This window comes from Aegilops tauschii, chromosome 3 (genome assembly GCF_002575655.3).
Source record: "Aegilops tauschii subsp. strangulata cultivar AL8/78 chromosome 3, Aet v6.0, whole genome shotgun sequence".
Taxonomy (NCBI): Eukaryota; Viridiplantae; Streptophyta; class Magnoliopsida; order Poales; family Poaceae; genus Aegilops; species Aegilops tauschii.
This window is the reverse complement of record NC_053037.3, coordinates 151,556,657-151,628,745: the sequence shown is the minus strand read 5'-3', so window position 1 is coordinate 151,628,745 and position 72,089 is coordinate 151,556,657.

Here is a 72,089-nt window from a genome sequence, read left to right as displayed (position 1 = left end):
AAATGTATAATTGGACAAAATATAGACAGCACACATCAACAACAGATTCATCGAATACAATAGAAGATTAGTCTCTGAATACAATTCATCATTTTAGTCTCCGAATACAATTCATCATATTAGTCTCCGAATTGAAAAGACCGAACAAAGATAGAACATTATATTACAAGTCTCGAGACCGCGAGTTTGTCTTCACATTACAAGTCGATATCGATCATCTAAACTACCATCACATAGAAGAGAGCTGCGGTCATCACGATGAGCATCATCACGATGAAACTCGTCTTCATCCGGTTCCTCCAACGCTCCCTCCCCTCTCCCGCTAGATAGCGGGCGTATTTAGATTCGGCCTCGGCCCTAGTGGCGTACCCTTTGTAACTGTTACCGCTGAATCGGTGAACCTGTCTCCGACACTCCTCCCAGTCGTCGTAGACTCCGGGAACCTTACCCTTGTACACGACATACCACGGCATCGCTATGCAGTAGCCAAACGAAACGTTAGTACCAATTCACAGACAATACATAAGCAATATATAAGTATGCAACAGAACGATCGGAAGAGAAAAGCAAGACATTAATAGCATCGATTACATCTAAGTTGAACGACTCTCGAAACCAAAGAAACATACTACAAGTTCATTAAAGTTTAATTACAACATGAGCCAATCGATGTTTCAGAACTAGACACAGCATCACTGCTTTCGACTCGACTCAAGGGACCGGAGCGTGGATGAAGCCGCCGTCTATCGTGGGAGTCATGAAACAACGGGCGTTGTCAGCCTGCATTTGTAGGATTGTGTCGATGTCACTGTTGGACGGTTGATTTCTGAGGTAGAACTGCCCCGAGGTACGAAGGACATCTTGATGGATGATTTCCGCAAACTCCGACTGGATGCGAAAGAATTCTTGTCTGATGTCCGCGTCCTGGATTGCCGACACGCTCGCGGCCCAATCTTTGAGTCTACTCGGTAGCAGAAGTTGATGATGGTCCCGTACGATCGCCCGCATGTGATGGATGGCGTAGTAGGCACCCTTATGACCGCCAGGCGGCTGCTTGACGCAGCAGAACGTCATATTGTGGGAGAACACGTGCTTGCCGTACTTACGAATAGGCCTGGTGAAGGTGCCTCCAGATTTGACGTAGCCGGGGAGAACATCATCAAGAACCTTCTTGACATTTGTGTAGTCTACGTTCGACTGACGGTCCGGGTCGAAATACGTGGCCATGGAATATTTGGGGCTTAGGAGGATGAGCGTGCAATGTGTGTCACTGCAGAAAACACGGAATGTTAAAAGAAAAACGATCGAAATCTAAGAATTCATATGTTACGGGGCGGTTGAGGGGAGGACTTACTCGGGAAAGTAAGGCACGAGGAAGTTATCCTTATCTTGGTTTGCCAGAATGACGCCTTCGAGGTAAGAACTCGCGACTTGCCGGTCCCCAGCGCTGCCCAAGATCTTGGCACGCATGTAGAAGGGCTCGACTATCACGATGTCCGGGGTCTTGTCGCGAATGATCCGCATCTCCATACTCAGCGAAAATAGCCGAACGAAGGTGTAGTGCAGCGGATGAAGGTTCAACATAGCGTGGATGTCATCAAACCGCAGGACGATCGTACCCCCGATGGAGTTATCCACAAAGCCCTTGCCCTCTGGCACCTTGGCCGCGAAAACCGGGTATGCCACATCCTTCTCTCCGAGACGCCGCTTCTCCAAAGAAAGAACACTGTCATGCAGACTCCGCATAGCACCGGTTGCAGCATCGAGCATATTTCTCGGTAGCATCGGCCTACCCGCCACATGCACCCTCCTCGAGATATCCTCAGTTGAAGGTGGCCCGTCCTAAGCACGGATCGTACTCGGTGCCGGCTGGCCCGCACCCTTGTTAGTCTTTCTTTTGCGTGCCTTCTTCTTCTCCTGTAATGGGACCGAGTTCTGCTCACAGACCGCCTTCTTGAGTGTGTTGGGGCTGATCATATTTCGCACCTCGCCTATCTGAGGCTCGGTGAAGTCGGCAGCTGGAGGCGTCTCCTGAGAGCTGAACTGCAGACGACGCCTGTTGCAACTTGGCTTCTCCGCGGTACCAGCTAGATCACGCACGTCTTTTGTTGGGTTGGGTTCTTGAGAAGGAGGCCCCATGAAGTCGCCACCGTACCCATGATCGGCAAAGTACTGATCGACGTTGGCTAATGTATCGCCGTCGTCGTCGTTCTGATCCTGTGCCATATGCATGTTTGGATCCAGTGGCATAGGGATGTCCGGCACCGTTGCGGCGGTCTTGCCATGGGGCCGACTTGGCGCCGGCACCACTGGTGGTGTTGTCTTTGGGGTGGTGTCCCCCGCCCCCAAACGAATCTGGCTCTTCGGCCAAAGCAGGGGCCAGCTCAGGCACGCGCTGAGGGTCATCACGTCATCATCGTCGGCCCCGATGGGTCGAATCGGAGGTAACAACTCGTCGCAGCCTGGCAGCACCCGAACCAGTTGAACCCTAAAGAAGTTGGGTGGCATCTGGGTACCGTGGAACAAGGGGTTGCCCGGTTGAACGATTTTGCCCTTGGCGACATCGACCAACTCGTTGTTCACGAAGTGCAGGAGAGTGCACGGAACGTCGGCGGCAACCTGCGAAAACATGTAGGGCGTTAGGGATGCCCAGTCAAAGGTAAGGAGATGAAGTCCTCGGCCGAGAGAGGCTTAATTAGTTACCGTGATGATGGCGTCGAGCTCGGCTAATGTCGAGGCACCGCCAACGGCGGGCGTGCAGTTGACGGAGGGGTCGCTTGCTGCAGAGGTGCCGGCCGGCGTACACCCGGGTGCATTAAGCTCCCGTGCCGGCGTCGGAGACACCAATGCCACCTCCGCCGAAGACACCAATGGCCCCGCCATCGCATTCTGCGAGTTGCTGGCCGTGAAGCTAGGAATCGGGGGCGGCCCCTGTTGGCCGCCCGCAATCCACGCACTAATCCCCTGGATCAAGGTAGGCACAATGGCGGTGATCGTCACTCCGAGTTGTTGTTGCACTTGCTCTTGGACAATCTCCGGAATCCGCGCCACCTGTGCCCTGAGTTCTTGAACCTCGCGCGCCTGGCTTTCCGAGCTGGTCTTTTTCTCCTTTCGCCCACCAGTGTTATAGTATGACGACCATTTTGTCGACAAGCCTTTGCCGGCCACACGACCAGCTGACGTCGGCTTACTGAGCTTACCCTTGTTCTTCATTACATTCAACGCCCTATTTAGAGTGGTGTCCCAAGGGTTGCTCTTAGTCGACCCCGCGCTACTGCTTTCAGTCGCCTGCGGAAGGAATGTGAACCATTTAGAAATTTGGATTCATTAATTAGAATGCAACCATATGGAGCTAATTACGCGGGGGTGTATTCCTTACCAGAACAAGCTCAAGCGCCCTGGTCTTCGGATCCGTGGTAAGCTCCTTTGTTTTCGGGTCCTTCTTGTACCAGGCCCTGACAAAGTTCCTGGTCTGCTTGTCACCGTATTTATCGAAGAGGGGCGGTAGGCCTTGCTCGGCACGGTCCGCCTCCTCCTTGTCCCATATAGGCTCCGCCACTCTGTAACCGCCGGGACCGAGTGTGTGTTCCCCTAAGTTCAGCTCCCGCATTTCTTCCCCCCACTTACTTGATTCGGAGTTTGCGGTGCTCGAGCAATTGATCTTGAAGTCGTTGTAGTTATCTTCGGTGATCGAAGGATTTTTCTCCTTGATCTTCTCATAACTCTCACCTTTCTCGATCATTCTCTTCACATTGCTTTTCCAAGTAGACAGGGCCTTGCTCATCTTCGTGAGGGCAGCATTGTTCACTTTATTCCCTTTGAGGCTTGTGTTTTCAAATTCAGCGGGGAACTTGTATCGTTCGTGCAGCTTCGTGTAGAGGAGGTTGCGCAAATTCCCTCGGTCAGGATGCCTCAGGTTCTCGGTGTTGATCGAGACGGTGCTCCGGAGAATGCACCCGAGCTGAAGCGAGTACCCCTTGACTATTCGTTCGGGCGCCGTTGGATTCCCGTCGGAGTCCACTTCAGTAACTTCCTCCTTGAGGGTGCGGAGCACGGTCGGGCGCCGGTCCTTCCGTTGCCTCTTCGGTTGGCTGCCATCTGTGCGTGCGCCGCCATCATTCTTGTGGCATCCTCGGCGGCACCATCAGTGGGGTCATCCTCGGCGGTACCATCAGTGGTCTCAGGATCGGTGGGGAAGGCGGCGTCCTCATACAAGTGAGGTTGTTCCTCCATCTCCTGGGACAGCTTCCAGAATGCCTTGACGCCCGAACCCCCGGCCTCATCGTTGTTGGCCATGTTTCTCTCTAAATAGGAACAAAGTTTGGTCAAAAAGTTGGTTATTGTCAAGGAACAAGATCATGGTCTCATCATTTAGGGTTTGTCGACACCGAGGCATCCTAAAAGCTAAGCTTTTATCATTGAGGGTTTTTCGACGCCGAGGCACCCTAAAAGCCTAAGCTTTCATCATTTCGGTTTTTATCGACACCGAGGCACCCTAAAAGCCATGCATTAGTCACAAGTACACCGGGGCACTTGATCCTACTTAATTAACTACTAAGATACCCCGGCCCATGCATTAGTCACAAGTACCCCATATGTCCTATTTTTAGCAAAGTCATGCTAAAATTCACAGAAAATTTCAGCATGACCTTTGCTGAAAATAGGACATATGGAGTACCCGAATTTGCCGGAACGGAAGTTAATCGACATTCCGGCAAACTCAAGGGCCTCTCGGGTGGACAAGGCAAAAAAGGCCTCCATCACAACATGGAAAATACATTGGCATGTGAAGAGGTGAAACAATATATGCATCTCCAAGCAGTATCATTCAACATTTTGGACAAAACACTACAAGCAACATGAGACACTGAAAACAATTGCTACCAATGAATCTACACTTCTATAACAAAATAAATCAAAAACTTAGTCTGTCATCATTAGGCAGCCACCATTAGTTATTCCGTTATGTTAAAGCAGAAATAGAAAAATAGACTGAAAACACTAAAATCAGAAACAAATCCAACTGTACAGGCCAATGCATATAGGAAAAGTGAGGGGTTGAACTTCATTTTTTTTCAGGTTTTCTTGGGTGTATGAGGTCTGCTCTAATTTGTTTTGAAAAGTGAACCTGCTGTACTGGCCAATGCATATAGGAAAAGTGAACCTGCTGTACAGGCCAATGCATATAGGAAAATTAAGTCATGGAGAGTTGTTCATGATGTTCCTTGCCTTTTTTTGTGATACATAAGGTAAGGTTCAACAGCTTCAGAACTTTTTCTGTGATACAAATACTGCTTCAGTTTAAGAACATGTCTTAGTTATGAATTCTCTTAGTGGAAACCTACTTCAGAGCATCAACACAAGTTGGGATACACAGCCAGACAGACGCACATGAACATAAATGAATTCAGATCTAAAAAACTCATACAAAATTCGTTTTGCAGGAATTCGTTTACTCCCTATGCACACTCTATCAGTATAACAAACTTCCAACTAAACAAAGAAAGAAACTACGGGTGTTGGTAGCAAGAAACAATGCAACCACCTGAAAACTTCTTATGTTTTAGTCAATCATCACAACCAATATGATTTGCTTGGAGATTCAGAGCACAACCATGATACTGAGGATATCAGAGTGGTGGAGACATTGACTGCAATAAAGATGACTAAAAGAGAACTTTTCTGCCTCCTTAGATCTATCAAACGAAAAAGTGTACAAAATGGGCTGTCTTTGAGTGGAATGCATTTTCTCAAGGTAAAACAATCCAAGGTAAACCAGATATAAACTTGTATTCCTTTATCCTGATCTTGACCATCAAAACTACTCCTCGAAAACAATTATAATGACCTGGTGTTTATAGTGATTCCATCAGGACTCATGCATAAGCTACTCATAGTGTACAAGCTGATTTCTCTTGCTAACCCCATTCTCTTTAAAAGGCAACCGAAACAAACAAGACAAGAAACACAATTATGTTCCTGAGCTTTCTTAGTTTTCCCATGAGCACAAGAAATGAGACGCTACTAAATCAAACAAGAATTAGCAATTGTCATAATGAACATGAAGCAATAGACAAGTCCGGGTGGTGGTGGAGCTCACGGGGGCGGTGGTCTGGACGGGGCGACGAGGTGGGCCGACGAGGTCCGGGTGGTGGTGGTGCGACGAGGTCCGGGAGGCGACGAGGTCCTGGTGGTGGTGGTGCTCCGAGGAGACGAGGAGAGCGGCGCCGAGGAGACGAGGACCACGGGGCGGCGGGGCGGCGGGGCGGTGGCGTCGGGAGAGGAGAGGGCGGCGTCGCGGCGTCGGGGCGTCGGGGCGGAGACGAGGACGACGGGGCGGCGTCGAGGCGGCGGGGCAGCGGCGTCGGGAGAGGAGAGGGGAAGGGGATCGAGGGCGAGGGCGAGGGAGAGAGAGGGGATAGGTTTGGGCCGGGGATAGGAGAGGGGAAGGGGATCGAGGGCGAGGGCACAATACTAATGGCGCACCACCCCTCGGTGCGCCATAAGTACATCCATACTAATGGCGCACCTCACCCTGGTGCGCCATTAGTATTTTTTTTTGATTTCTACTCGAGCCAACAGGTTATCTTCCACCTGACCTGATCCACACCAAGTTCCCTCTACTAGCTCGACTGGTCAGCAGCCAGTTCTCAGACCAGGAGGTCCTGGGTTCGATTCCCAGGCTCCACAATTTTTTTATGCATTTAAAATGCTGCTTGATATTTATTTGTGTTTAAATATGTTCAAACTTGTTTAAATCATAACAATAATATTTTTTATAAGACAGTAATAATTTTTTTTAAAATATCATCAAACAGTAATGCCGGTGGAGCGGGGGAGGGTGCGCGGGGTGCGGGGGGGCGGTGGACCGGGGGGTGCTCAGCGGCGAGGGGGACCGGATCTGGCGAGGTGGGATAGCGATCGAGATGGAGGGGGATCGAGATCGAGTGTCCATGAAATTTAAAAATATTCATGATAGTTCAAAAAGTGCCCATGAAATACAATCGAGAAATGAAGGCTACGATTTAAATACAATCGATCTTAGCTAGCTATCTGTTCACAATCTTCTTGCCCTTCTTTTTCGCAAATGGAGTTCTTCTGTGGAACGGACGTCCTTTAGGTAGGGTGGTCCTGCTTCTTCTTGTGGTGTATGCTGCTACTTCATCATCGTCGTCATGTTCGATTCTCGGGTCGCCGTACTTGTCGAAGTCTTGCTCATTGGCTACTCCGTCCATTCCGATGATCTTCCTTTTGCCTCTCCTCACGACAACACGACTGGGCTTTGACGGGTCGGTAATGAAGAAGCATTGGTCCACTTGGGAGGCCAGTACCCATGGCTCATTTTTCGTTGTGACGTTTGCGCCTGCGGTCTTGGATTTGGCTTCGGGTATAACCATGGTGGTGAAATACCGGTCTTCTTTTAGGACGCTCTTGGCCCATCTGACACGGAACATCAGGACCTTCTCTCTAGCGTAGCTCAGCTCCCAGATCTCCTCGATCCTTCCGTAGTATCTGTCCTTGTCGTTACCGGTGTAGGATTCCATCGTTACCCCGGAGTTCTGATAACCATCGCTCTTCATGTCCTTGGCCTCGGTGTAGAATATGTAGCCGTTGATATCGTACGCCTCATAGGTCATTAGGTTGTGCTCGGCGCCCTGTGACAAGGCGAATATGAGTTGTTCTTCCGCGGAAGAATCCTCATGTAAAGGGTACGACAGAAGCTTCTGCTTGAACCAACGCGTGAAACATGAGTTGTGCTCTTTGAGTATATCTCCGTCCGTCCTCTGTTGGCCTCGGTCATTGTACGTCTTCTTAATAAAGGTTTTGTGCTCTACCACCCAAGGATCAACCACGTCTATGTGTTGTAGCGCGACTAGGTTTGCTCTTTCAAAGTCGGCGAGTCGACCCTCGAAGTCGACATGCATTTTGCGGCGACCCTGACGGTGACCCCATCCAGCGAGCCTGCCGAGGTGCCTGTTGACGGGCAGACCAACGGGGTTCTCAATGCCTAGATAATTCGTGCAGTAGGAGATGCACTGTTCGGTCAGAAAGCCCCTGGCTATGCTTCCCTCTGGACGTGACATGTTGCGAACGTATCCTTTGATGACACCATTCATCCTTTCGAACGGCATCATGCTGTGCAGGAACGTTGGCCCGAGTTGGATGATATCGTCCACGATATGGACCAGCAGATGCACCATAATGTCGAAGAATGCGGGCGGGAAGTACATCTCAAGCTCGCATAGTATCACCACGATCTCTTCCTGTAGCCTTCTGAGTTGCCTCACGCCAACAGACTTCCGAGAGATGACGTCGAAAAAGTTGCATAGGCCAAATAGCGTTTCACGGACGTGCGCGTCCATGATCCCACGGATTGCAACTGGAAGTATCTGCGTCATCAGCACGTGACAGTCGTGAGACTTCATCCCGCTGAACTTCAGCTTCGCTAGGTCTAGGTATCTGCTTATCTTCCCCGCGTAACCGTAAGGAAGTTTTACTCCTACGAGGCAGGTGAAAAGCTGCTCGATCTCCTCCTGACTTAGAGTGAAGCACGCGGGAGGGTAGTCATTTCCGGTCTTCTTGGCATTTTTTCCTTTGCGACAACTTTCCGTGTCCTGCTTCGCCTCATCATCATCATCATCATCATCATCATCATATATAGCGTGAAGCTCCAGCCTGATGCCCATTGATTTCAAGTCTGCCCTTGCTTTCGGCCCATCTTTGGTCCTCTCTGGCATGTTGAGCAGGGTACCAAGCAGACTCTCGCACACGTTCTTCGTGATATGCATGACATCAAGGCTGTGAGGCACACGGTGGATCTGCCAGTACGGCAAGTCCCAGAAAACAGACCTCGTTTTCCATACCTTCAGCAGCGGCTCTGGCGCCTTTCGCTTCTTTCCCGGCTCTGGCGCCTTTTGCTTCTTTCCCGGCAGTGGGCAGTCTTTCCAATTTTTCAACAGCTCGTCTATTTCCTCGCCGCTCCTCGTACGCGGGCGTCCTAGGGGTTCGGTTTCACCATCGAATAGATCCTTGCGTTTTCTCCACGGGTCATCGTAGCGAAGCCACCTTCGATGTCCCATGAACACGGTTTTCGAAGACCCGGGATCTCTATCTAGCTGGCGATACGTTGTGTCATCCATGCACCTGACGCATCCAGAAAATCCGTGGACCACCTGCCCCGCGACATATCCGTAACCGAGATAGTCGTGCACCGTCGTGAGCAGCGCGGCTCTCATAGGGAAATATTCTTTCTCTGCGGCGTCCCACGTATTGGCTGGCGTTTTCTATAGCGTGTCAAGCTCCTCTTTCAGCAGCCCCAGATACAGATTGATGTCGTTCCCTGGTTGTTTCGGTCCTTCAATTAGCATACTCATGTGAATGTACTTCCTCTTCATGCACAACCAGGGGGGAAGGTTGTACATCCACACAAACACAGGCCAGGTGCTATGTGTGCTTCTCTGGCTGCCAAACGGATTGACTCCATCGGTGCTCGCGCCCAGCACGATGTTCCTTGGATCGTTCCCAAATTCTAGGTCTTCGAAGTTCAATGCTTGCCACTGGCTCGCATCCTTAGGGTGACTCAGCATCTTGTCTTTTTATCTATCTCCGGATCATTTGCGTCATCTTCTCGCTTCTTCTCCTCCCTATCCGCGTGCCAACGCAGGAGCTTTGCTACCTTAGGGTCCGCGAAATACCGCTGCAGACGAGGAGTGATCGGAAAGTACCACACCACTTTTCGAGGAGCTTTCTTCCTCTTCTTATATCGAGTGACGCCGCACACCGGACATATGGTAGACTCCGCGTGCTCGTCCCGATAAATGATGCAATTGTTCATGCACACATGGTATTTCACGTGCGGTAAATCCAGAGGACACACGATTTTCTTCGCCTCCTCCAAACTGGTCGGGCACTTGTTCCCCTTGGGAAGACGTTCGTGCCAGAATGACATGTTCTCGTCGAAGCATGCGTCGGTCATTTTGTGTTTTACCTTCATCTCCAGAGCCATGAGCGTTACTTTCAGGCGGGTATCCTCGGGCCTGCATCCTTCATACAATGGAGTAACCGCGGCTAACTCAAGTTGATCCATCTTGGCTTTCTCTCGGGCGGCAGCTCTTGCGTTATCCGTCTGCTTGAGAAGCAGCTCTTGAATATGAGGGTCCTGCACCCAGCCCATCGATGGTCCAGCGTCGTCTGCTCCGCCGGCATCATCATCTTCATGATCATGCCCGTCGTCTGCTCCGGCATCTTCCTCATCATCATGTCCTGCATCTTCTACATGATGACTGTGTACAACATCACCGTCGTGATCATCTCCTGGGGATTCTTCGTCTTCTCGCCCGCCCGAGCCGCGGTGGTTGTCTTGCTGCCCTTCCCCATTTCTTGCCCGGCCCCCATGGACGACTTCGTAGTCATCTTCATCACCTTGCCACCGATAGCCATCCATGAAACCACGCAAGAGCAGGTGGTCCCGCACCTGCCCGGATTCCGGGTCCGCAATAAGGCTCTTCAGCTTGCATCTTCGACACGGACATCTTATCTCCGTCTCGTTCTTTTGAAGCATCTCGGCCTTCGCGGACCTCAAAAACCTATTCACGATGCCTTCGGTCATCATGCGAACCATGGTCGCCTGCGGGGTAGAGCAAAACGATATTTTAGAACCAAGAAAAAATTTGGCATGACTTTCCCTAAAAATAGGACCAAAAAGAATGCTTAATGCCAAAATTCTCGCCGAAACGGAAATGAATCAACATTCCGGCAAAATATTGGCAACTATCGCATTTCAAATACCGGTACACCTCCAAACACAAACACATATGCAACACCACAAACATATGCAACACCACGAACATACATAGATCTAGCTAGGCCATAAAAAGTGCATGTGCACATTGTTGTAGGGAGAACAACATAAATATAGCTTCCCCCCTTACTTACCTATCAAAACAAGGTAATTTAACTACTTAAATTGAATGAATCTATGGTGGAAATGAGGTGAAAAAGAGGAGGCACCCGAGACAAGGAGGAGGTGGAGAGAATGAAGTGGGGAGAAAGTGAGTGTGGGTAGGAGAGGCTGTCCAAAATATCTTGTTGCTGCCCACTTACTAATGGCGCACCAACTCTAAATGCGCCATTAGTAATCTAGGTTACTAATGGCGCACCTTCTGGTGGTGCGCCATTAGTAGTTTTGCAAAAAAAAACATACTACATTACTAGTTTAAACTAGTAATGGCGCACGGTGGAAAAGTGCGCCATTAGTAGTTTTGCAAAAAACGGAATAAAAAATATAATAGAAAAAACAACATTAGTGGCGCACTTTCCGGCAGGTGCGCCATTACTAGTTACAACTAGTAATGGCGCACTGTGTCTGGATGCGCCATTAGTATGTTTGGACAGGCGCACTAGTTAATTTTTTTTATATACTAATGGCGCACCCTGGGCCAGGTGCGCCATTAGTAGTTTCAACTCTAATGGCGTATCAGAAGGTGGTGCGCCATTAGTATATACTAATGGCGCACCGCTTGTCTGGTGCGCCATTAGTGTCAATCCCATCTATAGCCCTTTTTCTAGTAGTGACACATGCTCTAGGCGGAGCATTTGTTCCTACCACCCTTCGTCCAACCTTACCCGTATGATAAACAATCACCTTAATTTACTTGTATAACATGGACAAATTCCACTTTACTTTAGTAGTTAGCAAACTTATCATCTCTAAATTCTCGAGATATCATTAGTTTTTACACATGGGATTACTCCTACATGGGTCAATCACAACAAGTGTTTTGTAAAAAAATGCATATTGATGTTCCGTGCAATGCATGAGCATCTTGCTTGTAATTATATAACGCAAATCACGAGCAGGAAGTGATTTTTTTACACAACCACGTTAACATGGCCACGTAAATCACTAGCTAAAGTGTAATACCATTATACTTATATCCCGATGCAAAAGGTTGAGTACATGTCCGAAGAGTAGATTCGCACACATGCACTCTATCTCTCAGAATCTCACACACACCAGTTACGTGACGCCCACTTAAGCTGACACGTATGTTAAAATTTGTGCACCCGCGGGTACACATGATGGTGCGCATTTATTTAAGCTGGACGGCGAACCCAAACAGTAGCTGCATTCATTCACCTCCCGCTGCCTCTTATCTGGTCACCGTCGCCCGGTAGCCATGGCCCGGCCAAAGGTAACGACATACTATGCCATACTCCTGTCGGAGCGGTGCTTTAATCTGGAAATTTGAGTGGTCATGCATGCATCTTTTTGTGCTAGCACTCCTATATAAGGGTTGCCGGTCACTTCCAGCGGACGTGCGCGGGCGGTGGAATAGGAAGGAGAAGGGAAGCGGGATGTGGAGTAACACTTTTTTACCATAATTTCTTAGGAAACTGAGTGCAATAATTGAGTAGTTTTGCAAACTAACAGTACTACACCTGAAACGGTTCAAAATCAATACTCCCTTGCCAGCGCGCGCTTCCCGCGTGAATCGGTCAGCGTCGCCCTGCAGCGTGAGTGCCATATTAATGCCCGGCCAGAGCGGAGGCGACCTCTGACTGGCGCTGGCTTTGAAGCAGCGCGACGGCCGAGAGAGCGCCGCTTCCCGGTGCACGCGACTGCTCCGCGTCGAGCCTGGCCATAGTTTGGATGAGCCTCCATCGTATGGGGTCACACTAACTGCGATGATATGGATCGTTCCATCTATGAAGAACACATGGCACTGGAACTACGAGACGGACATGTACCCAGGAGTGGACGTACGAACCTGAGTAATGTAGCGCAGTAAGTGAAGTAGAAAGGCACAAATAGTATGAACATGCGTGGCATATAGGCATTTGTCTCTTACTACGTACCACTAAATGTTGTACGTGCAATGCACGGTGATGTTATGGGGTACGTGCCTAAGAACTCTACTACTACTATATTAATTGGAGGCACATATTAGCTTTTATATTTGTTTACGTGTATGCCCCGAGACCTTCCAAGTAGACGTGTCTTCCTCTCCAGGTTGCACTTTGTATCGTTCATGCCACTAGTACTACTACGTGTGGTCTCCGACCCAGAAGTGGAAGAAGTGGAGGCGCTCTAGCACGCTGTTCATGTCCCAGTCCTTTCGCTGACGTGTGGGACATCCAGCACGTGCCATGTTTCGCACTCCTTCTTCGTAAGAGTTGAAACGCTAGCATTCATCAGAAAAAATATAAATCAGCAGTGATACTATACAACGCGGTTTTCCTTGCTCCTCGATATCGGAAAGAATATTACTACTTCCGTTCGCCAACATGTGGGACGTCGACCATCCTGGCCCACTTGCCATGCACGCAGAACTCCAAGGGAGAGTCACCCCGGTCGTCGCGCCGCATTAATAATGACTAATGAGCCGTCAACTCATAGGCCCAACCTTTCCCACTGTGAAGTTGCTCGGACGAAGGAACCATCATGACTTCGTTGAATTCTGCTTCTTGAAGAAAACTACTGTACCAGCAATACTGCTAGCTACGGTAGTTACTCCAGCAGAGGCCTCCTTTCGTTCATAGGATAGGAATTTTATAGGAATATGAAAATCATAGGAAGTGAGATGACATGCATCTCAATTCCTATAGAGAAAGAGATGCCATTTGATGCATAGGATAGGAACTTTGCCATTGAGTCTAGGCTAATGTACTGGTAATTTTCTCTAAAAACTACAGTAGTAAATAGTAGTACTAGTACATGCTCATACTCAGACACAAACACACACAATAACTACTAGTACTACTACTTCTCACATGATGGCCAGACGCCATCGTTCTTCTTCCCGGCTTTGTCGGCGATACCCCACCTTGCTTGGATCTCCGCCGACCTCTCCGCAGCAGTGCGTGCGTCCTCTTCTTTCTTGTGGCGGGCCGGCCTCTCTTTTCTTGAGTGCTTTCTGACTTCTCCGCTCCCTCTGTGCGGCTTTGGCCGCCTCTTGCTCTAGAGCCCATTTGGCCTTGGCAGCTTCAAATTCCGCCCACGTAGGTGTGAGGTCGCGAGTGGGGATGAACTCGGCATGCCGGGATGCCATCGCTTCCCTACCATTTTGTGTGCGTTCATGGGCGGCGAGGAACTCGGCGCGGAGGGATGCCATCGCTTCCTTACCAGTTAGTGTGCGGCGCGGTGGCATGAACGACGCTTGGTGAGAGCTCTGGGGTGGAGTGGACGGACAACCTTATAGTGCATTGGTTTGTCAAGAGCTCAAGGACAGAAGACGAAGGAAATTTGGATCCCCTTCAATCCTGGTCATTTATTACCGAGTAAAATGCATTGGCGGTCATCGAACTTGTGTTGATAGGTCACTTCGATCATTATATTATACGTGATGCACACATTAGCGCACACCGTCCATAGAGGCAAGTAGCATGTACACGTGCAGACACTCACGCTGTCAAACCATGCTAATGCATGCACGTCGCCCTCTCAATCAAAGTCCTGCTCATGGCGCAACGCAAACGGCGAGCCCGTCACCTGCGCGCCCCGACGGTGCCTGACATTACTGTTTAGACGTTTGAGGGAGGCCTCCGCGAACACCGAGCATGTATTCACCTGGCTCAACATCAACGGTCATACTCGGGACTCGGCGCCTTGCTCATGTATATCGTCCATCACAATGACAATATATAAAACAACCTAGCTAGAGAGGGTACTATGGTACGGAGTATGTACTATCGTGAGCGACCGATCATAGTGCCACTGCACACGAGTGTGTGTCTGATCGATTCGTCCATTATTTGTAAGTTATGCATGGTTGTGTGGTGTCTAATGGTGGTCGTCGAAGGCTAGCTGGCGACAAGACCGGTTGTATGGACGCCTAGTTGTCAATATGTGCCGCATACATTCAAAGGCTCGTCATCCATGAGTTCACATTTTACCACCATGCCAGCGTCTTACCGCCCTGGCCTACCGAAACCCCTTCCATCGCTAGCGCGCGCTTCCCGCCTGAAACGTTCGCCGTCTCTCCAGAACGTCAATGCCGCATTCACCGGACTTAACTGTAGGTGCAGTTTGTGTGTCACTGACATGCGGGCCAGATGCCCGTTGGGCCCACATGTTAGTGACCCAACGCACCTGTAGTTAAGTCACTAAAGCAGCGTCCGCATTCTCGACGAACCTACTCCAGCGCCAGCCGTCCATCCGCCTGCCGCGGCTCATTGCCATTCGCCCGCTATATTAACTTGAGCCCCAGCTCCCAGCCATAGCCAAAGACCCACACTCATTCTCCTCTGGTCCCTTCCTTCCGTTGGCACCACTCCAACCATGGCCTCCTGGCGCTCCAAAGCTCTCTTGGACGTACTATCGCAGGAGCAGATGAAGGACATCGGCGGCTCCGCTCCGGGCGCGCTCCAAAGTTCTCTTGGACGTACTTTTGCAGGAGCAGACGAAGGAGATCGCCGGCTCCCCCCCCGGCCGCCCTCCGCCGCCACTACCACGAAGCCGGCGCGCGTGCGCGGGCGCAGCCGGCAGCGAGGAAGAGTAGTACACGGTAGGTCGCCGCGGCTCTGGTCCCAGGAAGGCCACCGCTCCTCCACTCAGTCGACGCCAAGCTTGGTGGGATAAACATCGGTGGCCGATTAGCCACTTGACGACGACGTGGAGGCGGAAATCTTCAGAACCTTGTGCTCCGGAGGAGGAGGTTATCGAGGCAAATGAGGAGGAGGCAAAGGCAATGGCCGACTTTCTTGGGTTCATGGCCGGACATGGTGGTCGGGCGCCGGTGATCGTTTAGATTAGGTTTACAGTTGGTTTTAGTACGGTTTGTGTGAAATATATAATGAATTTCATCCAGTTTGTAGGAAAAGTTTTCGAAATGTAATGAATTTCATCCGGTTAATTTGAAATTTGCTTTGTTTGCACGAATTTCATCCGGTTAGTTCATATAGTTGTCGAAAGGTATGCGGGCAGCATTGGATGGCATCCATCAGTGTCCTCGGACAGATGTAGGTGTAAATTTGTGGGCCAGCGCTGGAGATAAACAGTGCTCCATTATTTGGCAGGGAACAGTTATCCCTCGATCAAAATCAGATCCGCCGTGTTTCGCACTCCTCCACGTAAGAGTGTAAACTCTTGCTTACATAAAAATGGAGCAAGTGGACGGTACTGTAGAACATCATATCACTCAACTAGCCCGCCTAATGCGCGGGAAAGCACCGCCCTCGTCATTTTGTTCTGGATTTCTATCGATCGATCACACGAAAATGTTTCACTTTGTAAGTTCAAAAGAAAAGGCGGCACACTTACGACTCGTACGCGTCGCACCCCTAATAGTCTGGGTCGCACGCCGCTCACCAGAAGGGACACGCGTTGTCTTGCAATTTCACTGACATGTGGGACTGCAATTGAAAAAACTGTCGATAGCCGAAATCTAATCGCTCGGCGGGCGTCGGCTGAGAAGAGAGAGACGGGGGAGGGAGAAGAGATCGCCCGCCCGCCGCGCACGGACTCCAAGAAATATATGGTGATAATGTGAGGTGGGCCATGCGGGAGTCCGGACCGCTTCCAAGCCCTCCCCCTTAGACACCAGCTGCCCGCATTCATAGCAAGTAGTACCAGTAAAATACTGGCCTATAAGCCCGCTTATGTGGAGGAGAGAGAGGCATTGACAAAGTCAAGGAGTGGGTTGTGCAAGAGCCCGTCTCTACACGTGCTCCTAGGTATCAAAAACTAATTCTAAAAGAAAGAGGCATAAAAAACAATTGTGTCTAAAAAAAGAAAGGTAAAAAAACATTTGAGAGAAAGTGAGAAAAAGTTGTAACCTTTATAGCCAAACTTATAGTCAACACTATGGTAGTATTACATGAGGAAGGAGGGAGTGGTGCACATGCCAAGTTCACTGGGCTGCCGTGTTTCACACTCCTCCGTCGTAACAGTGGAGACAATAGCTATCATGAAAAATAAATAATGAATACTCGTTGCTCGTCCTCTATATTGGAAAAGAATACTTTCCATTCGCCGACATGTGGGACGTCGACCATCCTGGTCCACCTGCCATGCACAAAATTATCCTGGTCCACCCCGGTCGTAGCGCAGGCCCAACCTTTCCCTCTGTAAGTTGGTCGGACGAAGGAACCATCATGACTTCGTTGAATTCCACTTCTTCAAGAAAACTTACTATACCCACAATACTGCTACCACACGCGAAGACTGGACGACACTGTACCACGTCATATCACTGAAACCCACTAGGCCAAACTAGCCCGCCAGGATTTGTACTTCCTCCGTTTCAAAGTTAGTACTAGTACAAAGTTGAGTCATCTATTTTGGAACGGAGGGAGTACGTCTCTGTACTGCTATGATTTTGTGTTGTACGTCTCTGTACTTTTGCTACGATTTTCCTACCCTATGAACCAAATGAGGCCTGAATGTATCTGTGTCGACTATTGTCTGATCGATCGCTAAGCCTACAATTTTAGGAGCTTGGGCTATTGGTCGATCAACGACGGATAAGTATAAGCGTACCACGAGCTCATCAGCCCCAACGTTTCTCTTTGGTGAGTGTTTTGCAACTACTATAGCTGGCACAGTAGCTAGCCTACTAGCACCAAGAATCATCAAACAAGCCCTGCTGATATGATAAACAGTTCGAACTTACATCTAAGCATGCGATATATTACATCAAAAGCTGGTGAGGATACATCTGTTTCCATAAGTCGGAGAGGGTTCGCATGATTCACTATCAAACAAAAGTAGCAAGTACCGCCCACACAAGACAGTGCACTAGCCCTAAGATGGTTTAATAACACACATCGTTCTGGTAATTAAACACAGGGCAATGTAAACTACCCTGAAGGATTAGCGCGGCCAACTATTTCTTGTCATCGATCTCTCGGGCAATGACCACAACACGGACAGCGGCATGGGAACGATCTCTGGGGCGATGTCCACATGACTGACCGTGACATCGGAATCGATCTCTAGGGGGATGTCCACAGGACGGACAGCGGCATTGGAATCGATATCCGGGGCGATGTCAACAGTTCGGACCGCGACATCGAAAACGATCTCTGGGGCGTTGTCCACAGGACGGGCCGCGACATCGAAATCATCAAGGACGTCCACCGGCACCTGCACAACCCTAACATATTAGCAAGCACATTGCAAATAATCAAAAACCACAACTATGGTAAGCCCTTATTTTTTACCTTGTGCGGCTCACCGGGGGATCCCATCCCTCCGGGGGTCATCTCCCCGTCCTCGATGGGGGCCATCACATTACCAGGGGAATACTGCTTCTCAACGGCGACTATCTCCTCAAACTCGGCCTTGAACCTCGCATAGGTGCACATTAGAGTTTCTGGGGTAGGCACGGTGGGGCCCTTGCTATTCTTCCAACTTTCTTTGAGGAGTTCGTCCGCCAACGTCGTCAACTCTTTGGCCAGCGCTTGTTTCTTGGAGTTCTTCGTCTCCATGGGTTGGCTCGCCCTGTGGGGTTCATTTCTAATAAAAATATCTTGTCTTAGGTGTGGCTAGAAGCAAACACCACCTAACTTGGTCAAATTTTCCTAAGGTGAGGTGTGGCAAAGTGTGGAAATATGTGGTTGGAAACCAAACAGCCCCTACATCATTGAAAACTATGTTCAAATACAAATAAAACGATATAATTTTTGTAAATATGCACTAACATTTTGTCAGTTAAATCTTTGGTAAAAATTTAGCACCAATTACAAAGGGGCCCAATAAATATTGTACTCTCACATTTTGTTTTGAGGATACTCCCACATACTGCATCCGTTCCCAAATATAAGTCTTTTTAGAGATTCTAACAAGTGACTACATACGGAGCAAAATGAATGAATCCATACTTTGAAATATGTGTACATACATCCGTATGTTGTAGTCCATTTGAAATGTCTAAAAAGACATATATTTAGGAACGGAAGGAGTAGAAAATATAAATAATAATGCATGTTGGGGCAGCCCACGTTTTCGATAATTTTAGCCATGGGCTTGTTCACAATTTTTACGAGGGGGTGGTTGTTCATTTAATGGAGGGTGTTGTACTAGACTTGAACGATACAAAGTGCAACCTGGCACACTGTAACACCAATTGGAATAAGTGGGTAGCTATCTCAAACAACAACCAACAACAACAAAAACGGCGACCTGGCACATACATAATTTTAAACGATTGCTTTGATGGAGTGAAAAAGGAAAACTACCCCACTACGTATATATAGGCCGGAGCCTCCACGCTTGCTTGCTAGGGTTGCTCTATTCACACACTCTCATCGTCTCCAGATCTAAACAAGATAGCGGTGGTAACACTGTCTTTCTCCCTTAAAAAACACTATATTTCTATCTTCACCGTTGGTTACAGATCCGGACGTATCCCCCTCCGCCGGTGAAGGGGAGGAGGGGCAGCGTTTAGGCCGTCGTCGACAGCAAGGGAGGAGACCCACTGCCGGCCGCACCATTATATCTGGCCGAGCGCCGGCGCGGGAGGTCCTCCGATCCCTTCATCATTGCCCTAGTGTGGGCGGATCCGGCCTCCCGCCGCCCACCTATCCACATCCCGATGACCTTTAGGTATATCTTCCTTCGAAACCTCCGTAGCTCTACTTCCCCAGCTCGCTACGTAGCTGCATGTGCATCATTTTCTGCCTCTCAGCCCCTCTCGATCGGATGGTCCAACATCACCTTTTTTTATTCTATTGTTAGAGCTAAAGCTACTTCATGGAGTTGAATCTTGTACTTGGTTCAAACAATAAATAAAGTGGGGGTGGGGGAATTTACTATGTACATCGGACTTGGTACAAACAGGAAGGAAAGGGGGTGAAAGTAGTACAGACTGGTCATCCAACCGGTCTCTTGGTCGAAAAGGGAAATATCGGGGTAACGCAGTACACAGTGGTATGACGAGGACTAGATTTGCCATCCACACATAGGAGTAGGTGGCTAGCGTGAACAAAAATGGGACCAACCCAGATATGTTTCTTGGATATTTGTTTCTCCGGGCAAGAAACTCTGAATCACCACTTTATGCCCCTGTTTAGGTACATCGTGCTGGACTGCTGGTGGACCCACTGTCCCATGCCCTTATACCAAATATTTAGCTGTTCTTAATCTAATGCCCCTGGTAAAATGAATCCATGCCACTATTATAAGCATTGACAAGTTTAGCCAAATGTTTTTGCCTGTAATTGTTTGAGACTCTGACTATTTCCATTGTAGCTTTTTGTGCAAACAGGGATATCCATTTCACCAGGTTGCTGTTGTGACCTTTTGGTGCACTGCACAAAACACTTCTTAAAAGAAGTGACTTTTGTGCTGTTTAACTGGAATGTCAGAATGGAACGGTTGATTCATTTCGGTGGAACTGCACAAAGGGAGATATGTGTTCTAATCCTCATCATCCATATTGGCGCCATAACCTTCCTTTAGGTAAGAATGATATTTAATGCATGTGTTCATCTCTATTTTGCGACTCCCATGAGAAAATAATGCTATTGTTTACAAGTACACTTGTACTCCCTCACTGACAAAACCAATTCACAAATAGAAGGCCAATCATGTACTTGGTTTCACCAACTGGTGAGGAGAAAGAGAAACAGAGCATGAAGAGGAAGAAGAAGAATAAACAGTGCCAAGGTGATCTTGCTGAAGCCAGAGGCCTCAGTCGAGGCCATTCAAGGGCTCCGGCAACGTCTACCTTACATGTGAGACGATCCTACAGGGAGCCTGTCGGGGATATACCCCGCGGTATGACCCGGCCGGAGTCATAACCCGGTTGGGACTTGGTAAACCGGCGGATGGTAAACTGGCAGACAGTTAAGACAGACAGTTATGAAAGACAGTTAAGACAGATGGCTAAGACAGAGAGTAAACCGACAGATGTTAAGTCAGATGATAACCCGGCAGGTGTTAAGTCAGATGATAACCCGGCAGGTGTTAAGTCAGATGATAAACCGGCAGGTGTTCAGTCAGATCATAAACCGGCAGACAGTCATAACCCGGCAGACCATCATAAACCGGCAGACAGTGATAACTGGTTGACAGTCATAACTCGACAGACAGTGATAACTGGTTGATAGTCATAATTCGGCACATAGAGTCGCCTGGAGTTATGAAGCCCGAGACGTTATGAATCCCGAGACGTTATGAAGCCCAAGACGTTAAGAAGCCCATGAAGAGAAGTCAGAATAGTTTAAGTCTTAATCTGAGTTGGACTCTACATGTAACCTGCCCCTTCAACTTATATAAGGAGGGGCAATGCACCCCAAGAGAGAGCAAGAAAAGAATCATTAAGGGTAGACACAAAGAGAGGAGAGCCGGATTTACGGCGTCTCCCTCATGAGCATAATGAGACCTAGCCAGAAACAGCATGTAGGGCTATTACCGGATGATGTTTCCCGGGGCCCGAAGTTGTCTAAATCCTTGTCTTATGTGTTGCGTCTCTCTTCCCGATCAACCCCTTTCAAGCTACCACATAGATGCGTTGGCCTCACGTCTAAGTCCTCACACTAGGACATCTGCCATGACAAATCCACGACAGTTGGCACCCACTGTGGGGCCTGCGCACGGTGGTGTTGAGTTCTTGGAGGGACCTCTCATAGGGATCGAGAGGTCACAATTTCCCGGATGAAGAAGAGCCGGTTTGAAAGAATCTGCGTCAGCTTCAAGTTTATCGGAGCAGACTTATGATCGGTGAGAGAAAAGGTCAAAGCAAAAATTAGGACTATGTGGCAAACTGCCGCCTTAGTGAACCGGATCCAAGAAGAGATTAAATTTTACTGCTGCTGCCACACATCGCCAAGACCAACAGGCATTAACCAGTCGGGCTATGCGCCAGATTGATTTTGTGGTAAGACGCCAGAAACAAAGGTTAAGACAAAGGTTTATTCTGGTAAATCGCCAGAACACTCGGAAGCGTCAAAAGGAATTTTTTAGGTGTATAGTGTTCAAGTGGAACACCATCACGACCCGGATGTGGATTGTCCAAAGTCATTACAATTTGGAGGAGGTTTTTTGTCTTCAAACAATCGTAACTCGCCGAGTCCGGGTCAACCTCTGCACCATGACCAGAGGGACGCCCTCCGCCCCGGGACTGTTGCACGGACCACATCCTCAAACCGGCCACGCCTCGTCTTCATCATTGAGCCGGCCACCTCAGCTGCTCCGCCTAATCCGCCCTTTGGAAGTCACCGCCTGGGCTCCAACCTGCCTCCGTCAGACTCCGTTGAACTGCCGCTTTGTGCCCCGTCAAGTGCGCTGCTGTGAATCTACCACCACTTCAGAGCCGTGCCGCTTTGAGCGCCTACACACCTACATCGCCGTTTTCTGCTCTGTGCTGGTTCAGCCCGCGCCTCCGCTTTGCGACAGCATCGGGTTTGGCAGACAAGGGCACCATCGCCTTACTTTCAGCCGCCAAGCAGACTAAGTCATCTGCGATGTCTGTCTCCAGCTCGGCCTCGATAAACCGCCGCATGCGCATCCACTAACCCGTCATGGAACATTAAAACAACATCGGGGGTTCACTATGAGTAACCTGCGTTGCCATTTTCTACTCTCCAACAAGGTCACTGACACTCAATTCGCTGCAATAAGTCGTCGGCGCCCAATTCAATTAAGGACAAATCGTCGCTGGCTCATCTCCATCACCATGGATCCCCCGGAGCCTTGCTTCCATAAGCCGGCCTGCCCGTGGCCTCATGCCAAACCGGCCTCTGTTGAGCTACCCCCGTTGAGCTGCCATGATCTCCTCTGCTGCTCCGGCCTCATCTGCGACCGCGTTGCCCATGACCCCGTGGTCGAGCCGCCCTCATTAGGTTCGTCGGAAGAAATACAGAAGAAAGAAAAATAAAATCAGCAGGTCAGACATGACCCAAATAAAGTTAGCAGGCCGCTCCGTGTCCGCCTCGCCCTTGCTAAGACGCCATTGTGGCCTTAATCCGTCGAGGTCGATCCACCGTGGCTAACCCGGATCAGCCGGCCGTTTTCATCAAGTCGCCTTTGCGCCCTGCCGGGCCTCCCGCGCCCTGAGCCGCCCGGACCTGAGTCGCCTCCGCCTCGCCGTTGCGCCCAGCTGGGTCTCCTCCGCCCTGAGTCGCCTCTGCCACGGGGGTTGCCTTCTGCTGGCTCCGAGCCGATTGTTGTAATGCCTTCCGTTAAATCGCCGCGAGCTCCACCAATCACCATGGCCGGGACTGTAGGCCGCCTCAGCTGACCACATCGCCTCAGTCATGACTACGACTGGACCGGGGAGATGGACGACCCGCCTTCGCCGTAAGCCGGCCTGGGCCCTACCACCGCCTGAAGCACCCGGTCGAGCTGACTGGTGCTGTGAGCCGCCCGCTGTCGCAGGCCTAATTCCTGCGCCGCTGCGGTGACTCGCCGCATCGCCGGCCCATGACGTTGACCCGCCCTGCGCCCCTCTGTTGCCGGGTCAGGCCAACCCAACATGCCACAGCCGCTGCCTTGGGGCAGTTCTCCCGAAAACCACCACCTAGCCGCCGCACTGAACCGGCGCAGTTGACCGCGGGCCTCTGCATCCGCGCCACAGGTTTAGCATTGCCTCGCCAGCCGACCGCCTTGAGCTGCTGCTCACTTGCAACACCCCCGTTGCCGCATCAAATCGCCCGTACCGAGCCTTCTGCAACTCTGCTTCCTCGAGCTGCCGGGCCTCTCCTTGCCCCGTTGAATCGCCCCGCTCTAAACCGCCCCGCGCACGCGCCGGTTCTTCTATGGGGCCGCCTCTGCTATGACCAGCTCCGGCCCCGCGGGCTCTCGCCGCTCGCTCCGACAGAGAAGGAGCCCTGTTTCCCCTGCACTCGTTCTGGCTGGAAAGAAGGAAACGAAGGAAAAGTCAAGGGCTTTAAAAAAACTATGACAAAGTACTTCCAAGGAAAGGGCAGTAGTCAGCTTGTTCATATGTGTACGGATGACAAAGCAAATGAATGGGCAATCCTATAGACCGGCTGACTACAGCAAAGTAAAAATGAGTCTGCGGCCTCCGCCTCAACACCAAGGGATCGCCTCGCCACCTTCGAGCTGCTGCAGCCGCGCCAGAACCGATGTGTTTCCACCTCTTCGCCCGCTGAACCGCCACGGTATCAGGAGGTGATTAGGATAATTGACTCACAAGCAGTGTTCTCTGGGGTTAAACTGGTATTACTTGCGGATCATCTGTCGTCCGGAAAAAGTCAGGTGATGTCTATCTAAGTCTATTTTATTGGCACATATTGTTTTTTATCAAAGAACAATTACTTTGGTCTGTATATTTTTATGTGCAGCACAAATGATTTATTATAAAAGTGGTGCCATGCCGTGCTTATGAAGTATGCGTTAGCATCATCATGCATCGGTGACCGCACTGGCTTGCCGTTGAACAAGTGTGCGCAAACCGCCGCCAGTGTAGCTACATCAACTCGCTCGGACAGTGACTGTGATTCACTCACCTGTCCGCACCGGTTTAAAACGCCATGGCTGAGTCACCCGAGATTGATCTTAGCTTCGCTGAAGTAATCATTAAGCTCCATGACGGATAAATTCCGGCTTAGCATATCAGGTGAAGTCTATCCTATATTTTTTTCCTATTACATATGGCTTTCTTTAAAGGAGCAATTACTCCGGCTTGCAAAGTTATTTAATGCAAGACCTTAAACCGCCATATTGGTGCCAATTTAAAGGCCGCCAGAAAATTTCCGGCTTAAAAAGAAGGATTCCGGTTTAAAATCCGGCTCAAGGGAAAGCTATCTCCTACAAAGCTTTAAAGCTCTCAATATCCGGTTTAAGAATTTCCGGTTCAAAAGAATAATCTCTCGCAAGTTCGAGTTCTCAGGAAAAATTAAAGGGACCAAAGAGAGTCTGTTGCAAAAGCACAGCTCAAACATAGCTACCCTTTGGGCACAGCCCACAAAATCACTTGGGGGATTGGTCGTATTTGAACCATAGCTACACATGTTGATCGGCGCAATGCCACAAAATCACTTGGGGGCTTGGTCGTATTCGAACCATAGCTACACCTCTTGATCGGCGCAATGCCACAATATCACTTGGGGGCTTGGTCGTATTCGAACCATAGCTACACCTCTTGATCGGCGTAAGGCAACCAGGGAAATCACTTAGGGGCCAAAGAGAGTGTTGCAAAAGCACAACTCAAACATGGACACCCACTAAGCACAGCTCAAAATATTGCTTGGGGATTCTTTGCTTCGCAATGAACAAAGAATCTACACTTGTAATAGGCTATCAAGCCACAGCTTGGAAGCCAGGTCTATTCACCTAAAACCCTGGGTTATCCTGCCTTTTTAAGTAAGCCACTCCGTCCAGGTAAACCTGGTATGACCCGCCAAACTTTTGACAAGTCAATCTCATAGACCCTGAACTTGTCAAAGTTAAAACAACGATTGGTTAAAGATTGAGGTCCATCTTAAAAGGCTTTGTAAAATGGTTTAACTCAGTGGCCTGGCAGCCCTTGAAAAGCCTCGATTTGGGGCCTGGCAGCCCGTGAAAAGCCTCGACTACAAGTTTTCATATGCTTTTATTTGCCAAGTTTTTTCTCTGTTGATGAAATTTATAATGTTTTTGATAAACCTGCATTCATTAACCCGGCTTGGCTTTCAACTACAAGTTGTCAGTACAAGATCAGTTATAATCCAGCGCTTACTGACACGGCCTGGCTTTCGACTATAAGTCGCCAGTATATATTTGGATTGCGCCATTGGAATCATGCGCTTATAAATCATTGGGTATATTATTCAAATCTTTAATAGCCAACATGGCTGAATTTTTACTATGGTTATCAATAACCAGTATTATGATTGAGGTTTTCAAAGTCGTTTTTAGCGCAATGGATATTATTTTATCAATGGATATGATTTATTCTACAATGAAAGGAATAGTCCCGAGTCGTTGCAGGCTTACGACCCGACACTTGGGGGCTACATTATTCAAGTTGAGATTACATCAAATATGCAAGTCTCATGTCGCTGCAAGCATGCACCATGACACTTGGGGGCTAATGCAAAGTCATTTTTTTTGCTCACCTTATTGAAGACCTGACTCATCACATTGTAATGAGCCGGCCCTTGGGGGATACCAATTGCTCCTATCAACAATTCAAGGTACACAAACCTTATTCCATTATATTGAAGGATCCACCGCTCAGTTGGTAAAGCACGAAGCTCTTAACCTTGTGGATGTGGGTTCAAGCCCCAAGATAGGGGTTCCATCATATGATGTTATTTTCAATGAAGTATATATAAAGTCCCAGCTCAATATTATATTACTGAGCCGGCCCTTGGGGGCTACACGTTGTTGTTCAAATCTACATGATCATATCTATAAAGGCCCTGCTCCTTACTGCATAATGACCCGGCCCTTGGGGGCTACGCTGGTTTTAGTTTTTATAAGCATAAGGTAATCACAAGTCCCAGGTTGTTGCAAGCATGACAACCGGCACTTGGGGGCTATATATGTGGAATACTCAGTTCATGACTAAGGATTAAGATGAACAAATCGGATTTCTTCAAGGTTGTGACATTTATATTTAAGCAAGTCTTAAGCTGTTGCTACGCTACCTTCTTAAGACTTGGGGGCTACAAGTGATAGGCATATAAGAGGTATATTTTCAAGATTGATGTTAACTACAATTATGACCCGGTGCCATCAATATTTATAAACCGGCAAGTTCTACATCCTTAAACCGGCGAGTTCTACATTCTTAAACCGGCTGAAGATGAGATGAGTATTTCAAAGACCAATATTTTTTGTTAAGCATTGGGAGCTGAGTCAAAGGAGTTATTCTTCACAATATTTCTCTGTGACAAACCGATGTCAGCAAATTGATTATGAAGTTGGTATATTGACCCGGACTTCCCACAAGAAGGAAATGACAAGGACTTAAGGATGATCAGGATCAGTTTAACATGGATAAATCCAGATTAAACTGGGGGCTAATGTCGGGGATATACCCCGCGGTATGACCCGGCCGGAGTCATCACCCGGTTGGGACTTGGTAAACCGGCGGATGGTAAACCGGCAGAGAGTTAAGACACACAGTTAAGACAGATGGCTAAGACAGCCGGTAAACCGACAGATGTTAAGTCATATGATAACCCGGCATGTGTTAAGTCAGATGATAACCCGACAGGTGTTAAGTCAGATGATAAACCGGCAGGTGTTAAGTCAGATCATAAACCGACAAACAATCATGCCTGGCAGACCATCATAAACCGGCAGACCATCATAAACCGGCAGACCATCATAAACCGGCAGACAGTGATAACTGGTTGACAGTCATAACTCGGTAGACAGTGATAACTGGTTGATAGTCATAACTCGGCAGTTAGAGTCGCCTGGAGTTATGAAGCCCGAGATGTTATGAATCCCGAGACGTTATGAAGCCCAAGACGTTAAGAAGCCCATGAAGAGAAGTCAGAATAGTTGAAGTCTTAATCCGAGTTGGACTCTACATGTAACCCGCCCCTTCAACTTATATAAGGAGGGGCAGGGCACCCCAAGAGAGAGCAAGAAAAGAATCATTAAGGCTAGACACAAAGAGAGGAGAGCCGGATTTACGGCGTCTCCCTCATGAGCATAATGAGACCTAGCCACAAACAGCATGTAGGGCTATTACCGGATGATGTTTCCCGGGGCCCGAAGCTGTCTAAATCCTTGTCTTATGTGTTGTGTCTCTCGTCCCGATCAACCCCTCTCAAGCTACCACATAGATGCGTTGGCCTCACGACTAAGTCCTCACACTAGGACATCTGCCGTGACAAATCCACTTCTGCTATCTCTCCTACAAGGTCACTTAATTAATTAGGAGTACTTAAGTACCACTAATTTATTGCTACCTAATTTTCCTGTCGGAGTTAAACAAATCTTTAGTAGCACCTTATGCTGAATCATATACATGTGTATGTTTGTGTATGGAGGTGAATCATGCGGTGGAGCACGGAGGGAATATTATTAGTGTCATGACATAATAGTGCTATTGTTTTGCATGTTAATTTATTGCCATTGGTTTAATGAGGCAATGTTTTGCGTACTGTCCATCATGAATTTGATGCTACTGTTAGAGTAATATGCTAATGTCTTTCTATCCTTTCTCACCAAGCTAATGAAGGTTTCACCTTGTTCCTACTTGTGCAAACAGGGATCATGTTGTGCCAATCATACATTTTAGTGGAACTACACAAGACAATACAATGAACTGTATCCCAGCCAGTGCTTTAACTCTGCTGGAAGTTCCTGATAATCTTTCGATATAATCTCAGCACTGCTAAACAAGAGTGATTTCAACCATACATTTGAAGCGCACAAAAATATACACTACTGAGTGATTCTAGTGAGTGCTTTATCATCTCTTATGGGAGTACATGAATAAGTTTTTTTCCTCAGGTTTGTACCGCCCTAAGGCCTTCATCCATATTAGTTTGCTATCATCTCTATTTGTATCATGCTATTATCATGAGAAACTTTGTTATCTTTGCACGTTAAAGTTATGGAACCTATGATACATGGCAATGCTTTGAGTGTTGAGCTAATTGGCACTGATTAAATAAACAAATACCTCTCTTTAAGAAAGACTACTATGTTGCTAACTTTACCCATTAAGATAATGAGGGTGCTTATATTTGTTAGTGTATGTTTCATCAACTAGTCCCACTATTACAGTAATCTCACTCTCTCAATATATGTGCCAACAGGGATGCTCGATTTTGGTGGAACTGCACAAAAACTTTGGGTGCTTCATTGCCTCGACAACTTCCTTCCTTTCTTGTCAGTCGCTAATCTGGGCTTGCATTCTTCCTTTGATGTCAGTCGCTTGGCTTATCTCGGCTTCCAGTCAAAGGAAATAGTAATTGATATGCTACTTCACACAAGTTAGTACTGGTCTTTATCCTGATTATTGTGCTTGTCATATGTATTGGTAATTTGGAATTGTGCTACTGTTTGCCGATTTCATAAAGGAGTAACTTGGAGCCTGAACTCGCAGGAAAATCATTACATTGGATGATTTCAGTAGAACTACACAAAAAGATCAGATGGACAGGTACTTATGCTGCTGCTATGTACTCCAAAGTTCACTCAGACAAGCATCGATGTTGACTATAAGAAGTGCCTATATTCATTCGAGTATCAACCGGCGTCAACCAGTTGTCAAACTCCAAGTATTAGCAGAGTGAATGCCAAAAATATTGCTTGGCGCATAGCCCAGAAAAACGCAGTCCAGTCTTTGGTCCCAACTTGTGCCTTTTGGTTATCGGCACATATGGTAGCGAACTGTATGGCATGAAGTCTAAAGATTCCAGACAACTTGGTTGACGCGTATATTCATCTGGCACTTAAACAGTCTGCACGCCAGGGGTGCTCCATTTCAGTTGAACTACACAAAAAATTTGGGTGGTTCATTTTCTCAACCGCCTCCTTTCTTGTCTGCAATGTAGAATTTGGTCAAGCTACAGGACCAAGATGAGCCAATAAACTAGTTGGATGAAAGTAGTGGCCAAGTTGCTCAAACCTCCCTTGGCACGAGGCCACTATTTGAGGATAAACCTACAAGCAAAGTTCAGGTTGTCTGTGCTACCTCTTATGTACTCGAAAGTTTACTCGTACAAGCATTAATTTTAGCAAGAAGTACCTCCGACTGAACACCATTTACAAGTCTGTACACTAGGTAATTAAAGTTCGTCCATGGATGATATTGGCTGTGATCTCAATCATTTGGATGCATAAACATACTGAACATGTGTATATCTGAATCTTTTTGTGAATTATCTATGAATATTGTCATGTGATCTATCAATCATTTGGATGCATAGACATGCTGAACTTGTGTATATATGAATCTTTTGAGTTGTTGATTGTGAATGTTGGCTATGAATTTGAATGTGTCCTATGAACCTGAGTTTGATACGAATGTTTACCTATTCTGCTGTACTTGTGTGTCAACTTGTTAGTATGCCTACTGTGGGATTTGTGACGTGTGGGTGTCAACGGCACACCTTCTTCCTGAGAAGAATTGCACCTGCTTTGTTAGGGTAGCAACATCGCATCAGCTCTTTTTGATCTTTTTGCTCTGTATTCCCCCCACCCCCGCTCAACCCCTGCCGTAATGTTTTTGGCCTCAAAACAAACATAATACTGCGTTGTTTTTGGGGCTTGATGAAAAATTGAGTGTTGGTTTCTGTAGGTTGGTCGCCCAGCAAATGGGCTGCTGGTCCACCACGGACTGGGATGCTAAAAATACAAGTTGTATGGTGCATAGGCAAGTAAAAAATGCCATCGAGAGCCATGCACTAAACGAAAAAATCGCTCCTGATGTGCTTCTTCAGTCGTGCCGCCGGCCCCCTCTTTAATCCAGTTCCCTCAGGGATCTAGCTGGTATCATTTTTTCCAGAGGGCGAACAAGTATCAGCTAGGCCTAGGTTTTGTTTTTTAACATGCGTAGCCCACGACATACGGAGACAGTGGTTTCAACTTATTTTTTGAGATCCATATAGGCCTATGGGCTTTTTCTTAAAGATCGGCAGCCCAATGTATTTTTCTTAATAAAACGTAGATCTCTGTTCTATTTATCTATATATAAGAATAATAATGCTGTCTCCAATTTATGTTTTCCCTTCTAACCACATTATATATATTTATATTATTACTATTATCGTATATTTTACAGATACTTATATATACATTATAAAAACATCCCACGTGTTATTAACTTATAAAAGTAAATGTTTAACAGAAGTTGGGAAGGAAAATCCTTGTTGTTTTTGACTCACAGGCAAGGAAAATCATGGTGATTGCGTACAATAGCTTGCGAAGATTTTAAGGACCAATGTAATAATAACGCGCTCATTTTTATTTTGAGCAATAACTCGCTAATTTGTTAATTTTATATATAAAAAATGTGTCGGTCCGGTTTATTTTTTGATATTAATTGCTCCTTCTAACCTAACACTATATATAGAACGAGCCCAGCTAATTCGTGTATTTCAAGAAAGTGCAAATGGGCTGGGATTTCTTACAAAATATAAATGGGCCGCATTGACGCGAAATTATTTCTTCACTCAGCCCAGCAAATGGACAAAACATGGGTTAAATATATGCCACATTTTTGCAGGCTGACAAGTGGTCCAATAGGTCGCAGCCTACACAGGGCGTTGTCAACTTGGTCAACAAATGATTATGACATCCATCCATTGGATTTATATCCAACGGCCGGCATGCACCTTCAATCACTATGAAGCGCTACCCCACCGCCGGCAAGGCTATCCCTCCACCCCTCCACACCTCCTGTTATTCTCCACCGACTGCAGCCCCACGCCGCACCAGAACTAGTTATAACCCTTCTCCTCATCTCAATCTGCGACTCCACTGTCGCGTCTTCCCATCTCCGGGTCGTTCCCGTCCGGGGCCTCGCCGTCGTCCACCGGCTCGCTGCGCTCGGTGCGGCATGGTCAACAAACGAGAGTCATTGGAAGAGGACTGTACGTGGAGATCCTGACGGCTGGAACCCATGAGGTCCATAGTCGCATGCAAGGAAAGTTCCTCCTTATTAAGCTGTAAAAAATGTTTCCTCCCCTGACAGCTGGGACCCACCGGCTGTATCTTCGCACGGAAGGAAGTGCCTCCTTGTTATGCGAAAAAATATTCCTCTCGTTGACAACTGGGACCCGTTAGATTTTGTGGCTGACTTGCGGGCCTACTAAACGGACGTGTATGCAGGGCTTTGTCAACTTAATCAACAAATGATTCTAGCAGCTGAACCGTTGGATGTTAATCCGACAGCCGTGCTCCTTCTTCAACCTCTGTTCTTGCTCGTGTCTCCCGTGGGCGGTACCGCGGCAGTGCTGCCGCGCACCCGAACCAGTCAAGTTTCCCACTCCTCTCCATCTGTGACTCCACTACCGCGTCTTCCCCATCTCCGGGTCGTTCCAGTCTGGGGCCTCGCCGTTGTCCACCGGCCTTGGTGCGCTTGGCACGGTGTGGTCAACGTGGTCAACAACTGAGAGTCATCGGAAGATGACTGTACGAGAGAGGCTGACAGTGGGGACGCACCACGCCCATGGACGCATGCATGCAACTACATCCTTTTTACCCTGAAAAATAATGTTTTCTCCCCCTGACTGCTGGGACCCACCTGCTACATCTTCGCATGCAAGGAAGTGCGTCCATATTACGGGCAAAAAAATGATTTGCCCCCTGACTGCTGGGACCCACCAGCTACATCTTCGCACGCAAGGAAGTGCGTCCATATTACGGGCAAAAAAACGATTCGCCCCCTGACTGCTGGGACCCACCAGCTACATCTTCGCATGCAAGGAAGTGCCTGACAGACGGGACCCACCCGGTCGAAGCATACATAGTGTTGTCATTCTGGTCACGAACGTGTACGTACATACTGGTCGATCGATCTTTCTGCAGGCTGCAGTGATTAACCGTGGCCGTGCAAGGAAGGGCATGTGTCGTAGTAGAGGCGTGCACGTGTCGTAGAAGAGGCGCGCACGTAGCTTGTACACGTACGTACAGCAGCCAGGGTGCAAGAAAGAAAATACGACCACGTACGTACATACAGGCGGGGTCTCGAACGCCTACTCGCGCATATGTACGGCCAGGGCTCGTGTACATGGTTGTGGCTGGGTTGGAACGGAGAAACTGCGTCATCGTCGTGTTCATGGGGAGGCAACAGAATGCGTCGTGTTCATCGGGAGGAAACGGAACGCGTGTTGTTCATCGGGAGCCAACCGGCTTGGACAGAACATGCGATGGAAACGAGCCCTGGCATACCGCAGAACGGAGGAAACGGCCTTGTGTTCGACCGGCCACGGTGGAAACGGGATCCTGTTCATCGGGAGGGGTCTCGCGTACCAGAAAACGGAGGAAACGAACCTCCTACGGTCAAAACGGGGTCCTGTTGATCGGGAGGGGTGTGACGTACCGCAAAATGGAGGAAACGGACTTGTGTTGGAGCGCTACGGTCAAAACGGGGGTCATGTTCATCGGGAGGGGCGTGGCGTACCGCAAAACGGGACTCCACGGGATACTGTTCATCTCCACCGTCGACCTCCTCCAGCCTCGATCGGGTACTGTTCATACACCGTCGAGCTCCTCTAGCCTCCACCTGCGACTGTTCATCCACGGGCTCCTGTTCATCCAGCCTCCACCGCTCGCTCCTCCACCGGCTACTGTTCAACCAGCCCTCTCCACGGGGGTCCTGTTCAACCACCCCTCCACGGGCTACTGTTCATCCAGCCCTCCACCGGCTACTGTTCAACCAGTCCTCCACCGGCTACTATTCAATCAACCCTCCACGGGGTCCTGTTAATCCAGCCCTCCACCGGCTACTGTTCAACCAGCCCTCCACGGGGTCCTGTTAATCCAGCCCTCCACGGGGTCCTGTTCATCCACGGGCTCGATCGATCGGGGTACTGTTCATCCAGCGGCAACGGCCTCTACTACCACGGGTTCCTGTTCATCCAACCCCCACTGGGAACTGTTCATCTGAACCCCACTCACTGTTCATCAAGGGAAGGATGCAGCAGTGTTTGATCGGCTTCAGTTAGCAGCAGTAGCGAAGGAATCACTCGGGTTCAGTTAACAGCAAGGGATCGATCGATCGCTAGGGTTCAGCGTAACGCGTAGCCTGCAGTGCAATCGCTCGGGTTCAGCTAGAGCCCAACGCCTCACTCGGGTTCAGTAAGAGTGCAACGCCTCGCACACACGCGTGTACGTATGAGAGAAACGCGCATCGCTCGGCCCCCGACCAGCCACCGTAACCGGGAAATCCCCGATATTTTCCTCGCCCTCGCTTCTACCATGGTTTTTTCCATCATGGATGGCCCAAAGAATGTCATGCAGGTGCGTCTCCGGCCCACCCAGGACGAAAAGCCCATTTCCTGTCATAATTTTTGTCATATAAGTAGGAGCCCGCCATATCTATGATGATACCGGGTTTTGTCACAATTATCGTCATAGAAGTCTCATAAGTATGACAGAAAAAAATTCGTTCGGCCCAAAATGTCACGGATGTGTCTTTTCTTTGTAGTGGTGCACGCTTCCAGCTAGGAGGAGTACCTGTTGGCGCCGGATCACCACACCGGTGAGATCGCGCTCTCCCGCCGGCAAGCCCCCAATCTGCACCTTGCGAGTTGCCAGGCTAAGGAAGAGGCGTTGTGTCAGCGCGCTAGGAAACGGCCGCGCACCAGGGCACTCGTGGCGCGCCGCAAGCGCTCCTGCGAGCGCCGGGGCTTTTAGTAGGAGTATAATTTAGTTTCGTAAGGCGATCTCATTAGTCTTGGGACGCAAATGATAAATCCCGAATGTTCAGGAATTATTAGCATCCTTAATTAAGTATGTAAAAGGGAAAGTTTGGAAACCTTGTGTATCCGTATGCATTTTGTAAGTACGTGCATATAGCACAAACTTTACTACTCCTATATACTATCGCACTACACATCTCTCTCTATATATGCTTGCAGACTGTGCTACTCCCTCCATCCAGGTGAATAAGTCATCTTTCGTTGTGCACCGTGACCAAGAAGGAGGGAAGACTTATACACCTAGGCGGAGGGAGTACTACTATTACTTATGTACGTGCAAATGCACGTTTTAACATTACAATGTGGTTTTTGTAAAAGTGGAAAAAACAACACTAGTCAAGCTTGTGAAATGATTCAATGCAAAACAAATGCAAAAATGCTCGTTTGATTGTTTACTTTTAGCTTCCTTCTCTGTGGTTATTTCTCTGTCGTACTTTGTACGGAGTATCTCACTGGTCGGAAAGGCATGCAAATTCCTAAGCTGCTTCCTACACCCTGTATCAAATTTTTTGCCTAACAAGCACATGCACTAACATTTTACCGGTTAAATATTTGGTCAAAATTTAGCAGAAATTACAATGGTGACGAATAAACCAGGACGGAGGTACTAGTAGTAGTTTAGAAGCCCAAATAAATGAGTGAGGCGCCTTAGGGGGTGTTTGTTTCCAGGGACTTTTTGGTGTACGGACTAGAAAAAGTGCCTCTTAGAGACGTTTTAGCCAAACAGGAGGGACTACTAGGGACTAAAATTTGCTTTTTGGGACTAAATGAAGAAGACTCTCAAGGAGAGTCTTTTTTGGGACTTTTTGAGACTTTTTCAACAATGCCCCTCCCTGCACCCATTGCCCCGCCGGCCCATGGTGTTGTTTGGTTGTTATTTTTCTGTATACTAGGGGTAACATGGTCATTTAATAACCTCCAGGAAGGGACTAGGGACTATTTAGTCCCAGGAAACAAACAGGGAGGGACTTTTTAGGGACTAGGGACTTTTTAGTTGGGACTAGAAAAAGTCCTAGGACTTATGAATCAAACAGGGCCTTGATGTTACTCTCCACTATGACTAGTCTTATGGGAAAATCCGGGAAGAGACGACTTATTTTTTAAGCCACCAAAAGAATTGGCCCTAGGAGTAGTAGCTAGGGATACTAGGAGTAGTAGCTATGGATCGAGTGTGCGAGATGAACCGGAGAAAGTAAATGCAGAGAGATGAAATGCAAAAAGACGGAGGGATGTGATGGTTGCTTGTCCATTTATTTTACCAGGCCACTTATTATTGGGAGTGGTCAGGTTTTGTGATATGACGACTTTACTGCCGCACCACGAGCGGGGTGAGACTCGCGTGCAGCGCCGCCCTCTACACTAGTACTACATCGGTCGTGGTTTATCAGTCCCCCATTGAATTTGACTGAAGATTTAACTAATAAAATGTTAGTGCATGTCAACAAAAACTATATCGTCGGATTCGTATTTGAACATAGTTTTCAATGATATAATTTTAGGTGACATGCATCAGCATTTATCGTAATATATATAATGTTAGTTCAATTTTTGGTCATACTAATCTATACTAAGGTGCCCGTGCGTTGCGCGGAACAATGAAATGCATTGATCGGGGAGTTGTTTATTTTGACAAAGGATGTGGGGTCATCTCATGTGTAATGGGTATCGATAGGTTTCTTTGGATATTATTTCATCTCTAGAGCTCACAAACATCCGGGTGAAATAGATAAAAAAGTATCTTTTGCAAACAAAAGCGTTCAACTTTTCAACCTGCATCCAAAACTTGTGAAGAAATAACACTTATTGTGCTTTGCAAGAAATGATCTTTAAGAATTAGTTTTTGAGTATCGATTGTTATACTTGTCGGCTACAGATGACATGGCACTTTCTTATAGTCAACAGTTGGCATACTATTAAGTATTAACCATGCCCTTATACACCTAGACGGAGGGATTAAATCAGGATGACTTGGAAGGGGGCAGAGGAGATGTAAGAAATGGTTCATCATAAGTCTTTCACCAGTATTGTAGTAAAAATTTCATACATGGAAGATTCTAGACTAAACCATAAATGGATACAATTTTATTCATGCGCGATTCTCTAATAGAGCAAGAACATGCATGGAAGACTCCACATGCTTAGACAGCGGATTACATTGAGCGAAGACTAATGATCAACATTTAACTTGGTAATGCATATGTCGAGGTGAACCTCCTTGGAGTCCCCGTACACCACGTTGGGGGCCAAATCATACCATGCGTCTTCCGTGTCCACATCGGCGGGAAGGTCCCAGCTCGGCACAGTCCTAGTCAGCTTGATGTAACCAGTGTCACCGCCCACGTAACTCTGAGGGGTAGTAACAGTGAGCATGCACCCGTACATCGGCCTCGTGTCAGTGTCAGCGTCAGCGGCGTCGCCCCTGACGCACACTACAGAGACGGGGCGGCGGCCTCCGCGGGCCTCTCCGGTGCCGATGATCAAGAGGAAGATGCTGCCGTCCTCCTGTGAGACTAGCAGGCGGCGGTGATCCTCCAGCGACTCCGGCACAATGAACGGGTAGCACGTCTCGTACTTGATGTTCTCCGCCAAGGGCCAGTAGTGATCGCCGCATGCCTGCGTGAGGTGATGCACGATGTCCGCCGGCGAGCCCCAAAATGGCATCAGGCACTCATAGCAGTAGACAAAGGGCTCCTTGGAGGCATCGACCCGGCTGTCCATGAAATGGGAGTGGCTGTAGGGGACGTTCCGCCAGTTGAATATATGAGCAAGTTACTACGAGATTTAGTCTGAATAAGCACAAAATAAATCATGACGGCTATAACAGAGATTAAACTAATCATGTGGACTAGCTTAGTAGATGAACAGATCAAATCTAGGACAAAGACTAGAAACATGAGTTCTACCATGATGTCGAACAGGAAGGACAGAAACACATACGGTGCAACGGGAGCAGCACCGTTGGCGTTGAGGTTGTCGTCCATGTCGTTGAGGAAGAGGTTGCCGAGGTCGTGGAAGAAGTCGTTGTCAGTGAAGTCGTCGCTGCCAGCAGTCGCGAGAGTGCGCTCCCCAAATTTCAACAACGCTCGCCGAATGGAGCGCAGGAGGGAGTGGCTGTAGGGGACGTTGCGGCCGCCGAATGGAGCGCAGGAGTAGCCCACGAAGCAGTAGATGGTGCTCCTCCCTAGTCTCTACTCTTATCTCTATCTCTACTACTCTTCTTTGTTTTTTATAATATACTAGTTGTAGCTATCAAATCGAATAGTATTGCACCGTCCGCTGCACGCCCGGCTGAACATGCCTCCTCTCCTCCATCAAACCCCTCTGTTAAACCCGCATGCAAACCGAGAAACCTACTCTGGCCCGCGGGAGGAAATTTGCCGGTTGCTGTTGGAGAATAATAGAGTCACCGTCCAATCCATTTGAGTTAATTACGTGTATGATTCTCCCTCTATAAAAAGTTAAGCCATCCTTAATCTTGTATTCTAAGTAATCTGTGGGTTCCACTATCAGTACAGTGTACATGACTTGACGGCTAGCTACAGATTCGTACAGAAAGTTAAAACGAAACAAATCCATCCTTAATCTTGTATTCTAAGTACTCGGTGGGTTCCACTGCCAGTACAGTAGCGAAAGAAGTATATACTAAAAATATATAAAAAGCTCAAGTTCAGGACAGAATTCGAACTCAGGTCATCGCGCTGCGAGCATTCGGCCCGGACCAGTACACTAGGTGTTTGTTGTGGACAATGCAAGAGATAAACCTTTATAAGAATGAGCCCGTCCGTTGCAACATATCCAAAGTAGAATAATACATATTCACAAATTTGAAACAAAACAGTTTAGTTTTGATATACATATCAATAAAAATATCTTATGTTTCACTCCAAATATATTCTTTGGGCTGTTTTGATGAAGTAAGGGAGGAATGTGGTTGGTTTCAAGATACGAAGGGGTTTTGTGTAACTGGAGCAGAGAAGTGGGAATTGTTGCAAAAGGCCAGAACTTACATCATAGCAGTTAGATGCAGATCTAATGGTCAGAAATGGCGGATGGCAGACACACCATCATCACCAACTGAGTCTTTTATAGGAGTAGGAGTAGAGAAAAGACCGAGTTGGTGATGATGGTGTGCCTGCCATCTAATAATATAGATTGTTTGATCAATATCTAACGGGTAGAAAGCAAACAATGAAATTTTTACAAAAGATACCCGCACCTCTCTCCACATTTACAGATAAGGCCTTGCCTCGTTCATCCTTATCTCCCACAACCTCATTGCTGAGCAATTTAAAAAGGAAGTCTCTGGAACAATTTGGCATGGTGGCCACTGCCGGCGCCGTCCATCCCCATGCCTCCGCCCAGTCCGACCACCCGTCACCACCACATCCCGTTCCTCCACACCTTATCTATCATCTTTCTCGAGATATCATTTTTTTGATGAAATGGTCGACATACCATTTTCCAATAAAATTCTCAAGATATCATTTGTTTTTACACATGGGATTACTCCTGCATGGGTCAATCACAACAGGTGTTTTGTAAAAAAATGCATCTTGATGTTTCGTGCAATGCACAGGCATCTTGCTAATTTTTCTGCATATAATTCCAAACACCATGTAGACACGGTCTTTGACCATTTTACAACTATGTTAGTATCATTGTTAGTGGTCAGCTGGTTCAAGTTATAGCCCCGGGTGTTTTAACCTTTTTTTAGTAATGATATCTGGCGATTGTTCGCCACGAGCTCAATCCTAGCAAATCCCACGTAACCGTCCGATTTCCATCCGACGGTGGCCTGTTTTTTAGCCATAGTATTTGACAAAACCGTCACCCTTAGACACGTACTGTAACTGCGTCGCGGGCGTTTGCAACTGCCATGTCTCCCAGCGAACGTTTGCTAGGGATTGGAGTTAGCACCGATGGCGGTTCATAGTCATTCCACGCTCGGGCATTGAACTTTGTGACTACTCCCTCTGTCCCATAATATAAGAACGTTTTTGACACTAGTGTAGTGAAAAAAACGTTCTTATATTATGGGACGGAGGGAGTATTTTTGGATTAGAATATACTACTCCTCCAGTCCTACTCGACTACTACTCTACTCAAGCAAGTTAGGGCATAGTAGTCGGTACTGTAGGGAGTACCAGTACTGTGATCACTCAAGCAAATTGTTTGTCATCGATATGACCCTACGCTGCTTGTATGTGTCTCGTAAGTCAAGCAGCGTGCTGTAGTGATGATCACCTATCCACTTCCCGCAGCACATATTCGCTTCTCCATCTTTGTCCGCACATAATCTCATCCAATCTTCCATCCCCGCTAAGGCGCCTCCACCCTTCGTCCGAAACCCAAGCATTAGCAATGGCAGAACCGAGCAGCGTCTGCTGAAAGAGTGGCTGGAATTCGCTCCCCACAGAGGTAATCAAGCTCATTGTTTCGCGTGTGTACAATCTCAGTACCATGCCGCTCGCCGCATGCTCGTTTGGGCTGTACCATTTACTCAAAGCCCTCAGGCTAGACCTTTTTAAGCCAGCTCCTTGCTTTCTGATGCCGCCTGCTCTTCAGAAACAGTGTGTCACGCAGCATAATGATCGTAGGGTGGCGAGCATCAACCCCCTTGCACTACTAGGGAAAGGGCTATAGATGAAATGGCCACTAATGGCGCACCAGACATGTGGTGCGCCACTACTATATAGCAGTGGCGCACCATGTGCTGGTGCGCCATTAGTGTGAAAGACACTAATGGCGCACCAGACACACGGTGCGCCACTAGTAAAAAAATTTTTTAATTATTTTTCCAAACATACTAATGGCGCACCAGGGCACAGTGCGCCATTACTAGTTCTAACTAGTAATGGCGCACCAGCCTCATAGTGCGCCACTACTATATTTTTTTTTGCAAAACTACTAATGGCGCACCACCAGCAGGTGCGCCATTAGTAACCAGGGTTACTAATGGCGCATTTGTAGGTGGTGCGCCATTAGTAACCTAGGACCAGCTAGATATTTTGGACAGCCACACCTACCCACTCACTTTCCCCACTTCATTCTCTCCACCTCCTCCTCCAAGCTTGTCTCGGCTGCCTCCTCCTCCTCACCTCATTTGCACCATAAATGCATCCAAATTAAGTGGTTAAATTACCTTTTTGATAGGTAAGTAAGGGTGAAGCTATCTTTATGTTGTTCTCCCTCCAACAACGTGCACATGCACTTTTTATGGCCTAGCTAGATCTATGTATGTTTGTGGTGTTGCATATGTTTGTGGTGTTGCATATATGTTTGTGTTTGCAGGTACCGGTATTTGAAATGCGATAGTTGCCAATATTTTGCCGGAATGTTGATTCATTTCCGTTTCGGCGAGAATTTTGGCACTATGCATTCTTTTTGGTCCTATTTTTAGGGAAAGTCATGCCAAATTTTTTCTTGGTTCTAAAATATCGTTTTGCTCTACCCCGCAGGCGACCATGGTCCGCACGATGACCGAAGGCATCGTGAATAGGTTTTTGAGCTCCGCGAAGGCCGAGATGCTTGAAAAGAACGAGACGGAGATAAGATGTCCATGTCGAAGATGCAAGCTGAAGAGCCTTATTGCGGACCCGGATTCCGGGCAGGTGCGGGACCACCTGCTCTTGCGTGGTTTCATGGATGGCTATCGGTGGCAAGGTGATGAAGATGACTATGAAGTCGTGCATGGGGGCCGGGCAAGAAATGAGGAAGGGCAGCAAGACAACCACCGTGGCTCGAGCGGGCGAGAAGACGAAGAATCTCCAGGACATGATCACGACGGTGATGCTGTACACAGTCATCATGTAGAAGATGCCAGACATGATGATGAGGAAGATGCGGGAGCAGACGAAGGGCATGATCATGAAGATGAAGATGCCGGCGGAGCAGACGACGATGGACCATCGATGGGTTGGGTGCAGGACCCTCATATTCAAGAGCTGCTTCTCAATCAGACGGATAACACAAGAGCTGCCGCCCGAGAGAAAGCCAAGCTGGATCAACTGGAGATAGACGTGGTTACTCCATTGTATGAAGGATGCAGGCCCGAGGATACCCGCCTGAAAGTAATGCTCATGGCTCTGGAGATGAAGGTAAAACACAAAATGACCGACGCATGCTTCGACGAGAACATGTCATTCTGGCACGAACGTCTTCCCAAGGGGAACAAGTGCCCGACCAGTTTCGAGGAGGCGAACAAAATCATGTGTCCTCTGGATTTACCGCACGTGAAATACCATGTGTGCATGAACAATTGCATCATTTATCGGGACGAGCACGCGGAGTCTGCCATATGTCCGGTGTGCGGCATCACTCGATACAAGAAGAGGAAGAAAGCTCCTCGAAAAGTGGTGTGGTACTTTCCGATCACTCCTCGTCTGCAGCGGTATTTCGCGGACCCTAAGTTAGCAAAGCTCCTGCGTTGGCACGCGGATAGGGAGGAGAAGAAGCGAGAAGATGACGCAAATGATCTGGAGATAAATAAAAAAGACAAAATGCTGAGTCACCCTAAGGATGGGAGCCAGTGGCAAGCGTTGAACTTTGAACACCCAGAATTTGGGAAGGATCCAAGGAACATCGTGCTAGGCACGAGCACCGATGGAGTCAATCCGTTTGGCAGCCAGAGAAGCACACATAGCACCTGGCCTGTGTTTGTGTGGATGTACAACCTTCCCCCCTCGTTGGGCATGAAGAGGAAGTACATTCACATGAGTATGCTAATTGAAGGACCGAAACAACCAGGGAACGACATCAATCTGTATCTGGGGATACTGAAAGAGGAGCTAGACACGCTGTGGAAAACGCCAGCCAATACGTGGGACGCCGCGGAGAAAGAATATTTCCCTATGAGAGCCGCACTGCTCACGACGGTGCACGACTATCTCGGTTACGGATATCTCGTGGGGCAGGTGGTCCACGGATTTTCTGGATGCGTCAGGTGCATGGATGACACAACGTATCGCCAACTAGATAGAGATCCCGGGTCTTCGAAAACCGTGTTCATGGGACATTGAAGGTGGCTTCGCGATGATGACCCGTGGAGGAAACGCAAGGATCTGTTCGATGGTAAAACCGAACCCCGAAGACGCCCGCGTACGAGGAGCGGCGAGGAAATATATGAGCTGTTGAAAAATTGGAAAGATTGCCCACTGCCGGGAAAGAAGCAAAAGGCGCCAGAGCCGGGAAAGAAGCAAAAGGCGCCAGAGCCGCTGCTGAAGGTATGGAAAACGAGGTCTGTTTTTTCTGGGACTTGCCGTACTGGAAGATCCACCGTGTGCCTCACAGCCTTGATGTCATGCATATCACGAAGAACGTGTGCGAGAGTCTGCTTGGTACCCTACTCAACATGCCAGAGAGGACCAAAGATGGGCCGAAAGCAAGGGCAGACTTGAAATCAATGGGCATCAGGGAGGAGCTTCACGCTAATGATGATGATGATGAGGCGAAGCAGGACACAGAAATTCGTCGCAAAGGCAAAAAGGCCAAGAAGACCGGAAATGACTTCGCTCCCGCGTGCTTCACTCTAAGTCAGGAGGAGATCGATCAGTTTTTCACCTGCCTCGTAGGAGTAAAACTTCCATACAGTTACGCGGGGAAGATAAGCAGATACCTAGACTCAGCTAAGCAGAAGTTCAGCGGGATGAAGTCTCACGACTGTCATGTGCTGATGACGCAGATACTTCCAGTTGCAATCCGTGGGATCATGGACGCGCACGTCCGTGAAACGCTATTTGACCTATGCAACTTTTTCGACGTCATCTCTCGGAAGTCGGTTGGTGTGAGGCAACTCAGAAGGCTACAGGAAGAGATTGTGGTGATACTATGCGAGCTTGAGATGTACTTCCCGCCCGCATTCTTCGACGTTATGGTGCATCTGCTGGTCCATATCGTGGAGGATATCATCCAACTCGGGCCGACATTCCTGCACAGCATGATGCCGTTCGAAAGGATGAATGGTGTCATCAAAGGAGACGTTCGCAACATGTCACATCCAGAGGGAAGCATAGCCAGGGGCTTTCTGACCGAAGAGTGCATCTCCTACTGCATGAATTATCCAGGCATCGAGAACCCCGTTGGTCTGCCCGTCAACAGGCACCTCGGCAGGCTCGCTGGATGTGGTCACCGTGAGGGTCGCCGCGAAATGCATGTCGACTTCGAGGGTTGACTCGCCGACTTTGAAAGAGCAAACCTAGTCGCGCTACAACACATAGACGTGGTCGATCCTTGGGTGGTAGAGCACAAAACCTTTATTGAGAAGACGTACAATGACCGAGGCCAACAGAGGACGGACGGAGATATAATCAAAGAGCACAACTCATGTTTCACGCGTTGGTTCAAGCAGAAGCTTCTGTCATACCCTTTACATGAGGATTCTTCCGCGGAAGGACAACTCATATTCGCCTTGTCACAGGGCGCCGAGCACAACCTGATGACGTATGAGGCGTACGATATCAACGGCTACACATTCTACACCGAGGACAAGGACATGAAGAGCGATTGTTATCAGAACTCTGGGGTAACAATGGAATCCTACACCGGTAACGACAAGGATAGATACTACGGAAGGATCGAGGAGATCTGGGAGCTGAGCTACGCTGGAGAGAAGGTCCCGATGTTCCGTGTCAGGTGGGCCAAGAGTGTCATAAAAGAAGACCGGTATTTCACCCCCATGGTTATACCCGAAGCCAAATCCAAGACCGCAGGCGCGAACGTCACCGCGAAAAATGAGCCATGGGTACTGGCTTCCCAAGTGGACCAATGCTTCTTCATTACCGACCCGTCAAAGCCCAGTCGTGTTGTCATGAGGAGAGGCAATAGGAAGATCATCGGAATGGATGGAGTTGCCAATGAGCAAGACTTCGACAAGTACGGCGACCCGAAGATGGAACATGACGACGACGATGAAGTATCAGCATACACCACAAGAAGAAGCAGGACACCCTACCTAAAGGACGTCCGTTCAAGAGAAGAACTCCATTTACGAAAAATAAGGGCAAGAAGATTGTGAATAGATAGCTAGCTAAGATCGATTGTATTTAAATTGTAGCCTTCATTTGTCGATTGTATTTCATGGGCACTTTTTGAACTCATGAATATTTTTAAATTTCATGGACACTCGATCTCGATCCCCCTCCATCTCGATCGCTATCCCACCTCGCCAGATCCGGTCCCTCCGTCAGTTGCACGCCCGCCGTTGGCGGTGCCTCGACATTAGCCGAGCTCGACGACATCACGGTAACTAAGCCTCTCGGCCGATGACTTCATCTCCTTGCCTTTGACATGCATCCCTGACGCCCTACATATTTTCGCAGGGCGCCGCCGATGTTCCTTGCACTCTCCTGCACTTCGTGGGCAGCGAGTTGGTCGATGTCGCCAAGGGCAGAATCGTTCAACCGGGCAACCGCGTGTTCCATGGTAATCCGATGCCACCCACCTTGTATAGGGTTGAACTGGTTCGGGTGCTGCAAGGCTGCGACGAGTTGTTACCTCCGATTCGACCCGCTGTGGCTGACGAAGATGATGTGATGACCCTCAGCGCCTGCGTAAGCTGGCCCCTGCTTTGGCCGAAGAGCCAGATTCGTTTGGGGCGGGGGACACCACCCCACAGACAAGACCGCCAGTCGTGCCAGCGCCAAGCCATGGCAAGAACGCCGCAACGCTACCGGACATGCCGGACATCCCTATGGCACAGGATCTGGACATGCATATGGCACAGGATCCGGACGACAACGACAATGACGACGGTACATTTTCCAACGTCTATAAGTACTTTGCCGAACATGGGTATGGTGACGAGTTCTGCGGGCCTCCTTCTCAAGAACCCAACCCTGAAAAAGACGACCGCGATCTAGCTGGTACAGCGGAGAAACCCAATTGCAACAGGCTTCGTCTGGCGTTCAGTTCTCAAGAGACGCCTCCAGCTGAGGTGCGAAATATTATCAGCCCCAACACGCTCGAGAAGGCGGTCTGTGAGCAGAACTCGATCCCATTACAGCAGATCAGGAAGAAGGGACGGAAATGAAAGACTAACAAGGGCACCTGTGCGAGCTAGCCAGCACCGAGTACGATCCGTGCTCAGGACGGGCCACCTTCACCTAAGGATATCTCGAGGAGGGTGCATGTGGCGGGTAGGGCGATGCTACCGACAAATATGCTCAATGCTGCAACCGGTGCTATGCAGAGTCTGCATGACAGTGTTCTTTCTTTGGAGAAGCGGCGTCTCAGAGAGAGTGATGTGGCATACCCGGTTTTTGTGGCCAAGGTGCCAGAGGGCAAGAGCTTTGTGGATAGCACCGTCGGGGGTACGATCGTCCTACGGCTTGATGACGTCTTTGCTATGTTTAACCTTCATCCGCTGCACTACACCTTCGTTCGGCTGTTTTCGCCGAGTATGGAGATGCAGATCATTAGAGACAAGACCCGGACATTGTGATAGTCGACCCCTTCTACATGCGTGCCAAGATCTTGGGCAGCGCTGGGGACCGGCAAGTCGCGAGTTCACACCTCGAAGGCGTCATTCTGGCAAACCCAGATAAGGATAACTTCCTCGTGCCTTACTTTCCCGAGTAAGTCATCCCCTAACCGCCCCGTAACATATGATTTCTTTGATTTTGATCATTCTTTTTTTCTAACATTCCGTGTTCTGTGCAGTGACACACATTGCACACTCATCCTCTTAAGCCCGAAATATTCCATGGCCACGTATTTCGACCTGGACCGTGACTCCAAGATAGACTACACAAATATCAAGAAAGTTCTTGATGATGCTCTCCCCGGCTACGCCACATCTGGAGGCACCTTTAAGAGGCCAGCTCGTAGATACGGCAGGCACGTGTTCACCCACAATTCGACGTTCCCCTGCGTCAAGCAGCCGCCTGGCAGTCAGAAGGATGCCTACTACGCCCTCCATCACATGCGGGCGATCGTACGGGACCATAATCACCTTCTGCTACCAAATAATCTCAAAGATTGGGCCGCAAGCTTGGCGGCAATCCAGGACGCGGACATCCGACAAGAATTCTTTCGCATCCAGTCGGAGTTTGCAGAAATCATCCATCAAGATGTCCTTCGTACCTCGGGGCAGTTCTACCTCAAATATCAACCGTCCAACAGTGAGATAGACACAACGCTACAAATGCAGGCTAACAACGCCCGCGACTTCATGACCATCACGACAGACGGCGACTTCATCCACGCTCTGGTCCCATGAGTCGAGTCGAAAGTAGTGATCCTATGTTTAGTTCTGAAACATTGATTAGCTCATGTTGTAATTAAACTTTAATGAACTTGTATGTCTCTTTGGTTTGGACAGTCGTTCAACTTAGATGTAATCGATGCTATTTATTAGTAGGACCATGAATCATGCTATTAATGTCTTGCTTTTATCTTCCGATCTTTTGTTGCATACTTATATATTGCTTATGTATTGTCTGTTGTTTGGCTAGTGCATAGAAATGTCGTCATATGTCGTGTACAAGGGTAAGGTTCCCGGAGTCTACGACGACTGCGAGGAGTGTCGGAGACAGGTTCACCGTTTCAGCGGTAACAGTTACAAAGGGTACACCACTAGGGCGGAGGCGGAATCAAGATACGCGCGCTATCTAGCGGGAGAGAGGAGGGAGCGTTGGAGGAACCGGATGAAGACCAGTTTCATCGCGATGATGCTCATCGCGATGACCACAGCTCTCTTCTATGTGATGGTAGTTTAGATGATCGATATCGACTTGTAATGTGAAGACAAACTCGCTACTCGCGGTCTCGAGGCTTGTAATGTTCTATCTTTGTTCGTTCTTTTGAATTCGGAGACTAATATGATGAATTGTATTCGGAGACTAATCTTCTATTGTATTCGATGAATCTGCTCTTGCTGTGTGGTGCTGTCTATATTCTGCCCAATAATATATTTTGTAATCTGTGCAAATATCAGAAAAGAAAAAAAATAATCCCTAATATACATACTAATGGCGCATCACCCCAACGTGCGCCATTAGTATGCCAAAGGATACTAATGGCGCATCACCCCGCAGTGCGCCATTAGTATGGCAAAGCACATGTGTAAATATCGCCCCCTGGGAGGCACACTAATGGCGCATGTTGGTCTATACTAATGGCGCACCGCGTGATGCGCCATTAGTATACCAGATACTAATGGCGCACCAGTGGTGCGCCATTAGTATTTAATACTAGTGGCGTGGTACTAGTGGCGCACCAGTAGTGCGCCATTTGTAGGCAAAACTGCTGCGCCAGTAGTAGGCCTTTTCCTAGTAGTGTTGACTGCAATCCGATCCCCATCATGCTCAACTACATTAATGGTACGTACTGGGTCGGCATGAACACGTCTTGGATGGTGCTCGTCGACGGTCGCGGCAGCTGGATCTTCATGGAGGTCTACACTCGGCGATTGATCCCCCTTCCTTCGATTAACACTGCACTCCTTTGGCACCGCAGCCTAGAATACTCGGAATCTTACAGTAGCCGACATGATACCAAGTTTGATTTGCTGAAGGTTGTAATCTGCCAAGTGCCCACAAGATCTGCGAACTATAAAGACTTCAGGCTAATTGCATTCTTCAACCATGGTCTCGCCTATCTGACAGGTCACTGCGGTAAGTGGATAAATCTGCACGTCCATCACAGGATCATACATCCTCCATGGTTCTGTGATGCCATTCAACACAAGGGCTTCATTTACGCTGTCGACTCCTTCTACGGCTGGATGTATTGCTGGCCTACTCCAGTCATCGCTACAAACGGCTGTTACAGCAGTATGTTACTTTCCTATGATATCATGATGGCTTGCTTATATTACTGTAAACATTTACAAAAAAATATTCATGCTCATAACATGTTGTTCTGAAGATTGACTACATTAAGAGCCCTTTTTTATTTGACTCCAACTTGATATGATGTTGTAGGCCGCCTGGTGTCCCTACCCTTCCTAATCCCAGAACCATTCAAAGAAAAGCGGCATGGCAGTTGCAGGTGGTTCCTGGCTCGATCAGATGACGACGAACGATAGATGATCGTTCGCACGTACCGGATGTGTTGTTTCGCGGAATACAATCACATTCACTGCAAGGTCTTTGAGCAGGATCCCAGCTTCTCTGGGCCTTTAGGAATTTTTGACTGGAGGCTGGTAAGTAGCCTTGGTACACGCTCTCTGTTTCTCGTACTGAATTATCCGATTAACCAGGAGATAACCGACGGCAAGGATCATGATGGCAGCGCGGTTTGGTTCATCAGGCAAAACTGTGTGTACACAGCATACCATGCGTCTCTGCATGCACCATACCCTAATATGTGCCACCACGCTCTGAAGCCATAGTAGGAGAGAGGGTCACAAGTATCAGACTTCGACCTGCTAGCTGGAGTTTCCAACGTCAGGCACCCATCTGGTTCAAGCCGTCAGCCAATCTCCACAGCTTAATAAATAGTAACGTCTAGCTAAGCCAGGTAGTTAGATGTGTACACTTGGTGTAGTAGGATCTTTATTTAGTTTGATGCATACACTTGTTCTTTTTTGCTAGCCCTTTTGACCGGGAGGGGTGTGGCGTACCGCAAAACGGAGGAAACAGACTTGTGTTGGAGCGCTACGGTCGAAACGGGGGTCCTGTTCATCGGGAGGGGTGTGGTGTATCGCAAAACGGGACTCCACGGGATACTGTTCATCTCCACCGTCGACCTCCTCCAGCCTCCACGGGGTACTGTTCCTCCACCGTCGACCTCCTCCAGCCTCCACCTATGACTGTTCTTCCACGGGCTCCTGTTCATCTAGCCTCCACCGCGCGCTCCTCCACCAGCTACTGTTCAACCAGCCCTCTCCACGGGGTCCTGTTCAACCACCCCTCCATGGGCTACTATTCATCCAGCCCTCCACCACCTACTGTTCAACCAGGCCTCCATCGGCTACTGTGCAACCTTCCCTCCACGGGGTCCTGTTCATCCACGCCCAACCGGCTCGATCGATCGGGGTCCTGTTCATCCAGCGGCAACACGGGGTCATGTTCATCCAACCCCCCCACCAGGACTGTTCATCCAACCCCCCCCCCCCCAACAACGCTTGCTGTTCATCAAGGGAAGGAGGCAGCAGGTTCGATCGGCTTCAGTTAGCAGCAGTCGCACTCGAAGGAATCGCTCGATCAGGTTCAGTTAACAGCCATCGATCGATCGCTCGAGTTCAGTAACGCATAGCCTGCAGTGCAATCGCTCGGGTTCAGTAGGCGAACGCCTCGCTTAGGTTCAGTTAGAGCGCAACGCCTCGCACACACGCGCGTACGTGTACGAGAGAAACGCGCATCGCTCGGCCCCCGACAACCCACCGTACCGGGAACTCCCCGATATTTTCCACGCCCTTGCTTCTACCACGGTTTTTTCCGTCATGGACGACCCAAAGAATGTCATGCAGCTGCGTCTCCGGCCCGCCCAGGACAAAAAGCCCATTTTCTGTCATGATTTTTTGTCATAGAAGTAGGACCCCACCACATCTATGATGATACCGGGTTTTGTCACAATTATCGTCATAGAAGTGTCATAAGTATGACAGAAAAAATCCGTTCGGCCCAAAATGTCACGGATGTGTCCTTTTTTTGTAGTGCCACCACACCACACTAGATTAGGGTATTACACCACAACGGTGGCCCGAACCAGTATAAACACTCGTGTCTCTTGTTCTTTGGGTTCATCGAGCTAGGCCTTGAGATCGTTGTGAGAGCGAGCGAGAGAGAGAAAGATCTTCATGCGCACCCAAGTGTTCGAACCTAAAGGGTTTGCGGGAACCCAGAATCTGACAGATGCACTCTAGGACATTATATGCATGTTGTACCCATATCAAGGGCCAAGTAAAAGCAAGGACCTTGTGGGGTGAATAGGATCTATCATCTTTCTCCAAGTCTTGTGAAAAACTACCTTTACATGCTCCATCATATTGGGTATCATTGACATCAGGTCTGTTGGCCGTTACATTGCTCCATGAGGTCCTTGTGGATAAATCAGTGTGTGAAATTATATCTGACATGCATGGAAGACAACTAGTAGTTAGATTTATGTAATGAGTGCATGTAGGAGACGACATAAATATTAGGATGGGGTTAACTATCAGCAACAGGTCTCAAAAACTAAAGGGAGAACACTGATGAAAGCTACAAATATGTATCGTTTGTACTCGAGATTAACTAGATGGCACACAAAAGTATTAAAGAACAACATAGGTAATAGTAGAAGTGGTATAATACTATAATCACCAGCCTGTGGGATAGCATTGGCTGATGTATGATAACTATGGAACAACGTTACCTAAAGAACAAGTCTCTTAGCTAAACTATGGAACAGCGTTAACTCCTGAACAAGACCCGTAAGAGATCAACATGAATATACAGTGAAATGTGACAATCTATTTTCCATGCTTAGTTGAATAACAAAGCCATAAATGTTGCACACAAGTAATATGAGGGTACAACCTATCTGGCCACCATCCATAGGAGTGAGCATCATGTGCTGACTTGTCGATGGCCCTGCAGTTGTTGTGGCTGTCCATGTCGGGCACGTGCATTCGATGCAGGGAACTGTTGAGTGGGGACTGTAGCTCCCTTCTGGTGTATGCTTCCCTTGTTGGAGCATCTGCGGTGAGTCGGAAGACGGTGTGGCTGAAGATGCAGAAAACGCATATGTTAAGAACGACACATCTCTTTGATCTGAAGAAATACCCTAAGAGATCAACAACAAGGTACGAAAGTGGTCAGACGTCTGTTGACTGAAGACTAAATTGGGGTCACACGATTTTATTTTATTTAGGTACTGTCCGATCTACGCCGATGGCTTGATGGCCATCTTGTGCCTCCCGGCCGACACTGTTCGGAATCTTCCCCGAAGAGCCAGCGACCACCGGCAGAGCAGCCAGCCTCCACCATCCGTGGCCCTGACCAAAACCCCGCTCCCCGCCCCACCGCACTGCCGTGCTTGCGCCGCCCCCGGGCCAATCCACAAAGACTCGCTGTCATCTAGATCCGGCGGCGGCGGTACCTTCAACCCATGCAACTCTAAGATAGCCATCTAAGCTTTGCTTCCGTGGCGAACTTGCACCCCCGCACCCTTATGTTAGACACCAGCCAACCGGCAGCCTAGGAGCTCCGCCGCCTCGAGGGTTGCTGCTTCCCATTGGGAATCGATTGTCCCAGAATAAAAATTTAGACAACTGATGCCTAAATAAAGTGATTTGAGATGAGGGTGCGACCTATCTGGCGGCACGGTGAATAGGCAGCTCCAACTGCCGAGTCGGTGAGGCCGACGCGGTTGCGGTGGCTACCGGTGGCACGGAAGCAACGATGCCGCGACGGTCGACGACTACAGGAAAGCAGCGCCGGGGCTCTGGACGGATCTGAAGTTGGAGCCGCTCCGGCACCGTGAACAACGGCGGGGGTGAATTTTCTCCAGTACGGTTGAAGTGGCCGTCATGGAGGCAGCTCTAGCAGCACGGAGTAAGAGGCACACGGGCCAGTGAACAACGGCAAGTGGATAGCGTCTCGGGCATTAGGGAGGAGGGCGGCTATGAATTTGGTGCGGTGGGGCGCCATGGAGGAGGGGCTGAGGTTTCACGGCTCGGGAGAAGGGAGCTTCCGGGGAGAAGGTGATTTGGTGCGCACGAGGTATGAATGGGGAATTGGGAGGGGAGTGGAACCATGTCTTACGGACGCATTTGTCTGAAATGTGCGGGGGAGTTAAAGTTCTACCCCTGCCTTTAGGCTTGTCGGCTTGGGTCTGTGTACTGAGGGTCGGGGATAGTAGAGTAACTTTGCTTCTCCCCATATAGTGGGCGCGAGCAATTTCGGGCGAGGAGGGCATGTTTTGAAATATAGTGGGCGCGAGCGATTTCGGGCAAGGAGAGCGTGTTTTGAAATAGTGGGCGCGAGCTATTTCGGGCAAGGAGAGGGTGTTTTGTCGACCATGGTTTATGAATTATTCAGCACATGTCATTTCGGCCGAGGAGAAGGCATGCTTGGATGAAGTTACGAACCTACCCTCGATGTACAATGGGCCAATTGATGTGTGTCCCACATAGGCCGGTAATTTCACGTCTACCATTTATTTGCTCGGACGAATTCCACCGAGCAGAGGGTGTTTAACAATTCGTTCAAATTTTGGAGAACGAGCATCCACGTCTACCTTACCAAGTCGATTCGAATCAAATTTTGAAATATTAGCTTGCCACTTCTTTTTTAGATGGAGAGATGATGCTCAGGAGTAATGTGTTTTTACATGCTTGTTGCTAGCGATTTACTATAGGCAAATAGTTGACCCACTCAAAAACGGGAAACAAACCCAAGATGAAATATCTTGATTCAATGAAATAGCTCGTTCACGAGGTCAAAATATTGAACTAAATCCAAAATTGAACACCTCAATCGAGTAGCATGTTGTACAGTATTATAGTACTCCATGAACATGTTGAAAGTTAAGTTAATGAACTTGTATCAGCTAGGCCTAGGTTTTGTTTTTTAACATGCGTAGCCCACGACATATGGAGATAGTGGTTTCAACTTATTTTTTGAGATCCATACAGGCCTATGGGCATTTTCTTAAAGATCGGCAGCCCAATGTATTTTTCTTAATGAAACGCAGATCTCTGTTCCATTTATCTATATATAAGAATAATAATGCTGTCTCCAATTTATGTTTTCCCTTCTAACAACATTATATATATTTATATTATTACTATTATCGTATATTTTACAAAGACTTATATATACATTATAAAAACATCCCACGTGTTATTAACTTATAAAAGTAAATGTTTAACAGAAGTTGGGAAGGAAAATCCTTGTTGTTTTTGACTCACAGGCAAGGAAAATCCTGGTGATTGCGTACAATAGCTTGCGAAGATTTTAAGGACCAATGTAATAATAACGCGCTCATTTTTATTTTGAGCAATAACTTGCTAATTTTTTAATTTTATATATAAAAAATGTGTCGCTCCAGTTTATTTTTTGATATTAGTTGCTCCTTCTATCCTAACATTATATATAGAACGAGCCTAGCTAATTCGTGTATTTCAAGAAAGTGCAAATGGGCTGGGATTTCCTAGAAAATATAAATGGCCGCATTGACGCGAAATTATTTGTTCACTCAGCCCAGCAAATGGACAAAACATGGGTTAAATATACGCCACATTTTTGCAGGCTGACAAGTGGTCCAATAGGTCGAAGCCTACACAGGGCGTTGTCAACTTGGTCAACAAATGATTATGACATCCACATCCATTGGATTTATATCCAACGGCCGGCATGCACCTTCAATCTCTCGTCTTCTTCCTCCAACGTTGCCGGGACCGCCTGGTCCAGCCTCTGGCGGCTAGCGGCTCTGCTTAGCACGCATCACTGTGAAGCGCTACCCCACCGCCGGCAAGGCTATCCCTCCACCCCTCCACAGCTCCTATTACTCTCCACTGACTGCAGCCCCACGCCGCACCAGAACTAGTTATAACCCTTCTCCTCGTCTCAATCTGCGACTCCACTGTCGCGTCTTCCCATCTCTGGGTCGTTCCCGTCCGGGGCCTCGCCGTCGTCCACCGCCTCGGTGCGCTCGGTGCGGCGTGGTCAACAAACGAGAGTCATCGGAAGAGGACTGTACGTGGAGATCCTGACGGCTGGAACCCATGAGGTCCATGGTCCCACGCAAGGAAAGTTCCTCCTTATTAAGCTAAAAAAATGTTTCCTCCCCCTGACAGCTGGGACCCACCGGCTGTATCTTCGCATGGAAGGAAGTGCCTCCTTGTTATGCGAAAAAATATTCCTCCCGTTGACAACTGGGACCCGTCAGATTTGGTGGCTGACTTGCGGGCCTACTAAGCGGATGTGTATGCAGGGCTTTGTCAACTTAATCAACAAATGATTCTAGCAGCTGGACCGTTGGATGTTAATCCAACAGCTGTGCTTCTTCTTCAACCTTTGTTCTTGCTCGTGTCTCCCGTGGGCGGTACCGTGGCAGTGCTGCCGCGCACCCGAACCAGTCAAGTTTCCCACTCCTCTCCATCTGTGACTCCACTACCGCGTCTTCCCCATCTCCAGGTCGTTCCAGTCTGGGGCCTCGCCGTTGTCCACCGGCCTTGGTGCGCTCGGCACGGTGTGGTCAACGTGGTCAACAACCGAGAGTCATCGGAAGATGACTGTACGTGAGAGGCTGACAGTGGGGACGCACCACGCCCATGGACGCTTGCATGCAACTACATCCTTTTTACCCTGAAAAATAATGTTTTCTCCCCCTGACTGCTGGGACCCACCTGCTACATCTTCGCACGCAAGGAAGTGCGTCCATATTACGGGCAAAAAAATGATTTGCCCCCCGACTGCTGGGACCCACCAGCTACATCTTCGCACGCAAGGAAGTGCATCCATATTACGGGCAAAAAACGATTCGCCCCCTGACTGCTGGGACCCACCAGCTACATCTTCGCATGCAAGGAAGTGCCTGACAGTCGGGACCCACCCGGTCGAAGCATACGTAGTGTTGTCATTCTGGTCGCGAACGTGTACGTACATACTGGTCGATCGATCTGTCTGTAGGCTACAGCGATGAACCGTGGCCGTGCAAGGAAGGGCACGTGTCGTAGTAGAGGCGTGCACGTGTCGTAGAAGAGGCACGCACGTAGCATGTACACGTACGTACAGCGGACAGGGTGCAAGAAAGAAAATACGACCACGTACGTACATACGGGCGGGGTCTCGAACGCCTACTCGCGCATATGTACGGCCAGGGCTCGTGTACATGGCTGTGGCTGGGTTGGAACGGAGAAACTCCGTCATCGTCGTGTTGATGGGGAGGCAACAGAATGCGTCGTGTTCATCGGGAGGAAACGGAACACGTGCTGTTCATCGGGAGCCAACCGGCTTGGACGGAACATGCGATGGAAACGAGCCCTGGCGTACCGCAAAACGGAGGAAACGGCCTTGTGTTCGACCGGCCACGGTGGAAACGGGATCCTGTACATAGGGAGGGGTCTGGCGTACGGGAAAACGGAGGAAACGAACCTCCTACGGTCAAAATGGGGTCCTGTTGATGGGGAGGGGTGTGACGTACCGCAAAATGGAGGAAACGGACTTGTGTTGGAGCGCTACGGTCAAAACGGGGGTCATGTTCATCGGGAGGGGTGTGGCGTACCGCAAAACGGGACTCCATGGGATACTGTTCATATCCACCGTCGACCTCCTCCAGCCTCCACGGGGTACTGCTCATCCACCATCGACCTCCTCCAGCCTCCACCTGCGACTGTTCATCCACGGGCTCCTGTTCATCCAGCCTCCACCGCGCGCTCCTCCACCGGCTACTGTTCAACCAGCCCTCTCCACGAGGGTCCTGTTCAACCACCCCTCCACGGGCTACTATTCATCCAGCCCTCCATCGGCTACTGTTCAACCAGCCCTCTACCGGGTCCTGTTAATCCAGCCCTCCACCGGCTACTATTCAACCAGCCCTCCACGGGGTCCTGTTAATCCAGCTCTCCACGGGGTCCTGTTCATCCACGGGCTCGATCGATCGGGGTACTGTTCATCCAGCGGCAACGGCCTCTACTACCACGGGTTCCTGTTCATCCAACCCCCACCGGGAACTGTTCATCCAAACCCCCCAACGACGCTCACTATTCATCACAGGAAGGAGGCAGCAATGTTTGACCGGCTTCAGTTAGCAGCAGTAGCGAAGGAATCACTCGGGTTTAGTTAACAGCAAGTAATCGATCGATCGCTAGGGTTCAGTGTAACGTGTAGCCTGCAGTTCAATCGCTCGGGTTCAGTTAGAGCCCAACGCCTCACTCGGGTTCAGTAAGAGTGCAACGCCTCGCACACACGCGTATACGTACGAGAGAAACGCGCATCGCTTGGCCCCCGACCAGCCACCGTAACCGGGACTCCCCGATATTTTCCTCGCCCTCGCTTCTACCATGGGTTTTTCCATCATGGGTGGCCCAAAGAATGTCATGCAGGTGCGTCTCCGGCCCACCCAGGACGAAAAGCCCATTTCCTGTCATGATTTTTTGTCATAGAAGTAGGAGCCCACCATATCTATGATGATACCGGGTTTTGTCACAATTATCGTCATAGAAGTCTCATAAGTATGACAGAAAAAAATTCATTCGGCCCAAAATGTCACGGATGTGTTTTTTTTGTAGTCGTGCACGCTTCCAGCTAGGAGGAGTACCTGTTGGTGCCGGATCACCACACCGGTGAGATCGCGCTCTCCCGCCGGCAAGCCCCCAATCTGCACCTTGCGAGTTGCCAGGCTGAGGAAAAGGCGTTGTGTCGGCGCGCTGGGAAACGGCCAAGCACCAGGGCACTTGTGGCGCGCCGCAAGCGCTCCTGCGAGCGCCGGGGCTTTTAGTAGGAGTATAATTTAGTTTCGTAAGGCGATCTCATTAGTCTTGGGACGCAAATGATAAATCCCGAATGTTCAGGAATTATTAGCATCCTTAATTAAGTATGTAAAAGGGAAAGTTTGGAAACCTTGTGTATCCGTACGCATTTTGTAAGTACGTGCATATAGCACAAACTTTACTACTCCTATATACTATCGCACTACACATCTCTCTCTATATATGCTTGCAGACTGTGCTACTCCCTCCGTCCAGGTGAATAAGTCATCTTTCGTTCTGGACCGTGACCAAGAAGGAGGGAAGACTTATACACCTAGGTGGAGGGATTACTACTATTACTTATGTACGTGCAAATGCACGTTTTAACATTACGATGCGGTTTTTGTAAAAGTGGAAAAACAACACTAGTCAAGCTTGTGAAACGATTCAATGCAAAACAAATGCAAAAATGCTCGTTTGATTGTTTACTTTTAGCTTCCTTCTCTATGGTTATTTCTCTGTCGTACTTTGTACGGAGTATCTCAGTGGTCGGAAAGGCATGCAAATTCGTAAACTGCTTCCTACACCCTGTATCGAAATTTTTGCCTAACAATCCAACTTGAGTACTACTACTAGTAGGAGTACCAGGGACCAGTTCTTTTAGGCTTCTAGATTAGTAATCCCATAACTACTACCTACGTCCTGGTTTATTGGTCCCCCTTGTAATCTGTGCCAAATTTTGATCATAAATTTAACTAATCACATGCACTAACATTTTACCGGTTAAATCTTTGGTCAAAATTTAGCACAAATTACAATGGTGACGAGTAAATCAGGACGGAGGTACTAGTAGTAGTTTAGAAGCCCAAATAAATGAGTGAGGCGCCTTAGGGGGTGTTTGTTTCCAGGGACTTTTTGGTGTTCGGACTAGAAAAAGTGCCTCTTAGAGACTTTTTAGCCAAACAGGAGGGACTACTAGGGATTAAAGTTGCTTTTTGGGACTAAATGAAGAAGACTCTCAAGGAGAGTCTTTTTTGGGTCTTTTTGAGACTTTTCCAACAATGACCCTCCCTGTACCCATTGCCCCACCGGCCCATGGTTTTGTTTGGTTGTTATTTTTCTGTATACTAGGGGTAACATGGTCATTTAATAACCTCCAGGGAGGGACTAGGGACTATTTAGTCCCTGGAAACAAACAGGGAGGGACTTTTTAGGGACTAGGGACTTTTTAGTTGGGACTAGAAAAAGTCCTAGGACTTATGAACCAAACAGGGCCTTAATGTTACTCTCCACTGTGACTAGTCTTATGGGAAAAGCCGGGGAAGAGACGACTTATTTTTTAAGCCACCAAAAGAATTGGCCCTAGGAGTAGTAGCTAGGGATACTAGGAGTCGTAGCTATGGATCGAGTGTGCGAGATGAACCGGAGAAAGTAAATGCAGAGAGATGAAATGCAAAAAAGACGGAGGGATGTGATGGTTGCTTGTCCGTTTATTTTACCAGCCCACTTATTATTGGGAGTGGTTGGGTTTTGTGATATGACGGCTTTACTGCCGCGGCACGAGCGGGGTGAGACTCGCGTGCAGCGCCGCCCTCTACACTAGTACTACATCGGTCATGGTTTATTAGTCCCCCATTGAATTTGACTGAAGATTTAACTAATAAAATGTTAGTGCATGTCAACAAAAACTATATCGTCGGATTCGTATTTGAACATAGTTTTCAATGATATAATTTTAGGTGACATGCATCAGCATTTATCGTACTATATATAATGTTAGTTCAATTTTTGGTCATACTAATCTATACTAAGGTGCCCGTGCGTTGCGCGGAACAGTGAAATGCATTGATCGGGGAGTTGTTTATTTTGACAAAGGATGTGGGGTCATCTCATGTGTAATGGGTATCGATAGGTTTCTTTGGATATTATTTCATCTCTAGAGCTCACAAACATCCGGGTGAAATAGATAAAAAAGTATCTTTTGCAAACAAAAGCGTTCAACTGTTCAACCTGCATCCAAAACTTGTGAAGAAATAACACTTATTGTGCTTTGCAAGAAATGATCTTTAAGAATTAGTTTTTGAGTATCGATTGTTATACTTGTCGGCTACATATGACATGGCACTTTCTTATAGTCAACAGTTGGCACACTATTAAGTATTAACCATGCCCTTATACACCTAGACGGAGGGATTAAATCAGGATGACTTGGAAGGGGGCAGAGGAGATGTAAGAAATGGTTCATCATAAGTCTTTCACCAGTATTGTAGTAAAAATTTCATACGTGGAAGATTCTAGACTAAACCATAAATGGATACAATTTTATTCATGCGCGGTTCTCTAATAGAGCAAGATCATGCATGGAAGACTCCACATGCTTAGACAACGGATTACATTGAGCGAAGACTAATGATCAACATTTAACTTGGTAATGCATATGTCGAGGTGAACCTCCTTGGAGTCCCCGTGCACCACGTTGGGGGCCAAATCATACCATGCGTCTTCCATGTCCACATCGGCGGGAAGGTCCCAGCTCGGCACAGTCCTAGTCAGCTTGATGTAGCCAGTGTCACCGCCCAGGTAACTCTGAGGGGTAGTAACAGTGAGCATGCACCCGTACATCGGCCTCGTGTAAGTGTCAGCGTCAGCGGCGTCGCCCCTGACGCACACTACAGAGACGGGGCGGCGGCCTCCGCGGGCCTCTCCAGTACTGACGATCAAGAGGAAGACGCTGCCGTCCTCCTTCGAGACTAGCAGGCGGCGGTGATCCTCCAGCGACTCAGGCACAGTGAACGGGTAGCACGTCTCGTACTTGATGTTCTCCGCCAAGGGCCACTAGTGATCGCCGCATGCCTGCGTGAGGTGATGCACGATGTCCACCGGCGAGCCCCAAAACGGCATCGAGCACTCATAGCAGTAGACGAAGGGCTCCTTGGAGGCATCGACCAGGCTGTCCATGAAATGGGAGTGGCTGTAGGGGACGTTCTGCTAGTTGAATATATGAGCAAGTTACTACGAGATTTAGTCCAAATAAGCACAAAATAAATCATGACGTCTATAACAGAGATTAAACTAATCATGTGGACTAGCATAGTAGATGAACAGATCAAATCTAGGACACAGACTGGAAACATGAATTCTACCACGATGTCGAACAGGAAGGACAGAAACACATACGGTGCAACGGGAGCAGCACCGTTGGCATTGAGGTTGTTGCCCATGTCGTTGAGGAAGAGGTTGCCGAGCTCGTGGAAGAAGTCGTCGTCAGTGAAGTCGTTGCTGCCAGCAGTCGCGAGAGTGCGCTCCCCAAATTTCAACAACGCCCGCCGAATGGAGCGTAGGAGGGAGTGGCTATAGGGGACATTGCGGCCGCCGAATGGAGCGCAGGAGTAGCCCACGAAGGAGTAGATGTTGCTCCTCCCTAGTCTCTACTCTTATCTCTATCTCTACTACTCTTCTTTGTTTTTTATAATATACTAGTTGTAGCTATCAAATCGAATAGTATTGCGCTGTCCGCTGCACGCCCGGCTGAACACGCCTCCTCTCCTCCATCAAACCCCTCTGTTAAACCCGCATGCAAACCGAGAAACCTACTCCGGCCCGCGGGAGGAAATTTGCCGATTGCCGTTGGAGAATAATAGAGTCACGTCCAATCCTTTTGAGTTAATTGCGTGTATGATTCTCCCTCTATAAAAAGTTAAGCCATCCTTAATCTTGTATTCTAAGTACTCTGTGGGTTCCACTGTCAGTACAGTGTACATGACTTGCAGGCTAGCTACAGACTCGTACAGAAAGTTAAAACGAAACAAATCCATCCTTAATCTTGTATTCTAAGTACTCTGTGGGTTCCACTGCCACTACAGCAGCGAAAGAAGTATATACTAAAAATATATAAAAGCTCAAGTTTAGGACAGAATTCGAACTCAGGTCATCGCGCTACGAGCATTCGGCCCGGACCAGTACACTAGGTGTTTGTTGCGGACAATGCAAGAGATAAACCTTTATAACAATGAGCCCGTCCGTTGCAACAGATCCAAAGTAGAATAATACATATTCACAAATTTGAAAGAAAACAGTTTAGTTTTGATATACATATCACTAAAAATATCTTATGTTTCACTCCAAATATATTCTTTGGGCTGTTTTGATGAAGTAAGGGAGGAATGTGGTTGGTTTCAAGTTACGAAGGGGTTTTGTGTAACTGGAGCAAAGAAGTGGGAATTGTTGCAAAAGTCCAGAACTTACATCACAGCACTTAGATGCAGATCTAATGGTCAGAAATGGCGGATGGCAGACACACCATCATCACCAACTGAGTCTTTTATAGGAGTAGGAGTAGGGAAAAAACCGAGTTGGTGATGATGGTGTGCCTGCCATCTTATAATATAGATTGTCTGATCAATATATGACGGATAGAAAGCAAACAATGACAATTTTACAAAAGATACCCGCACCTCTCTCCACATTTACAGATAAGGCCTTGCCTCGTTCATCCTTATCTCCCACAACCTCATTGCTGAGCAATTTAAAAAGGAAGTCTCTGCAACAATCTGGCATGGTGGCCACTGCCGGCGCCGTCCATCCCCATGCATCCGCGCAGTCCGACCACCAGTCACTACCACACCCCACTCCTCCTCACCTTATCTATCATCTTTCTCGAGATATCATTTTTTCGATGAAATGGTCGACATACCATTTTCCAATAAAATTCTCAAGATATCATTAGTTTTTACACATTGGATTACTCCTGCATGGGTCAATCACAACAGGTGTTTTGTAAAAAAATGCATCTTGATGTTCCGTGCAATGCACGGGCATCTTGCTAATTTTTCTGCAGATAATTCCAAACACCATGTAGACACGGTCTTTGACCATTTTACAACTATGTTAGTATCATTGTTAGTGGTCAGCCGGTTCAAGTTATAGCCCCGGGTGTTTTAACCTTTTTTAGTAATGATATCTGGCGATTGTTCGCCACGAGCTCAATCCTGGCAAATCCCACGTAACCGTCAGATTTCCATCCGACGGTGGCCTGTTTTTAAGCCATAGTATTTGACAAAACCGTCACCCTTACACACGTACTGTAACTGCGTCGCGGGCGTTTGCAACTGCCATGTCTCCCAGCGAACGTTTGCTAGGGATTGGAGTTAGCACCGATGGCGGTTCATAGTCATTCCACGCTCGGGCATTGAACTTTGTGACTACTCCCTCTGTCCCATAATATAAGAACGTTTTTGACACTAGTGTAGTGTAAAAAACGTTCTTATATTATGGGACGGAGGGAGTATTTTTAGATTAGAATATACTACTCCTCCAGTCCTACTCCACTACTACTCTACTCAAGCAAGTTAGGCATAGTAGTCGGTACTGTAGGGAGTACCAGTACTATGATCACTCAAGCAAATTGTTTGTCATCGATATGACCCTACGCTGCTGGTATGTGTCTCGTAAGTCAAGCGGCGTGCTGTAGTGATCATCACCTGTCCACTTACCGCAGCACATATTTGCTTCTCCATCTTTGTACGCACATAATCTCGTCCAATCTTCCATCTCCACTAAGGCGCCTCCCCCCTCGTCCGAAACCCAAGCATTAACAATGGCAGAACCGAGCAGCGTCCGCTAAAAGAGTGGCTGGAATTCGCTCCCCACAGAGGTAATCAAGCTCATTGTTTCGCGTGTGTACAATCTCAGTACCATGCCGCTCGCCGCATGCTCGTTGGGGCTGTACCGTTTACTCAAAGCCCTCAGGCCAGACCTTTTTCAGCCAGCTCCTTGCTTTCTGATGCCGCCTGCTCTTCAGAAACGGTGTGTCACGTAGCATAACGATCGTAGGGTGGCGAGCATCAACCCCCTTGACTGCGATCCGATCCCCGTCACGCTCAACTACATTAATGGTACGTACTGGGTCGGCATGAACACGTCTTGGATGGTGCTCGTCGATGGTCGCGGTAGCTGGATCCTCATGGAGGTCTACACTCGGCGATTGATCCCCCTTCCTTCGATTAACACTGCACTGCTTTGGCACTGCAGCCCAGAATACTCGGAATCTTACAGTAGCCAACATGATACCAAGTTTGATTTGCTGAAGGTTGTAATCTGCCAAGTGCCCACAAGATCTGCGAATTATAAAGACTTCAGGCTAATTGCATTCTTCAACCTTGGTCTCGCCTATCTGACAGGTCACTGCGGTAAGTGGATAAATCTGCACGTCCATTATAGGATCATACATCCTCCATGGTTCTCTGATGCCATTGAACACAAGGGCTTCATTTACGCTGTCGACTCCTTCTATGGCTGGACGTATTGCTGGCCTACTCCAGTCATCGCTACAAATGGCTGTTATAGCAGTATGTTACTTTCCTATGATATCATGATGGCTTGCTTATATTACTGTCAACATTTACTAAAAAAATATTAATGCTCATAACATGTTGTTCTTAAGATTGACTACATTAAGAGCCCTTTTTTATTTGACTCCAACTTGATATGATGTTGTAGGCCGCCTGGTGTCCCCACCCTTCCTAATCCCAAAACCTTCCAAAGAAAAGCGGCATGGCAGTTGCAGGTGGTTCCTGGCTCGATCAGATGACGATGAAAGATAGATGATCGTTCGCACGTACCGGACGTGTTGTTTCGCGGAATACAATCACAGTCACTGCAAGGTCTTTGAGCAGGATCCCAGCTTCTCTGGGCCTTCAGGAATTTTTGACTGGAGGCTGGTAAGTAGCCTTGGTACACGCTCTCTGTTTCTCTGACTGAATTATCCGATTACCCAGGAGATAACCGACGGAAAGGATCATGATGGCAGCGCGGTTTGGTTCATCAGGCAAAACTGTGTGTACACAGCGTACCATGCGTCTCTGCATGCACCATACCCTGATATGTGCCGCCACGCTCTGAAGCCCAAAGTAGGAGAGAGGGTCACAAGTATCAGACTTTGACCTGCTAGCTGGAGTTTCCCCCGTCAGGCACCCATCTGGTTCAAGCCGTCAGCCAATCTCCACAGCTTAATAAATAGTAACGTCTAGCTGAGCCAGTTAGTTAGATGCGTACACTTGGTGTAGTAGGATCTTTATTTAGTTTGATGCATACACTTGTTCTTTTTTGGTAGCCCTTTTTGCAATGATGGCTGATGTTTGGTTTGGAAGAGAGAGCTGCGTCTTTACTCTTCTGGCCTGCTTACTGCTTCTGCTGTACCCCCAGTCCTAATTGCTGCTGCTGCTGTTTTCAATGTACAATCAGTAGTATATTTTGTCTGTTGGTTGAATAAATGTGTTGTTAGAATGACAAACACAATGTTTTGGAAGTCGTTGCACGGTCCGATCCTTTAGTGCCCCGTACCGTTCGTAGCGCATACTATTTTTGGTACGAAACACATTTTCCACTTATTGATAACATGCAGCCCATTGATGAAGGCCCAATAGAGGAGCCCATAATTAACTGGAAGGGAGGCTGTCACATGAATCCGGCCCAGGTACATGCTCATGTTCCCCTAAACATAAATAAGTAAATAAAGCTAAATGCACATGCACCAGTTCTTTAAATTCACGATTTAACAGGAGGATATTATTTCCTATGATAGTGTCGTTACATTCAGTCGATATTATTCTTAGGCAAAGATAGCGACCAATCTTCTTTCTCCCACCATTTTCTTCCTGCAACTAGCGGACCCATGGAAATCGTAGTCAACGTCATAAATAGTTCCAGTCCATTTTTATTTTTCAATAAGAATGTCCAACCCAGCCCAGCACATTGGTGACAACACTTTATCCTCCGCCTTGCTATGCTCGCCGCGGCGCCGCCGTCCGGCCCGGTCAACATAGTGAATCGGGAGAGGACTGTAGTTGTGAGTATGACAGTACGGACCCACCAGGTCCACTCCCGAACACAAGCAAGCGCCTCTTTTACTACTTAGATGCACCCCTCGTTTTTTTACTCTAATCCACCCTACTAATATCTGGGAGGGACCCACATCATTTTCAATGTATAGTTAATTAACGACAGAATTGCAGAACTTTTTTTGAGTAGTAATTCGGAGGAGCAGGCTATAAACTGGGTTTTGCGGTCTCTGCGGCCCGTGTAACAACATGACCAGCCCAACAGTTTTTTCTTTAGGAAAATAGTAGGCCAGCATTTCTTTTTGAAGAATACCCAAGCTAGGCCTATTTGTTTTCTCCGACTTACTGGGCTGCAAATCTTTCAAGACGAGGAGGGATGCATTCCGGCCTGGCCAAAGAGTATGGTCAGTGTCTGTTAAAAGTAATATCAAAGGGGTTGAAAATTCCAAAAAAATATAGCAAAGGGGAAATTAGTTTCTTTTTTTGTTTTTGTTCTTCACTGATATTTTATATTTCATTCGATTTAACATGACATAGTACTAATTTATTTTTAAATTTGTTTTAGTATGGCTACTAATTTTTGGATTAATAATATTTTGTTACCCAGCAAAAATTTGCGAATTTTCAAAATTTTGCACATATTTAGTTCAAATTTTTAACCCTGGTACTGACCAGAAAATGGGCTGCAATAAATTCCATATGAATTAGAAAATGAGTAAAAATAATAAAAATAATAGCAAATGGGTTGTACACGCCACAGATTTCGAGGCTAACTTGTTTACGCAAGGCTTTGTCAGTCAACACACGATTCTAGCAGCAGTGACTGTTGGATGTCCATCCAACAGCCGACGTGCTTCTTCAATCTCTGATCTTCCTGCTCCAGCCGCCTAAACTAGCCCCGGCGGGACTGCCTGCTCCCACCTCTTGTGGCCTGCTGTGATGCCGCGCAGGCTTCACCGGCCCACCCTACTCCCTCCGCTGGCCTGGCCGCACACAATCAACTGCCTCCTTATTACACGAAAAATGATTCCTCCCACTGACATCTGGGGCACACCGGTTGGGAGGCTGACCTGTGGGCCTACTAAGTTGACGCGTACGTAGGGCTTGTCAACTTAGTCAACAAACGATTCTAGCAGCAGTGACCATTAGATTTGAATCAAACGGTCCTGCTGCTTCTTCAATCGCTACTCTTCTTGCACCAGCCGCCCAAACCAGCGCCGGCAAGACCGCCTGCTCCTGCCTCCCGTAGCCGGCTGTGCTGCCGCGGAAGCCTCACCGCCCCCTACTACTCCCACAGCTGGCCAGGCCCCGCGGCGACGGCAGCCTCACACCACAGCCAAACCAGTTAACCCTCGTACTCCTCTCCACGTGGGCATCCACTGCCGCGTCTTCCCCGGTTCCGCGTTGTCCCATTCCTAGGCCTCGCCGTCATCCACCGCCCTGGTGCTCTCGGTGCGGTGTGGTCAACATGGTCGAGGAATGACTTCCATCGGAAGAGTAATGTACGTGGAGAGGCTGACAGCTGGGTCCATGACCGCTGCAAGGTAGTGCCTCCTTATTACGTGGAAAATAATGATTCCTCCACCTGACATCGGGGACCCACCGGACGGGCCACCGTATTTCACAAAAAAATGGTTCCCCCTGACTACTGGGACCCACCAGCTACATCTTCGCACGTAAGGAAGTGCGTCCATATTACGGGCAAAAAATGATTCATCCCCTGACTGCTGGGACGCACCAGCTACATCTTCGCATGCAAGGAAGTGCCTGACAGTCGGGAGCCACCCGGTCGAAGCGTACGTAGCGTTGTCATTCTGGTCACGAACGTGTACGTACATACTGGTCGATGTAGAGGCGCGCACGTGTCGTAGTAGAGGTGTGCCCGTAGCATGTACACGTATGTACAGCGGCCGGGGTGCAAGAAAGTAAATACGGCCACGTACATACATACCGGCAGGGTCTCAAATGCCTACTCGCACATACGTACGGCTGGGTCAGAACAGAGAAAGCGCGTCGTCATCGTGTTCATGGGGAGCCAACTGGCTGGGTCAGAACGGAGTGCGTCATCGTGTTCATCGGGAGCCAACCGGCTTGGATGGAATAGCCAATGGAAACGAGGCCTGGTGTATCGCAGAACGGAGGAAACGGCCTTGTGTTCGACCGGCCACGATCAAAACGGGATCCTGTTCATCGGGAGGGGTCCGGCGTACCGCAAAACGGAGGAAACGGACTTCTGTTGGACCTCCTACAGTCGAAACGGGGTCCTATTGACCGGGAGGGGTGTGGCGTACCGCAAAACGGAGGAAACGGACTTGTGTTGGAGCGCTACGGTCGAAACGGGGGTCCTGTTCATCGGGAGGGGTGTGGTGTACCGCAAAACAGGACTCCATGGGATATTGTTCATCTCCACCGTCGACCTCCTCCAGCCTCCACGGGGTACTGTTCCTCCACCGGCAACCTCCTCCAGCCTCCACCTACGACTGTTCATCCACGGGCTCCTGTTCATCTAGACGACACCGCGTGCTCCTCCACCAGCTACTGTTCAACCAGCCCTCTCCACGGGGTCCTGTTCAACCACCCCTCCACGGGCTACTGTTCATCCAGCCCTCCACCACCTACTGTTGAACCAGCCCTCCATCGGCTATTGTTCAACCTTCCCTCCACGGAGTCCTGTTCATCCACGCCCAACCGGCTCGATCGATCGGGGTCCTGTTCATCCAGCGGCAACACGGGGTCCTGTTCATCCAACCCCCCACCAGGAACTGTTCATCCAACCCCCCAACAACGCTCGCTGTTCATCAAGGGAAGGAGGTAGCAGGTTCGATCGGCTTCAGTTAGCAGCAGTAGAAAACGAAGGAATCGCTCGATCGGGTTCAATTAACAGCCATCGATCGATCGCTCGGGTTCAGTAACGCGTAGCCTGCAGTGCAATCGCTCGGGTTCCGTAGGCGAACGCCTCGCTCGGGTTCAGTTAGAGCGCAACGCCTCGCACACACGCGCGTACGTGTATGAGAGAAACGCGCATCGCACGGCCCCCGACCACACACCGTACCGGGAACTCCCCTATATTTTCCATGCCCTCGCTTCTACCATGGTTTTTTCTGTCCTGGACGGCCCAAAGAATGTCATGCAGCTGCGTCTCCGGCCCGCCCAGGACAAAAAGCCCATTTTCTGTCATCATTTTTGTCATAGAAGTAGGACCCCACCACATCTATGATGATACCGGGTTTTGTCACAATTATCGTCATAGAAGTGTCATAAGTATGACAGAAAAAAAATCCGTTCAGCCCAAAATGTCACGGATGTGTCTTTTTTTTGTAGTGCCACCACACCACACTAGATTAGGGTATTACACCACAACGGTGGCCCGAACCAGTATAAACACTCGTGTCTCTTGTTCTTTGGGTTCATCGAGCTAGGCCTTGAGATCGTTGCGAGAGCGAGCGAGAGAGAGAAAGATCTTCATGCGCACCCAAGTGTTCGAACCTCAAGGGTTTGCCGGAACCCAGAATCTGACAGATGCACTCTAGGACATTATATGCATGCTGTACCCATATCAAGGGCCAAGTAAAAGCAAGGACCTTGTGGGGTGAATAGGATCCATCATCTTTCTCCAAGTCTTGTGAAGAACTGCCTTTACATGCTCCATCATATTGGGTATCATTTACGTCAAGTCTGTTGGCTGTTACATTTCTCCATGAGGTTCTTGTGGATAAATCAGTGTGTGCAGTTATATCTGACATGCATGGAAGACAACTAGTAGTTAGATTTATGTAATGAGTGCATGTAGGAGATGACATAAATAGTAGGCTGGGGTTAACTAGAAGACCCAGGTCTCAAAAACTAAAGGGAGAACACTGATGAAAGCTACAAATATGTATCGTTTGTACTCGAGATTAACAAGATGGCACACAAAAGTATTAAAGAACAACATAGGTAATAGTAGAAGTGGTATAATACTATAATCACCAGCCTGTGGGATAACATTGGCTGATGTATGATAACTATGGAACAACGTTACCTAAAGAACAAGTCTCTTAGCTGAACTATGGAACAACGTTAACTCCTGAACAAGACCCGTAAGAGATCAACATGAATATACACTGAAATGTGATAATCTATTTTCCATGCTTAGTTGAATAACAAAGCCATAAATGTTGCACACAAGTAAGATGAGGGTACAACCTATCTGGCCGCCATCCATAGGAGTGAGCATCATGTGCTGACTTGTCGATGGCCCTGCAGTTGTTGTGGCTGTCCATGTCGGGCACGTGCATTCGATGCAGGGAACTGTTGAGTGGGGACTATAGCTCCCTTCTGGTGTATGCTTCCCTTGTTGGAGCAGCTGCGGTGAGTCGGAAGACGGTGTGGTTGAAGATGCAGAAAACGCATAATGTTAAGAACGACACATCTCTTTGATCTGAAGAAATACCCTAAGAGATCAACAACAAGGTACGAGAGTGGTCACACGTCTGTTGACTGAAGACTAAATTGGGGTCACACGATTTTATTTTATTTTGGTACTGTCCAATCTACGCCGGATGGCTTGATGGCCGTCTTGTGCCTCCCGGCCGACACTGTTCGGAATCTTCCCCGAAGAGCCAGCGACCACCGGTAGAGCAGCCTGCCTCCACCATCCGTGGCCCCGACCAAAACCCCGCTCCCCGCCCCACCGCACTGCGGTGCTTGCGCCGCCCCCGGGCCAATCCACAAAGACTCGCTGTCATCTAGATCCGGCGGCGGCGGTACCTCCAACCCATGCAACTCTAAGATAGCCATCTAAGCGATGCTTCCGCGGCGAACTTGCGCCCTCGCACCCTTATGTTAGACATCAGCCAACCGGCAGCCTAGGAGCTCCGCCGCCTCGAGGGTTGCTGCTTCCCATTGGGAATCGATTGTCCAAGAATAAAAATTTAGACAACTGATGCCTAAATAAAGTGATTTGAGATGAGGGTGCGACCTATCTGGCGGCACGGTGAAGTAGGCAGCTCCAACTACCGAGTCGGTGAGGCCGGCGCGGTTGCGGTGGCTACCGGTGGCATAGAAGCAGAGATGTCGCGATGGTGGACGACTACAGGAAAGCAGCGCCGGGGCTCTGGACGGATCCGAAGTTGGAGCCGCTCCGGCGCCGTGAACAACGGCGGGGGTGAATTGTCTCCGGTACGGTTGACGTGGCCGTGGTGGAGGCAGCTCTAGCAGCACGGAGTAGGAGGCACACGGGCCAGTGAACAACAGCAAGTGGATAGCGTCTCGGGCATTAGGGAGGAGGGCGGCTATGAATTTGGTGCGGTGGGGGCGCCATCGAGGAGGGGCTGAGGTTTCACGGCTCGGGAGAAGGGAGCTTCCGGGGAGAAGGTGATTTGGCGCGCACGAGGTATGAATGGGGAATTGGGAGGGGAGTGGAACCATGTCTTACGGACGCATTTGTCTGAAATGTGCGGGGGAGTTAAAGTTCTACCCCTGCCTTTAGGCTTCTCGGCTTGGGTCTGTGTACTGAGGGTCGGGGATAGTAGAGTAACTTTGCTTCTCCCCAAATAGTGGGCGCGAGCGATTTCGGGCGAGGAGGGCATGTTTTGAAATATAGTGGGCGCGAGCGATTTCGGGCAAGGAGAGCGTGTTTTGAAATAGTGGGCGCGAGCTATTTCGGGCAAGGAGAGGGTGTTTTGCCGACCATGGTTTATGAATTATTCGGCACATGTCATTTCGGCCGAGGAGAAGGCATGCTTGGATGAAGTTATGAACCTACCCTCGATGTACAATAGGCCAATTGATGCGTGTCCCACATAGGCCGGTAATTTCACGTCTCCCATTTATTTGATCGGACGAATTCCACCGAGCAGAGGGTGTTTAACAGTTCATTCAAATTTTGGGAGAACGAGCATGCACGTCTACCTTACCAAGTCGATTCGAATCGAATTTTGAAATATTAGCTTGCCACTTCTTTTTTAGATGGAGAGATGATGCTCGGGAGTAATGTGTTTTTACATGCTTGTTGCTAGCGATTTACTATAGACAAATAGTTGACCCACTCAAAAACGGGAAACAAACCCAAGATGAAATATCTTGATTCAATGAAATAGCTCGTTCACGAGGTCAAAATATTGAACTAAATCCGAAATTGAACACCTCAATCGAGTAGCATGTTGTACAGTATTATAGTACTCCATGAACATGTTGAAAGTCAAATTAATGAACTTGTTTGATATACGCATATCTCCGTTCATGTGTGGATTGCAGACAACATGTTCTCCAATTTAAATATTTGAATGCAAGTTTATATCGAAACATGGTTTATATCAGTCTTTGATGCATAAAACGCGATCTCCGCCTCTCCCGGACTCCTGCTCTCTCTTTCTCTCTCTATCTATCTATCTATCTCTCTCGCCGACAATCTTCAATTCTGTCGTGCGCATCCAACACACAAACCTTGTTGGTCCCTCTCCCTCTCTCTCCATCTCTCTCTCTCTTTGTGTGTGTGGGGGGGTCTTTCTAGTTCGCATGCATATATACTCCATATATAGGTCTCTCTCGCACACTATGTATGATTCTCTAGTCCAAGCTAAATATCTTGGGTGCACTCATCGTACGCACACAAATTCCTTGGCTCGTTGCCCGTAAATCTCTCATGCACCACTCTGTCGTCTCGGAGCTCTTCCCTCTCTCTCCCTCAAACTCTCCATCTACCTGGGTCACACATACACATGCATATCTCACTCGCACTCGATAGACCCATCTAAAACTCTATCTCTCTCCCTTGTTCTCTCTCCATCTCACACGCACACACACAATCTCATGCCTAGCCAAGTATGATGGTCTCTCACTCAATTGTAGGGACACGCAGTCCCCCCTATATGTATATGACTAGCTAATCTTAGTCTCCATCAGAAACATGTGCATGGTGTATCTCGATTTCTCTCGGGTCATCTTTCTATCGCGCACGCACCTCCCTCGATCTCCCACCCATATAGTCCCCTCACGATCTCGAGGGGATCTCTCCATCACAAACACACCCTCTATCCCTCCCGATGCGTCCATGTTCTCCATGTGTCCCTCTCGACCTTTGTTCATTGTTGGCCAGACCTCTATTGGACATGTGCTATAGGGGTGTCTCTCTCTGTTGCAAACAATCATGCACTAGCTATCTTCGTGTATCTCCTCACCTCGCTTTTCTATCTCGGAGATACATGCGTGATATGTTTGCATATGAAACGAAAAAACACACACTCTCTCTAATTTATCGTTTGTTGTCCCTTTCTCTTTCACACACATACTCTTTTTGCACACTCACTCATTCTCCTTCACACGCACTTGATCTCTCTTGAATTAGGCACTCTCTTCGGTCCATAGCATATAGATTTATTGAAAAGTCAAACATCACAAAGTTTGACCATGTACGTGGAGAAAAACATTTAAATCTAGAACGACAAACATATACCATTAGATTCATCATGAGATGTAGTTTCGTATGATGTATCTTTGGTATTGTAGATATAAATAACATTTGCATAAACCTGATCAAAGTTTCCAAAGTTCGACTTCTAAAATTTTTACACGCACAGCATTATCGAGCGGATGGAATATCTCTTTCCCCCTCTCAGCTATCTGACGCACCACTCAGCTTTATCGGG